The 72,089-nt window shown below is 40.8% G+C and overlaps 1 protein-coding gene and 1 non-coding gene across 2 annotated transcripts; one reads left to right on the plus strand and one right to left on the minus strand.

The window, feature by feature from the left end:
• Window positions 1-39,155: 39,155 nt before the first annotated feature.
• Window positions 39,156-40,517, minus strand: LOC110931476. The gene has a single exon (XM_022174869.1). The coding sequence runs from the start codon at window positions 40,515-40,517 to the stop codon at window positions 39,156-39,158; it is 1,362 nt and encodes a 453-aa protein (XP_022030561.1).
• On the plus strand, window positions 40,018-40,124 carry LOC118490824. The gene has a single exon (XR_004890049.1). It is a non-coding gene; the product is annotated as a small nucleolar RNA R71 (small nucleolar RNA).
• Window positions 40,518-72,089: the final 31,572 nt, after the last annotated feature.

Genomic DNA, 72,089 nt, shown 5'->3' on the forward strand with positions numbered 1-72,089 from the left:
CACATCAACAACAACCACAAACTGCTCATGCAAGGAAGGAGATTGAAGAAACATCAAAGAGAGCTTGTTTGGTGATGATAAAAAATCAACAAAAGAATCAAGTTGGGATAAATATATTTCAGCTGACAGCAAAGCATGTTTGATAGATCAAGATGGTGAAAGATTACCAGAAGGCTTTAGCAGGGCAAATTTCAGTTGGGATGACTATGATCCGAACAACACCTCAAATCACAAAGCTTTTGTTGCTCGAGTTGCAGAAGACAGTGATAATGATGATGATTATTATGCAAGAAAAATGGAAGAGAATTTAAAGTTGATGGAAGAAAGTGATAGTGAAGATGAAAAAGCTCGAAAGAAAAAGAAGAAAGCTAAAAAACCAGTAAGCAGTGATGATGAAGAAGTTCCAGTGGTCAAGAGAAAAGTAAAAGAAGTTCCAGCTTTCAAAGTTGAAGAAGAAGCTGATGCACAAAAGATTCCGGTAAAATGTGAAAGTTGTGAAGCAATGAAAAAGCAAAACAACACTTTAATTCACAACATGAACAGATTGAAAGAATCATATGATGTCCTGAACAAAGCCATGAATCTGTACAATCAAACAAGCAGTGAACAAGAAATAGCAATGAAGACACTTCAAGGAGCATTCATGACGAAGCAGAAAGTTGTCAACAATTATATTGAGAAGTGTGCTGTGCTGGAACAGAAACTGGAAACACAAAGGATTGAGACAGAAAGAGTTAATAGATTGTTAAAAAGTTACTCATGTACTTCTTATGTCATTGACATGATTTATCCAACCGTTGAAGGCATGAAGACTTTTGAAGAAGAAACGTCTGAGGAAAAGACATCTGAAAAGAAGAAGGATACTAAAGTGAAAGTTTCTGGTAAGAAACAAGGTGTCAGTTACAACAAGTGTCCACCCCCGCTTGAAAATGGATATTCTCCATGAAATCCAAATTCAGAAAGAGTCGAAAAGGCAACCAACTTAAAGTGGGAGTCTGAACCATCAGATAATTTGCCAGATAACATTGATGTCACGTTCACATCGTCTGACACTGATCAACAATCTCAATTGATGAAGAAAGTGGTGGATCATCTTTTAGATAACGATGAAACCGAGGAGTCAAAGTCGGAGTCAAAATCAGGGTCAAGGTTTGAGTTAAGCACTCCGAGTCAAACCATCAAAAAGGAAAAAAGAGTTTACAATAAAGAATTCTTGTTATCAAAATCTAATTTGAATGATGAAACATTCAAAGTAGCGTATACTTTGAATGATTCTAACAAATTATATTCTGATGAGGAATTCCCAATAAGAGGTGTCAAAACTGAAATGATTGAAAAGGTTTTCAAATTAACAGAAATTAATATTTCTGAAAAAAAAAGATGTAAATCTTTCTGAAGAATCTAAAAAATACACCTCAAGAGTTCAACAAAGAGAAAATAAGAAAAAGGGTTACAGTTTTGGTTCTGGTTTTCAAAAGAAACCAAACCATAACGGTAATTTCAAAAAGAAAAGATTGGGTTTTATTCCACCAGAAAATCAGAAAAATGAGAAAATTTATAAACCAAAAACTGTATTTGTTTCAGGAACATCACCTGAGGAAGAGAAAGAACATTTGTTCAGAAAGCATACAAACATATATTTCCTTACGAAGAAGCAAGAAGAAATGAAAAGTGAAGATGTTCAGAAGAAAGAGACGAGAACTTGTTTTCAATGCAAAACAGTTGGTCATATTGCCAAGGATTGTTCTAAGGCAATTCATTCAAAACAGGAAGTATCTCGTAAATTGAAAGAAAAGATGATTGAAAATGAACCACCAACTAAACCGTTTATTGTTTTCAAAAACTCAATGTTTGAAGTTGGTGAATGTTCAAAAAGGTTTTACAAAAGAAAAGCAAATCTTGACAACCAAAAATGGGTTGTTAAGAAATCGGATGATAGTTCTAGCAATGATTCTGATTCATCAAAATCAGATGAGCTATCTTCTGGCGATGAATCTGATTCCACAAAATCTGAGGAGCCACAAATTGAATCAAAAGGTGAAAAAGCAGTTCTGACTATGGATGATGAAAATTTTCCACCATTGAGGGCTGAAAATTTTAAACAAAAAGTTGGTAAAGTTGAGATTTCAAATCAATTCTTTTCTGAAAAGAAAGAATTTGATGTTGAAAAGGTCTTTAACCCCAAAGTGAAACACATTTTTGGAAAAATGCTTGATGGGAAGGTCAAAGGGGTTAAGGAATATTATCAGAAGAAAATGAAAGGTAAGAAACCGAGTGTTGGTAACTCAGAATCTCCCAAGGTTTGTCAGGCTTGGGAGAATCTCGTTAACTGAAAAACCTGACTTGCCGGAGCTCCCAAGTGGGTAATCGTGGAGCATGAATCGGCATCATTATTTGAAAAGATTGTTTTGTGAACTATCTAAAATTGTTAAATTTTACAGGTGTGACTTGCCGGAACTCCTAGGTTGGTAAGTGTGGAGTAGGAATCGGCATATTTCTTGAGAAATTCACAACTGTAAAATGTCAACCTCCAAGTGGTATTTTCTTCATATTGTCATATCTTATTTTTACAAGTGGTTGACGGGAGGTTTGTTCTTACAAGTGGTTAATCAAGGACATTAAGTTGTTCTTGATTTAACTATCTTACAAGTGACATAATTTTTGGAAATTGTTTTTGTGATAAACCTACAAGTGGTTAAAAACAATGTGATCAATTGAACCCCAACTTTACAAGTGATAAAATCAACAAAACTTATTTTCCGGAAAAACCATTTTGATTAAAACGAACTTAAGTGTTTTGAAATCAAATGGGAAAATAGTTTGTTGTCAGGGGGAGTTCTGATTGTTTATGCCAAGTGGATGAAGAATTGATGTAATTCACATCATGTTGTCAATTTGTGTACAGTTTGTTTTCAAAATTTTCTTTAAAATGTTTTTGAATTTTAGGGGGGGTAAGAAATTTTAGAAAATTTGAAAAATCCAAAAACATGATAAAACCAGAAAAAATCAAAAACATTAAAAAATTCAAAATGAGTTTTGTTGTAAAAATAGGAAATGATAGTACATCAGTGGACTATCACAACACGCTAAAGATATGGAATGTTTAATGTGATAAACGATCTCACTGTGGATATGCCAGTAGATTTTTACTCATTTAGTAGATTGTTTTCGAGATATAAATATAATCTAATATGCTTACTTATTTCGTGGGGAACATCTCTCGGATATATGGGTAACCCCCGAAATCTTGTTTGAAAGATTTTCTATTTCTGACATACTAGGTCTTTGTGCGTGGTGATATCTGGGGTATTATACCAGGACTTCTGATTTTGAGGGAGCAATAGCCTAGTCCTCGTATAATACTTTGCAAAAAGCTTTAATCATAAAGCCAGCCCTCTACTAAAAAATTGAAAAATATCAAAAGATATGTATCAATGGCAGTTGAAGAAAAGATCCCCAAACGGGACACACCTATTGTCGTTGGTGATGCTAGGAACGACGGCAACGTCGTGACCAGTACATTTTCTATGAACAATCTTTTCACCTCTGTTTTATTTGATTCCGGTACCGATTGGAGTTATGTGCCTTTGAAATTCAGTAGGCTGTTAGGATCGACTCCAACACCTCTCGAAACCAAACATATTGTAGAATTAGCTGATGGTAAGCCAATTGAAATGTCTCATGTTCACGTTGGGTGCAAACTCAACCTTCTAGGTCAAATGTTTGACATTGACCTTCTTCCCGTCACTATCGGTAGCTTTGATGTAGTCGTCGGTATGGACTGTTGTCCAAACACCGAGCTGAAATTCTCTGTAAAGAGAAAATTGTTCGTATTCCTCTCCCTAGTGGAGATTCGTTGACTGTTCAAGGTCATCGGAGTGGTGCTACGATTTGCATCATTTCAGCTATGAAAGCCCAAAAGTGCATACGGGAGGGCTACCCAGCTACCCTAGCTCTCGTTACCGATACTCAATCTGAGGAATAAAAGATCGAAGACATTCCAGACGTTCGTGACTTTACCGAAGTGTATCCCGAGGAACTTCCAGGACTACCTCCACACCGACAGGTGGAATTTCAGATCGAACTTACATCAGGAGCAGCTCCGATTGCTCGTGCTCCTTATCGTCTAGCACTGGGAGAGTTGCAAGAACTATCGAATCAACTCCAAGAACTGTTGAATAGAGGTTTTATCCGACCTAGCTCTTCGCCGTGGGGAGCCATAGTCCTCTTTGTGAAGAAAAAAGACAGGACTTTCCGCATGTGTATCAATATACTGACAATCTAAGTGAATTGTTTAGAACTTAAAATGTCTAAAGCTTAACGGTGTTAGTGATTTGTCTAATGAACTGATATGATCCTCTTACACAAACCCACAATAAGAGTGTCTGTAAATATTTCTTTACTGCATTTCATTAAAATCAAAATGTCAAAAAGATTTTTGTGTGTTTTAGCATAAAATTTTGAAAAAAAAATGTCACACCCCCAAAATACCACCTAGGGAGTATCCTTGTTAGGCGTGTGACGTACCAGCACTGAGCCACTAATCACATTGAACCCATACAAGTTTCTAAATAAAGTTCTCATTTATTATTAAAATACCATCAATATGTTTAAATGAAAACCAATATGTTCAGCGGAAGCAAATAAAAGAAAACATAGTTAACTGTTTCAAATTAAATGTATGAAATCAATAAACCCATCATTTGTATCCAACCAGCACGACCCATGACCACTCCAGCTACTTCAGACAGCAAGTTTCCAAATCCATACAATCTAACGACCTGCGAGCATGCAACAAGTGTATCAGACAACGCTGGTGAGTTCATAGTTTTACGAAAACGTTGTTTACCAAGTATGAAATTAATCCATTGAAGTTAATTCCCGAAGTAATGTTGAAAACAATGTTGATAATACCCCAATACAAGACGGCTTCTGATTATTTTGCCCTTTCTCCAATGCTCCTATCAAAGCATTGGTCATGACTAGGTCATTAGTTCAACACCCGTCCTCCCAGGAACGGGGTGAGGTTGCCAAACCTAAGTAGCGCTACTAACTAATACCATGTTACCTTCCCGGTAACCAAACAACACGGAGGGACTTTAAAGGTGATAGGAAGAGTATATTATCCAACATTCCCGTTTTTACCCAAAAGACTTATCCCTCCACGGGATACCCACTAACTGTCCCAACCACCGGGACGCATGCTCAAGAAAGATGAACTCACCTTAGAGTGCTCGGTAGGTTATGTTACTTGTTTAACAGTTGATTAGATACGTCCTATCATGGTTTACCAATAACAATGAGTTTAGTATTCGCGTCTAATCACGTAACTTATCACAAATTACATTCATGAAATATATATACACCACTAGCAATAATTAATCACATAACACATTTAGCCATAGCATAAATCCCAACCATTCCATACACTAGACACTTGAGTCATATAAAACAAATTATACCACATCCTTTCACTGTTTGCATACGGCTTTACGAGTTGAGACTTTCTCACCCGAATACACACTTCAACCCAGCTATTAATCGTGTAAGGCCCAAACATAGCTGGCCCAAATCCACTCACATGGTTCCATTGATTTAGGCCCGGCTAGATTGTGTGATCACTACAGCCCGTGGCCTAGTGCCATTGTTGTGGCCCAAAATTAACAAACTAATCTAAGTGGGTGTGTGGATGTTCAGCAACCATGTGCGGCCCATAAAAGTGTCTTAACCCAATGTGACCTGATATGAATTTTATACCGCAGCTATTATTCTGATCAATAAGCCAACCTCAATTAATTTGTGCACTTTATCTAATAATTGCTATCAGATAGTTTCATATTTTAGGCATCCATCTATGGCAATTACGGTATCCCTATTATTCAGAGATCACTAATAACACATCAACAGGTTATGATTCAAGCAATTAATCAATCGAAATCACAATATAAACCCAAACCTCATCATTACCAAAATTCATAAATCAAACCTTAGTGCCTATGTACATGATCACAACCCTAACCGATTACAATTCATACGTACACACCAACGAATACCCAGTAGACAAGACAAAGCTAATTGTAAACAACTAATCAACTCGATCATATTTCACATAATCACACCCGACCATTTGGTTATTCCACGTGTGATTTGTGACACAATATAATTCAGATTATACACATGTATGTTCAACAGAAATATTGCAAGAACCGTAGCGACCATACTAACCCGTATCAAGATGTAACAAGGAAGTGCCAGGCCAAGAAGATGATTTCAGTAGAAAAGGGGGTGTTTCGCTGCTGTAGGCGTGCGATCAGGGAAGAGGATGTAGGGGTAGGGTTTGTTTATTATACGCAAAATATGTAAACGTATCCTACAAGTTTACTCTTAAAGATATACTTATTAACAACCTATCAGGCTTCCTTGTGGGCTTGTACTATTGCCAATCATTTAAAAAGTGGACCGGCCATGATATACATAAGGAATTGGGCTCGGAATCGGCTCAAGTAACACAACCATATGATAAGTGATCTAGATTTACTAACCTACTGTTTGGTTTACTCACAAAATCATCATTAAAATATCCACCATGGCCGACAATTGTATATAGCTTTCATGTTGCTATTTGACCAACATTAATCCTATTGTCCTTCTATTGGACCAAGATAGTGGTTCTGACAAACTGATTTAGCATACTAGACATTTATAACTATCACATGATAACAATTTATCATATCAATAAACACAACAATGGCCGACAACTCAATTAAATCAACAACGGTTATACAAATAGAATGTTTTAACATATTTGAGAAAGGTAACGAGAAGTAAGGATCAAAAGATGGAACGTTACCGACCTTGAAAGTTCGGGTTGTCACATCATCCCCAACTTGAAAGAAATTTCGTCCCGAAATTTGATAAGTAAGCACGAAAAAATGAAGCGATAGAAACTCCAGTTAAACTATATGTAATACTACACAAATAATAATTACAAATAATAGTCAAGCATTACACGCAATCACTAGGCATCCAGATAACTGCACAGACACCACGTAAACCAAATTGTAAAACAGGATTGCGAGGTCAGTTGGGTGTTACATCATCCCCAACTTGAAAGGGAATTTCGTCCCGAAATTCGCCAATGATATCGAAAGTCGGTCCCACTGTTTGAACAATCAGGGATAACAGAGCTTCACTTGATCTTTGTGTTCTCACAGGATCCTCAGTTAACGTCTTGAGTTCCAACGAACTCTCGATTAAAATTTGTCTGTGTTAACACTGGGTCTCTCAAAAAGGGTATCACAAGTGTTGCGTCAAACAGACACTTCTTTAGGTTCGTGACATAAATGACGTCGTGTACGTTATCGAATTTGTAGGTTACGCTACCGATTCTTCCCAGACTGTTGAATGGTCCATCGTGACGTCAGTTAAGTTCGATCAAATACAGGGGTAACAGGAGTTGGCACCTCGTACGTAAAAGTCGCCCCTCTCCGAGGAGTATTCATAGCTGTGAAGACTCGTCCGCTCTCTTAATTGCAAAAAAAAAAAAAGTATGCTAGTAACGTGTGTCCATCAACGATCATCCCGGCGATAATGTTTCCGTTTCGAGTTGTAAGTAGGTCAGTGACAAAATCCATGGCCGTCTGTTCTCACTTTCCATATATGCGTTTTTGGCTACTAATATCCCACCTTGACTTTCCCACACGCCAAACATCGTTCCCATGTGTCCCTATGTGGGCCTTCAGGCCCGATCACCCGCACATGGTCTTCAGGTTTTAAATACATCCTACCAAAACTCTGATGAATAGGATATCGAGACCCGTATGCTTCGCCTGTACCAGTTCCGTAAGGTTGCTGTATAGTGAGGTTCATATTCGTTCCATGAAGTAGAAAATATCGTCCGTTCTGCCAAAGGTTGCTTCCCCATGCCCCGCATGAGCCATTCTTGTGAACTTTCTTCCTTCAGTTCTTTCGTTTGAACAAAGCGAGTCTGATCGGGTACGTTAGAGTGGATAGCGAGTTGCAAAGATCGTGCACGTTCCGGTCTCACAGTCGTAATTATTCAAGAGGTTCATCCTACCCTATCATTGCATGCTTTAGGTCCTTTTGAAACAACGATACACGGGAGGCCCTCGTGATCGGTCTAAGTGATGTATTTGGTACCGTCCAAGTAATTCCTCCAACTTAAATCCAAAGACCATGGTTTCCACCGTAGGTCGTGACTCGTGCAGTTCTTCCTGTAAGTCCACCACGTAAGCCATTGCCCTCTCATGTTGCATTGGTGTGTGACTGGGACTCTGATTCAAACCATCATAGTATATTGCCAGATCATCAGTACCCTCGGATAGAAGTGATGCTCCTTGCGTTACAGGGTTGGGTTTCAAAAGCTGAGAAGACGTCCTGCTACTTTGGTTCCCATGAGTTCACCGCTCCCAGCTGTGCTAACGAGGTTAAGGCTGCGCAATTCGAAAATCCCATGATGAATCTGCGATAGTATCCAGCGAACCCAAGGGATTGCTGTATCCCAGAAGGAAATCAGGGTTTGCCTAAGGTCAATCTAAAATTCCACCTAACGATGTGGAAGTAAACCAGATAACTCTCCAAAAGACACGTCAGAAAATTCACGAATGACTGGAAGATACTTGATTTTCCTTTCGTAAGGTTGCGAATTGGTGACGAGAGCTAGAATAGCAGGGTAGCCCTTCAGTAGACACTTCTGGGCTTTCATGACTAAGACGATTCCAACAATGGCACCATTACGATGATCTTGAACTGATAAGGATTCCCCACTAGGGAGAGGGATACGCATGATTTTCTCTTTACCGAGAATTTTCGCTCAACGACTACGTCAAAACTTACAAGAATATAGGGAAGTAGGTCAATGTCGAACACTTGACCCACGAGATCAAGTTTACAACCAAAAAGAACATGATAAGCTTCTATCGATTTACTATCAGTTAATTCTACTACATGTTTATTTACAAGAAGGGTGGGAGTCAGTCCTAGCTAACGATTGAACCCCAGAGACACATAACTCAAATCGGCACCAAAGTCGAATAAAATAGAAACAAAAAGATCATTCAAAGAAGACGTACCACTCTCAGCATTACCCTTCATTGCGAGCTTCCCCAGCGCCAATAGTAAATACTCTTCCACGTGCCCCGTTCCCACCGTTGTTCCCGTTGTTGTTATTCCCTGCGTTGTTGTTGTTGCTAGCACTCTGGTTAAGCTGAGGGCAATCCCGCTTAAAATGGCCCTCTTCACCACACTGAAAGCACCCCTTCTGATTTCCCCGGTTCTGTTGGGGCTGCTGCCTCTCCTGTTGCTACGGCTGCTGCGGCGGCCTTGGGAGCCAGACCCTACAATCCTTAGCCATATGACCCACCTTGTTGCACCTATGACATACCCGGGTGCACGGTCCGCGATGGTGGAACATACACTTATCACACTTTGGTAGCTTTCCCGCGTAAGAACCCTGATTTGAATTGTTGCTCTGATTCTGGTTCACAGAAGACGACTGGCTGAAACTACGGTGGATGCTGTTGTCTGCCCTTTTCTGGGATTGGCTGGCACTGGTTGCTTTGTCAGCATCGTTCCATTTTCGCTTGTGATCACTAGCAGGTGTGGTAGCTGTAGCAGTCGAGGTAGTAGCAGAAACACGTGGCGGCAAGTTGCCACGTTCGACCTCTTGGTCAGTAATCTTATGCGCCAAACGGACGATACGGGGCAGATTGTCTAAGTTTGCAGCAGTAACGTACCCCTTAACAGCTGGTGCTAAGCCCTTGAGATACAACTCAATCCGCCGAGGTGGGGGTCGAGACATGTTAGGGCACAAAGTTGCTAAATCATTAGACCTCCTAGTGTATGCTTCAATCTCAGATCCCTCCATTTTCAGATTGTAGAACTCGTTCTCCAGTTTCTGAATCTCATCACGAGGACAATACTCCTCTCGCATCAACTCCTTGAAATCATCCCAAGTAGTGGCATTCGCCATCTCAATACCCAACATCTGAACCTGGGCATTCCACCATGTCAGGGCACCATCCTTGAGTGTGCCCGTAGCATACTTCACTCTGTCCCCAGCTGGACAGTTACACATTGCAAATACCGATTCTGCCTTCTCAAACCATCGCAGGAGTCCTACAGCCCCTTCAATCCCACTGAAGGTCTGTGGCTTACAATCCATGAACATCTTGTACGTACAAACAGGTGGAGCAGGTGGATTGTTTTGATTCGCAGATTGACCAGCCTGGTAAGCCGCTAGGGCTTCAGCTACACGAGTGTTGATCAGGTTGGTTAATTCGGCCTGCGTCATAGCAATGTGGCCACGTCCACCACCTCGGCCTCCTCCTCGTCCACTCATGGTTCTAAATAAGAGAGGGGAACTATCTTAAGGGTCGAAACGAGGTAAAAGTCAAATATCACGTTGAAATATACTAACTATCAAGTTTACACATAATAGGGCAGAATCCTTCTCACGTTTGTTAAGCCTCACTGGGACTTACATGCACCTCACGTTATTATTATGTGTGCACCCATAATAATAAGGCAATTTGCATGCTTATCTCAGTGCCTCTTAACTCGCGCTGAAAGGTTCCCCGAATTCGAGCAATAAGACAGATGACGCCACAACATAGATCATGAAAGTTCAAGAAGAGTCGCACTCTTAAAACACGTAACATGGGTTGGTAACATAGAGGTTCATACTGCAGTGCTAAGTGTGCATTCACGTGTGATGTTATTCATATGCAAACACTAGATATACTATGCAAGTAAACGAGAAACGAACCTTGCAGTCTGGAGCTGAGTGTCATGGTCGATTTCGGTACTGTTCGGTTATAGTCTGGTTTTATGAAAACGTTTTAAAACCAAGTTCACTATAACCAGTAGCTCTGATACCAAACTGTCACACCCCCAAAATACCACCTAGGGAGTATCCCTGTTAGGCGTGTGACGTACCAGCACTGAGCCACTAATCACATTGAACCCATACAAGTTTCTAAATAAAGTTCTCATTTATTATTAAAATACCATCAATATGTTTAAATGAAAACCAATATGTTCAGCGGAAGCAAATAAAAGAAAACATAGTTAACTGTTTCAAATTAAATGTATGAAATCAATAAACCCATCATTTGTATCCAACCAGCACGACCCATGACCACTCCAGCTACTTCAGACAGCAAGTTTCCAAATCCATACAATCTAACGACCTGCGAGCATGCAACAAGTGTATCAGACAACGCTGGTGAGTTCATAGTTTTACGAAAACGTTGTTTACCAAGTATGAAATTAATCCATTGAAGTTAATTCCCGAAGTAATGTTGAAAACAATGTTGATAATACCCCAATACAAGACGGCTTCTGATTATTTTGCCCTTTCTCCAATGCTCCTATCAAAGCATTGGTCATGACTAGGTCATTAGTTCAACACCCGTCCTCCCAGGAACGGGGTGAGGTTGCCAAACCTAAGTAGCGCTACTAACTAATACCATGTTACCTTCCCGGTAACCAAACAACACGGAGGGACTTTAAAGGTGATAGGAAGAGTATATTATCCAACATTCCCGTTTTTACCCAAAAGACTTATCCCTCCACGGGATACCCACTGACTGTCCCAACCACCGGGACGCATGCTCAAGAAAGATGAACTCACCTTAGAGTGCTCGGTAGGTTATGTTACTTGTTTAACAGTTGATTAGATACGTCCTATCATGGTTTACCAATAACAATGAGTTTAGTATTCGCGTCTAATCACGTAACTTATCACAAATTACATTCATGAAATATATATACACCACTAGCAATAATTAATCACATAACACATTTAGCCATAGCATAAATCCCAACCATTCCATACACTAGACACTTGAGTCATATAAAACAAATTATACCACATCCTTTCACTGTTTGCATACGGCTTTACGAGTTGAGACTTTCTCACCCGAATACACACTTCAACCCAGCTATTAATCGTGTAAGGCCCAAACATAGCTGGCCCAAATCCACTCACATGGTTCCATTGATTTAGGCCCGGCTAGATTGTGTGATCACTACAGCCCGTGGCCTAGTGCCATTGTTGTGGCCCAAAATTAACAAACTAATCTAAGTGGGTGTGTGGATGTTCAGCAACCATGTGCGGCCCATAAAAGTGTCTTAACCCAATGTGACCTGATATGAATTTTATACCGCAGCTATTATTCTGATCAATAAGCCAACCTCAATTAATTTGTGCACTTTATCTAATAATTGCTATCAGATAGTTTCATATTTTAGGCATCCATCTATGGCAATTATGGTATCCCTATTATTCAGAGATCACTAATAACACATCAACAGGTTATGATTCAAGCAATTAATCAATCGAAATCACAATATAAACTCAAACCTCATCATTACCAAAATTCATAAATCAAACCTTAGTGCCTATGTACATGATCACAACCCTAACCGATTACAATTCATACGTACACACCAATGAATACCCAGTAGACAAGACAAAGCTAATTATAAACAACTAATCAACTCGATCATATTTCACATAATCACACCCGACCATTTGGTTATTCCACGTGTGATTTGTGACACAATATAATTCAGATTATACACATGTATGTTCAACAGAAATATTGCAAGAACCGTAGCGACCATACTAACCCGTATCAAGATGTAACAAGGAAGTGCCAGGCCAAGAAGATGATTTCAGTAGAAAAGGGGGGTGTTTCGCTGCTGTAGTCGTGCGATCAGGGAAGAGGATGTAGGGGTAGGGTTTGTTTATTATACGCAAAATATGTAAACGTATCCTACAAGTTTACTCTTAAAGATATACTTATTAACAACCTATCAGGCTTCCTTGTGGGCTTGTACTATTGCCAATCATTTAAAAAGTGGACCGGCCATGATATACATAAGGAATTGGGCTCGGAATCGGCTCAAGTAACACAACCATATGATAAGTGATCTAGATTTACTAACCTACTGTTTGGTTTACTCACAAAATCATCATTAAAATATCCACCATGGCCGACAATTGTATATAGCTTTCATGTTGCTATTTGACCAACATTAATCCTATTGTCCTTCTATTGGACCAAGATAGTGGTTCTGACAAACTGATTTAGCATACTAGACATTTATAACTATCACATGATAACAATTTATCATATCAATAAACACAACAATGGCCGACAACTCAATTAAATCAACAACGGTTATACAAATAGAATGTTTTAACATATTTGAGAAAGGTAACGAGAAGTAAGGATCAAAAGATGGAACGTTACCGACCTTGAAAGTTCGGGTTGTCACAAAAAATCCAAAAATATTTTCGATAACTGATGTTGAAGAGCTGATTTTCAAAATTCCAAATGCTAGACATGATGAACATCAATCTGAGGAGAAGTTTGATTAAAATGAGTAAAAATTTTGGAAGTTTTGTCTACAAGTGGTCATCAGAAACCTATAAATGTTAAATCATTCTATTTCCACAAGTGGTTAATCAGAAATTTATATTGTTAAATCATTTCCGATTGATTAATTCCTGCAAGTTGAACTCAGTTTTTACAAGTGGTAGGCAGAGAACATAAATTTGTCAAATTTTAAATTTGTGAAATTTATTTTGAGGTAGAGATTATGCAGGTAAGCCAGATTTCGATTTTGAGCATGTATGCCAGGTCATGATCCTGATCCCAGTTTATCGATAGGGGGAGTCAGTAGATGCAAAGAGCCAGGTTCCGATCTTGGAGTTGCTGATGCTGATGAACTTAAGGAATCAAGAGATCTGATCAAAATAATTTTAGAGCTAGTTTGCGATCCTGATTCTTTGAAGATCAACATCCGAGGGGAGATTATTTGTTGGTGATGAGTTGAAGATAGAGCCAGATCGAGATACTGGAAATGAAGAGTAGAGAGAGATTGAGGATGTTTTATATTGTTAGATACTTCAAAAGAGTTCGAGAGGACTGATAAAGACTAAAGTTTGATGACTCGACACGAAAGACTTCGTCAACATCTGAGGGGGAGTCTGTTGGTGCATCTGTATGTCAACTTCGTCTTGTATCGAGTCTTGTATTAGAACAGATAGAGCAGGGCACGAAGTTCGAGAAATCATGTCAATAGGATAATTTCGCATGAAATAGGTAATTTCGCTTGAAATAACCATGTGTAATTTCACACGAAATCACCATGTAATTTCGCACGAAATTATAATTTCGTGTGAAGTGATTTCGTTTGAGCCATGTTCATGCGAAATTAGACAGGCTATAAATAGGGGTGATGTAATTTCGTTTGATTTATTGGTGTATGTGTGTTTCCGGAGCCGAAGTGCTGCCGAAGTGCCGTCTCGCTGTAAATCATTGTTAAATCAATCAGAAAGACAGTTAAAGTGAAGTATAAGCTGAATTGAACTCAATGCGTTTGTTTCTGCCTCTCTTATTGAGCAAAAACTCTTCTGAACGACTCGTTTGGTCGGTAAAACGATCCTATAACAACAGAGGCAACAACCACAGTAGAATCAGGGTAATCAGAAGGGATGCTTCCAGAGTGGAAGTGAGGGTCACTTCAAGAAGGATTACCCACAGTTCAACCAGAACAACAACAACAACAACAATAATAACAACGCCTGGAACCACAACAACAACAATGGTAACAACGGCAGAAATGGTGCTCGTGGGAGGGCATTCACTATTGGCGTTGGTGATGCTAGGAACGATGGCAACGTCGTGACCAGTACATTTTCTGTGAACAATCTTTTCACCTCTGTTTTATTTGATTCCGGTGCCGATTGGAGTTATGTGTCTTTGAAATTCAGTAGGCTGTTAGGATCGACTCCAACACCTCTCGAAACCAAACATATTGTAGAATTAGCTGATGGTAAGCCAATTGAAATGTCTCATGTTCACGTTGGGTGCAAACTCAACCTTCTAGGTCAAATGTTTGACATTGACCTTCTTCCCGTCACTATCGGTAGCTTTGATGTAGTCGTCGGTATGGATTGTTGTCCAAACACCGAGCTAAAATTCTCTGTAAAGAGAAAATTGTTCGTATTCCTCTCCCTAGTGGAGATTCGTTGACTGTTCAAGGTCATCGGAGTGGTGCTACGATTTGCATCATTTCAGCTATGAAAGCCCAAAAGTGCATACGGGAGGGCTACCCAGCTACCCTAGCTCTCGTTACCGATACTCAATCTGAGGAATAAAAGATCGAAGACATTCCAGACGTTCGTGACTTTACCGAAGTGTATCCCGAGGAACTTCCAGGACTACCTCCACACCGACAGGTGGAATTTCAGATCGAACTTACATCAGGAGCAGCTCCGATTGCTCGTGCTCCTTATCGTCTAGCACTGGGAGAGTTGCACGAACTATCGAATCAACTCCAAGAACTGTTGAATAGAGGTTTTATCCGACCTAGCTCTTCGCCGTGGGGAGCCCTAGTCCTCTTTGTGAAGAAAAAAGACAGGACTTTCCGCATGTGTATCGACTACCGCGAACTCAACAAGGTGACAGTCAAGAATCATTATCCTCTACCTCATATCGACGATCTGTTTGACCAGCTGCAAAGGTCAAGCTTCTATTCAAAAATCAATCTAAGATCGGGTTATCATTAGATGAGAGTGTCACACCCCAACCAATGGCGGAAACATCGGGGTGCGGCACTAATCATTCGGATTGCTCAAGAGATTCCATAGCATCAAAGTTTTAATATAGATTAATTGAGTTTCATGCAAAATTTGTCTAAACAACATCACCATCAAGCATCAAATACAACCATAAATCATTGTTCAAAATAGGGATGAGCAAATACCGATCCCGTCCCGATCCCGTCCCGATACCGATAATCCCGATCCCGAAATTTCATGAATACTTAATTCCGATACCGATACCGAAACATGTCGGTTCGGTTCGGTACGGTATCGGTATGGTATCGGTACTTTGAGGGTAAAAGTCGGTATTTTACGGATACCGTACCGTACCGATACCGAAAAAACCAAAATGTGGATACCATTTCTGATGCCAAAACATGTCGGGATCGGGATTATCGGTATCGGGATTGGGATGGGATTGTAATGGGATCGGTATTTTATACAATTTGCTCATGCCTAGTTCAAGATCTATATTAAACTAGGTGGGTTTCTAAGCATCAGCCCTAGCTTGATTTCCATGATTCAGCATCCTATCGGCCTGCAACATGTATTAAAATAGAGTCAGTACAAAATGCACCGACGAGTATACAAGTTTGAATATATAGCATAATGGATTCAAAAGACTCATATCCATAATGTAAATGCTAACAAAATAGTTTTAACCGTGCTAGCGTTCGCAGTCCAAGGGATAGCCCAAGTGTCCCGATGCTTTAGTGTTTTCCCAAGAGTATAGGAAAACTAGAATCCTCCTAACAATACCCCCGAGAATAATAGGGAGGTGCATCTCCTATAGCGCTACTATTGTTAAGGCGGAACTACACACTCTGGATTTAATGTTCATATAGCACAAAGAATCAAGAATCACAAGTTTCACATACACATAGGATAGAGTTTACATTCCAAAAGTTTCGAGTATCAGAGTTTAATAGAATACATGTTGCATCCCAAAGTTTAAAACAAAAAGGGATCGAGTATACTCACAGTGGTTGCTTAACAGGTTAACTGTTATTGGATCAAAGGGAGCTCTTTGGGTTTAGCCTGATTAGATTACAACAGATAAGTGTCGGACAAAACAACGAGATTGCACAAAGTGTCGGATCAGTCACTGGATCGGATGGTAGTTCAATCGGATGGCTATCCGATCGGATTGTAATTCGATTGAAGTGATTGTTGTGAGAGAAGGACGGATTGCCATCTGATCGGATGGTCATCCGTTTGGATGGCCATTCGATCAAATGGTCATTCGATCCAAGTGTTAGATTCCAAAAGATTACCATGTTATCAAGTTAGATCACTTCGATCAGATGGTTATCCGATCGGATGGCAGTTCAATCGGATTGTCATTCGATCATAGAAGTTTCCAAAGTCTCAAGTTTCTGAAAAAGTTTCTAAGTGTTGAAAGATTCCAAGATGCATTATCACTTTGATCGGATGGCAGTTCGATCGGATTGCAGTCCCACATGGCACGTGCTACGAAAGTTCGGCAACATGACGAAAGCACTTATATATAGGATGTACTAGCGGCGCATCCACCATGCTTCAATCATGCCATGTCCGTGTCGTCATCGGTGTCATGCTTCGTTAACCATAACATTGGATTCCATCACATCTCACATAGATTTCACATAGATTAACAAAGTAGATTCAATAACATAGATTAACCCAGTAGATTCAACAACCTCAACCCGAGTCCACAAAACTACGAACTTCACTTAGCGCGTGGCACGAAGGTTCGGTAACATGCAAGAAACACTTATATATAGGAAGTACCAGCGGCGTATCCACCATGTTTCTGACATGCCACTTCCGCCTCGTCTTTGGCGCTAGGCTACGTTTCGTATTTTGTTCCTCGAAACAACACAGATATATATAGATTACACATATATTATACGATAGGGTGCACATAGATTACACATAGATTCCACATAGATTACTCAAGTAGTTTCCCATAGCTTTCCAACCATTTCAACACCAGTCCGTAAAACACTAAGTTTCGCATGGCACGTGGTACGAAAGTTGGTAACATGCCTGAAACACTTATATATAGGAAGTACCAACGGCGTATCCACCATGTTTCAGACACGTCACTTCTGTCTCGTATTTCTATGCCATGTTTCGTTTAGTGTTTCAAAACCACAATAACAAATAGCTTCTCATAGTATCATCGTTGATCAAGATTCCCACATAGATTCACATCATGAACAAAGCTTCATAAATTTAGTTTGATTCTGAGACTAGAGTTATTGTTTTAGATTGCGGACATACGTGCGGATTTTGCATAAAAAGCCTCAAAATAAACGAAGAATCGAGTTTAAAACCACACATAAAATTGAGATAACACAAAAGGTAGGCTCATAAAACATAGGATTGTTCCGGGTAGAGGAACGGTGACTAACCAAGGTGATTCGAACCCCTTTCGAATTGAGATACGTGTCTTGACTTACTTAGACAAATACGTCATCGATGTTAGGCCTACGATATTCTTCTTTTTGGTCATTTCACGCTCCTAATTGATTGGAAGTTTCAAGACTTTGGCGAGACATAAAAATCGAGGAGTGGGACTAGCTGTCAAGGTCTGAGTTTCACCTCTATGTTGACAACTTCGTACCCTAATAGCGTCGGTACTTATCAACGGATAAGACCTACTAGGATATAATAAGGAAATTTCCCTTCAAGGTTCAGATGTCACTCCTGAGTTGAGGACAACTTCGTGCAAAATACAAACACTGGTTAGCAGTGTTTCAAAGTATCAAGTGTATAGTGTGTCAGCCTTAGGAAAGGCATATAAGTTTAACTGGACAATGTGCTGCTAAGAAGTAGATACGGTAGAATGCATAAGCCTTAAACAACAGATAAGAATCAAGATTCCTAGAACTATAGACTAGGGCAAGTATTCCTACTTATCCTATTTCCCTATAGTTATGGCTCTGATACCAATCTGTCACACCCCAACCGATGGCGAAAACATCGGGGTGCGGCACTAAGCGTTCAGATTGCTCAAGAGATTCCATAACATCAAAGTTTCAATATAGATTAATCGAGTTTCATGCAAAATTTGTCTAAACAACATCACCATCAAGCATCAAATACAACCATAAATCATTGTTCAAAATCTAGATTAAACTAGGTGGGTTTCTAAGCATCAGCCCTAGCTTGATTTCCATGATTCAGCATCCTATCAGCCTGCAACATGTATTAAAATAGAGTCAATACAAAAATGCACCGGTAAGTATACAAGTTTGAGTATATAGCATAATGGATTCAAAAGACTCATATCCATAATGTAAATGATAACAAAATAGTTTCCGGCATGCTAGTGTTCGCAGTCCAAGTGATAGCCCAAGTGTCCCGATGCTTTAGTGTTTTCCTAAGAGTCAAGGGAAACTAGAATACTCCTAACAATACCCCCGAGAATAATGGGGAGGTGCATCTCCTATAGCGCTACTATTGTTAAGGCGGAACTATACACTCTGGATTAAACGTTCACATAGCACAAAGAATCAAGAATAAAGAATCAAGAATCACAAGTTTCACATACACATAGGATAGAGTTTAGATTCCAAAAGTTTCGAGTATCATAGTTTAATAGAATACATGTTGCATCCCAAAGATTAAAACAAAAAGGGATCGAGTATACTCACAGTGATTGCTTAACAAGTTAACTATTATTGGATCAAAGGGAACTCTTTGGGTTTAGCCTGATTAGATTACAACAGATAAGTGTCGAACAAAACAACGAGATTGCACAAAGTGTCGGATCAGTCACTGGATCGGATGGTAGTTCAATCGGATGGCTATCCGATCTGATTGTAATTCGATTGAAGTAATTGTTGTGAGAGAAGGACGGATTGCCATCTGATCGGATGGTCATCCGTTTGGATGGCCATTCGATCAAATGGTCATTCGATCCAAGTGTTAGATTCCAAAAGATTACCATGTTATCAAGTTAGATCACTTCGATCAGATGGTTATCCGATCGGATGGCAGTTCAATCGGATTGTCATTCGATCATAGAAGTTTCCAAAGTCTCAAGTTTCTGAAAAAGTTTCTAAGTGTTGAAAGATTCCAAGATGCATTGTCACTTTGATCGGATGGCAGTTCGATCGGATTGCAGTCCCACATGGCACGTGCTACGAAAGTTCGGCAACAGGACGAAAGCACTTATATATAGGATGTACTAGCGGCGCATCCACCATGCTTCAATCATGCCATGTCCGTCTCGTCATCGGTGTCATGCTTCGTTAACCATAACATTGGATTCCATCACATCTCACATAGATTTCACATAGATTAACAAAGTAGATTCAATAACATAGATTAACCCAGTAGATTCAACAACCTCAACCCGAGTCCACAAAACTACGAACTTCACTTAGCGTGGTACGAAGGTTCGGTAACATGCAAGAAACACTTATATATAGGAAGTACCAGCGGCGTATCCACCATGTTTCTGACATGCCACTTCCGCCTCGTCTTTGGCGCTAGGCTACGTTTCGTATCTTGTTCCTCGAAACAACACAGATATATATAGATTACACATATATTATACGATAGGGTGCACATAGATTACACATAGATTCCACATAGATTACTCAAGTAGTTTCCCATAGCTTTCCAACCATCTCAACACCGGTTCGTAAAACACTAAGTTTCGCATGGCACGTGGTACGAAAGTTGGTAACATGCCTGAAACACTTATATATAGGAAGTACCAACGGCGTATCCACCATGTTTCAGACACGTCACTTCTGTCTCGTATTTCTATGCCATGTTTCGTTTAGTGTTTCAAAACCACAATAACAAATAGCTTCTCATAGTATCATCGTTGATCAAGATTCCCACATAGATTCACATCATGAACAAAGCTTCATAAATTTAGTTTGATTCTGAGACTAGAGTTATTGTTTTAGATTGCGGACATACGTGCGGATTTTGCGTAAAAAGCCTCAAAATAAACGAAGAATCGAGTTTAAAACCACACATAAAATTGAGATAACACAAAAGGTAGGCTCATAAAACATAGGATTGTTCCGGGTAGAGGAACGGTGACTAACCAAGGTGATTCGAACCCCTTTCGAATTGAGATACGTGTCTTGACTTACTTAGACAAATACGTCATCGATGTTAGGCCTACGATATTCTTCTTTTTGGTCATTTCACGTTCCTAATTGATTGGAAGTTTCAAGACTTTGGCGAGACATAAAAATCGAGGAGTGGGACTAGCTGTCAAGGTCTGAGTTTCACCTCTATGTTGACAACTTCGTACCCTAATAGCGTCGGTACTTATCAACGGATAAGACCTACTAGGATATAATAAGGAAATTTCCCTTCAAGGTTCAGATGTCACTCCTGAGTTGAGGACAATTTCGTGCAAAATACAAACATTGGTTAGCAGTGTTTCAAAGTATCAAGTGTATAGTGTGTCAGCCTTAGGAAAGGCATATAAGTTTAACTGGACAATGTGCTGCTAAGAAGTAGATACGGTAGAATGCATAAGCCTTAAACAACAGATAAGAATCAAGATTCCTAGAACTATAGACTAGGGCAAGTGTTCCTACTTATCCTATTTCCCTATAGTTATGGCTCTGATACCAATCTGTCACACCCCAACCGATGGCGAAAACATCGGGGTGCGGCACTAAGCGTTCAGATTGCTCAAGAGATTCCATAACATCAAAGTTTCAATATAGATTAATCGAGTTTCATGCAAAATTTGTCTAAACAACATCACCATCAAGCATCAAATACAACCATAAATCATTGTTCAAAATCTAGATTAAACTAGGTGGGTTTCTAAGCATCAGCCCTAGCTTGATTTCCAGGATTCAGCATCCTATCAGCCTGCAACATGTATTAAAATAGAGTCAATACAAAAATGCACCGGTAAGTATACAAGTTTGAGTATATAGCATAATGGATTCAAAAGACTCATATCCATAATGTAAATGATAACAAAATAATTTCCGGCATGCTAGTGTTCGCAGTCCAAGTGATAGCCCAAGTGTCCCGATGCTTTAGTGTTTTCCTAAGAGTCAAGGGAAACTAGAATACTCCTAACAATACCCCCGAGAATAATGGGGAGGTGCATCTCCTATAGCGCTACTATTGTTAAGGCGGAACTATACACTCTGGATTAAACGTTCACATAGCACAAAGAATCAAGAATAAAGAATCAAGAATCACAAGTTTCACATACACATAGGATAGAGTTTAGATTCCAAAAGTTTCGAGTATCATAGTTTAATAGAATACATGTTGCATCCCAAAGATTAAAACAAAAAGGGATCGAGTATACTCACAGTGATTGCTTAACAAGTTAACTATTATTGGATCAAAGGGAACTCTTTGGGTTTAGCCTGATTAGATTACAACAGATAAGTGTCGAACAAAACAACGAGATTGCGCAAAGTGTCGAATCAGTCACTGGATCGGATGGCAGTTCGATCGGATGGCTATCCGATCAGATTGTCATTCGATTGAAGTGACCCTTGTGAGTGAAGGACTGGTTGCCATCCAATCGGATGGTCATCCGTTTGGATGGCCATTCGATCGAATGGTCATTCGATCCAAGTGTTAGATTCCAAAAGATTACCAAGTTTTCAAGTTAGGTCACTTCGATCGGTTGGATATCCAATCGGACGGCAGTTCGATCGGATTGCCATTCGATCATAGAAGTTTCCAAAGTCTCAAGCTTCTGAAAAAGTTTCTAAGTTTTGAAAGATTCTAAGATGCATTGTCACTTTGATCGGATGGCAGTTCGATCGGATTGCAGTCCGATCGGATTGCCATTCGACGATCAAAGATTCAAAGGTTACGAGGCAAGTGTCACCTGATCGAATGGCAGTTCGATCGGATGGCTATCCGATCGGATTTCCATTCGATCGAGTTATCCTTGTCCCGTTCATAACCTTGTAAAGTTTCTAAGTTTCATTTTTAACGGTGATGACACGGTACGTCTTGAGACAATGGTAAACACATCAACATTCAACCGGTCTGATCGAATGGTAATCACCCTAGTCCGACCAATCGTTCATTCGTGACGGTGCTTATGTCGGAATCCGTACTCCGGTCATCTCTTCTGGCAACAATCCATTTCCAAGCCGACTCAAGACTAATCATCAACTCTTCAGTCCGTTTGGATCCGGATTCTACCGTTTTAAGTGAATAGTTAAGTAATGGAGAAGAATAATCATATGTTTTAGCTAACAATCTAGATTTAGTAAAGATTCGGTGTAAAATGCATGAAATTCCTTAGATCTGAGCTAGATCTTGAACAGAATGAAATCACTCAACAGTTTGTATAAACCGTCTTGATGACGTCACCCTCCAGAGCTCAAATCTCAGAGATTTCATGGTGAAAAGTGAGATTTCAAAGGAGAATCTCGTAGAGAATAGTGTGTAGATCAAAGTTGTAAAAGAATCTAGTGTAAAACGTACAGAAATCACCGAGAAAGGGAAGGAAAAGGGAGTGCGTGCGTCTGGTTCGAAGGAGGCTGTCACATCAGTGAGAAATGATGTGACGGGCCATATTTATAGTGTGTGAGATAAGTGAAGGCGGTGTGGCACAGATCGGATGGCAGTTGTGACAACTCGAAACTTAGAACCTTTCGTTGTATCTTGATGTAACTTGCTTGAAACGTTATGTGATTAGTTAACTTGTTGATTTAATGAAGGACCTAAGTGAAATTATGTGATTATGTGTTATGCTTGTATGTATGAGTGTGATTATGTGAACCGAGACACAAGGACACGACTCGAGACCATGCGGTCTCGAGTGAACAGTAACAGTTGGGCCGGTTGGGCCATTTAATCACACCCGAAACCCATTAGGGTGCACCATGTAGAACTAGTATATATATTACACTCCTAGCCATCCTTGCCATTTTCTTGGGCAAACCATACACACTCTCCTTCACACACTCTCACCCTCTCTCACTAAAACCCTAGCAACACCACCCTCTTCTCTTGTGCTGGATCAAGGATCAAGCCAAGCTCTCGGATTCGCTTGTGTTCTTCACTTGGAAACTTTCGGGCAACAAACCAACTCTCCTTCACACACACACCTCATCAACCGGTTAGTGTTTTATGATGTTATTGTTAGATGATAGTATGAATGACATGATTTAACTAAGTATAGTTGTAAGTATGTTGATGTTCTTGTGAATCGGATGTGTATGATGATGTTATTCGGCTAACATGTTTTGATCTCGGATATATTACATGATGAGCTAGTGGTATCTTGTGTCTAAATGTGATTCAAACCACTTATTGTTGATGTTCATGAAACCGGCTTGCATATGTATTAGATAATGTCATGTTAATCGGATTAGTGTAGAGTCGAGTTGAGGTGTCATGTGATGATTTGAAACCATTAGATGAGTATGTTCAAGTGTTTTGATGGTTATTCATGTTATGACTATGATTAATGCTAAAAACCCTAAAATATGATGAACAAGTTTGATGATCAACATGAACATGACTTGAATATATGAAGAACTTGTTGAGTATGATATGAATGTGCTATGAATATTTGAAATCTGATTGTTTGATCCATTTTGGTTAATAACTAGACAAGAAAACATGTTTAGTGGATAGTACACAATTGTTGCATGAAATCAAAACTCTATTGGATAGTACACTGTGAAGGATCAGCAGGTGTCCAGTCGAGACCCTTGGTTTCGACTCGAGACCATAAACATGACAACTCGAGACCTCAGTCTGCGACACAGATTGCGAGTCGAGAACTCTCTAGTCTCGACTCGAGACCACACAATGCCAGCACAAGCAGCATAACTCGAAACCAGGGTTGCGAGTCTTGTTGCGACTCGAGACATGACCCGAGACCATGCTTGCGAGTCCAGTTGTGACTCGAGACCTCTAGTCTCGACTCGAGACCACTACTACGGGCTTGGGTATTTGGGCTGGAATTATGGGCTTTTTGTGTTACTGTTGAATGCGTGTTTTGGGCTTGCGTGCTATTACGAGTCCAACTGTTTGGGCCACACTTAGACTTTGGTTGTTACATGAACGTTACTATGGAACCTGTTACGAACTGTTGTTGAACTGCCATGCTAGATATGTATGCCATGATTGTTACTTGCTAGTATACGTGTAGAACATACGTGCACTACTTGGATACGAACCTGACTTGAATGGTATCTATGTTAGGACGTAGTTGACCACTTACAACTTGATTGACTTTTCTGTGTATCTGCCGAGCAAACCAAGGTGAGTTCACACCCTCTACAAAGCATGGGATTCCCTGGGTTGGGAATGGGGTTAAGGAACGTAGATTCCTCGTCCTCCTTGGGTAGGACAGCAATGGTTCAGGAATGTAATTTCCTCGTCCTCACGGACAGATAACTCGTACTAGACCAAAACTCTATCACGAAGTCCTTCCTTTTATATCGACTTAATCGCCGGGCCAATGGCGAGCGGGTCATTAGTTAGATAGCGCTATTTAGGTCTGACAAATCTCACACCGTGCCGCAGAGGACGGGCGCGAACTAATGGATCTGGGGCACGTCAATGATGATAGACATTGACAGTTTCAGGGCACATAAACATGACTACAGTCAGCAGTCGATATGGTAACGAGTCTAGTGTATACATGGGGTAGCCCCCACGGCCGAAGTGCCAGATAACTAACACGGGGTAGCCCCCACGGCTGGAATGCCAGAGTAACTGGGAATAAGCAAGTCACGTTTTCAACTATGGGGTAACCCCCACGGCAGGATGCCAGATAAAGGAAACTGTTTTCGAAACAAATTAAAACGAACACCCAACTGTGAACTCACTCAACTAGTTGTTGACTCGTTACTACATGCTTTGCAGGACCATAGGTACTTAGCTGGAGCTTGCACGGAGGAGAGTCGTTGTGGGACATGGATAGCTGCGTGCCATGTTAAACTTGGAAACAATTGAACTTATGTTTTGATTTTAAAACTTATGCTTCCGCTTGCAACTTAAACTATGTTTTGTTTGAACACCAATTGTATTGGTTAGACTTTTATAACTATTCATATGCTTGTTCAATATGATTGGTGGCTGGATCCTGGTCAGTCACTCCTCCAAGCGGTAGTACTCCGCAGGTGGATTTTGGGGGTGTGACAGCAGTTCGATCGAATGGCTATCCGATCGGATTGCCATTCGGTCAATCCCATCATTTCCTTTTCACCGTCGCTGATTCGTTTTGCGAGTTAGATTAAGCGTTGCGTTGCGTATTATTGGGTAATAGTATCACATTACTAGATTAACACATTAGCTTCCAAGTTTCCGCCAGTGACAAGTCGCCAGTCTCTCATTCAACCAAGTCTCAAGTTTCACGAGTCTCAAGAGTCAAGCACCAAAGTATCAAGAGTCAAGAATCTAGATTCCAAGTATCAAGTATCAAGAATCATAGTTTCCAAGTATCAAGTATCAAGAATCATAGTTTCCAAGTATCAAGTATCAAGAATCATAGTGTTAAATATCAAGAGTCAAATATTAAGAATCAAGTATCATAGCATAAGATTCACCAAGTAACAAAAGTATCAAGAGTCTCATAGTTAAGGGACTAAAAGTGTCAAATAGATAAAAGTCTAGGGACGCAGGCATTACAGACTCCCTTCCTTTAGGAGATTTCGTCCCCGAAATCTAGGAAGAAGACTGCTCGAAGAGCTGCGGATACTTAGTCTTCATCTCACTTTTAAGTTCCCAAGTGAACTCGACGCTACGCTTTCCTTCCCATCGAACCTTGACTATGGGAAACTTGCTGCGCCTCAGTCGCTTGACACCTTGATCCATGATTTCGACCGGTTTTTCCACAAAGTGTATAGCTTCATTTATTTGCAAGTCTTCGAGGGGAACCTGTAGTTCCTCATAGGCTAGGCATTTACGTAGGTTAAACACGTGGAACACTGGATGCACATTGTTTAGTTTCTGTGGCAGGTCGAGTCTATACGCCACCTTGCCAATCCTTTTGAGTATCGTGAAAGGACCCACATAGCGAGGGGCGAGCTTTCCCTTCACACCAAAGCGAACTACTCCCTTCCAGGGAGATACCTTGAGAAGAACTTGATCACCAACATCAAATTCCAGAGGCTTGCGCCTTTTGTCAGCATAGCTCTTTTGTCTGCTCCTAGCCTTGATCAAGTTATCACGGATCTGAAGAATCTTATCCGTTGTCTCTTGAATGATTTCTGGGCCAGTAAATTGTTTGTCACCAACCTTATGCCAACCGAGGAGATCGGAACTTGCGACCATACAAAGCTTCAAAAGGAGCCATCTGAATACTGGAATGATAGCCGTTGTTATACGAGAACTCAATCAATGGTAAATGTACATCCCAGTTACCACCAAAGTCGATGACACAAGAACGGGACATATCCTCTAGGGTCTGAATAGTACGCTCGGTCTGTCCATCCGTTTGAGGATGAAAGGCCGTGTTAAGATTCAAATGAGAACCCATAGCGGATTGAAAGGTTTGCCAAAGACGTGAAATAAAACGACCATCACGATCCGAGATTATGTCAAGAGGTATGCCATGACGGCATATAATCTCATCAGTATAGATTCAAGCAAGTTTCTCCACTTTATAATCTTCACGAATAGGAAGAAAGTGGGCTGATTTGGTCAGACGATCAACGATCACCCAGATACGATCGTGACTAGCAGGTGTACGGGTTAGCTTAGTAACAAAGTCCATAGCGATGCTATCCCATTTCCAAACAGGGATTTCGGGTTGTTCTAAGACTCCAGAAGGACGCTGATGCTCAGCCTTTACCTTCGTGCAAGTGAGGCATTTCAAGACATATGCAGCAATGTCCTTCTTCATACCGGGCCACTAATAAGTCGTACGCAAGTCATGGTATATCTTATCAGCGCTTGGATGAATCGAGTAACGGGACTTGTGAGCCTCATTCATAATGAGCTCACGGAGGTTATTGCGATCTGGCACCCAGATGCGATTGAGATAGTATTGAAGTCCATCAGACTTAGTTTTGAGCTGATCCATAGCGGCACCATGTATTTCAACATTTAGATTACCTTTATTAGCTGACGAATACTGAGCTTCATGAATACACGCATGAAGATCACTAGAGATACGAATAGCATTGATATGAGTTTTACGACTAAGGGCGTCGGCCACTACATTCGCCTTGCTAGGATGATAGCGAATTTCGCAGTCGTAGTTGTTAAGCAATTCCACCCAACGTCTCTATCGCATGTTCAGTTCCTTTTGGTCAAAGATATGTTGAAGACTATTATGGTCGGTGAAGACCACACACTTAGTACTGTACAGGTAGTGTCGCTAAATCTTTAATGCAAACACAACTGCACCAAGCTCCAGACCGTGGGTAGTATAGTTTTTCTCATGCACCTTGAGTTGACGAGAGGCATATGCAAGAACCTTGTCCCGCTGCATGAGCACACGGCCCAATCCACAGTTCGAGGCATCACAATATACTACAGAGTCGTCATTCCCATCGGGTAGAGTAAGTACAGGAGCATTACACAAAAGGGTCTTAAGAGTCTAAAAAGATTCCTCTTGCTCGGGACCCCAAGCAAAAAGTTTCTCTTTTTGCGTGAACGAAGTGAGAGGAACAGCAATCTTAGAAAAGTTCGAGATGAATCGGCGGTAATAACCCACCAATCCTAGGAAGGAACGAATCTCAGATGCGGATTTAGGTGTACTCCAATTCTTCACAGCTTCGATTTTAGAAAGGTCAACATGAATACCTTGCTTACTAACAACATGACTAAGAAATTGCACTTCATCAATACAGAACTCACATTTAGGAAATTTAGCATACAAACGTTCACCGCGTAGAAGTTCAAGCATAAGACGTAAATGGCGAGCATGATCAGCTTTAGATTTCGAGTAAATGAGAATATCATCAATGAAGACTATCACAAAAACGATCCAAATAGGGCTTACAAACACGATTCATGAGATCCATGAACACAGCGGGCACGTTGGTCAATCCAAAAGGCATGACCACGAACTCGTAGTGTCCATATCGAGTGCAAAAAGCGGTTTTGGGTACATCATCCTCGAGTACACGAAGCTGATGATAACCAGAACAAAGGTCGATCTTCGAGAAACAGGACGCGCCATGTAATTGGTCAAATAGATCATCAATACGAGGGAGAGGATAAAGATTCTTAACGGTAAGTTTATTAAGTTCACGATAGTCGATACACATACGAAACAAACCATCTTTCTTCTTGAAGAATAGCACAGGAGCACCCCAAGGAGAGGTACTTGGACGAATGAATCCCTTGTCGAGCAGTTCTTGAAGCTGACTAGATAACTCTTGCATCTCGGAAGGTGCAAGTCGATAAGGATCCTTGGCGACAGGAGTCGCGCTAGGTATGAGATCAATACGAAAATCAACGGATCTAGGAGGAGGAAGACCATGAAGATCTTCAGGAAAGACATCAGGGAAATCACACACTGCTGGAACGTCACTTATGTTCTTCCCCTTGCCCTTTTGTTCCACCACGTGGGCCAAGAAAGCAAAGTTCTATTTTCGTAAGCATCTGTTCGCCTGAGTGCATGACATCAACTTTAGTCCTTTTGAAGGTCGGTCTCCATAGACGTGCAAAATATCACCGGACGGAAGAGGTAGACGAACAAACTTCTCATGACAAGCAATCTCAGCATGATTCTTAGGCAACCAATCCATGCCGATAATGACATCAAAACTACCTAATTGCAGGGGTATTAGGTCGATAGTAAACACGTGGTCGTTAAGAGTTAACGAACAACCACAGAGAATAGAATCAACTAGAATAGACTTCCCATCGGCAATCTCTACCGAAAATGACTTAGGTAACATAGAGCATGCACAGTTTAACAAAGATTCAAATTCTACAGACACAAAGCTTCTATCGGCACCAGTATCAAATAGAATCGAGGCGTAAAGGTTATTCACAAGAAACGTACCATTTACGACATCATTGTCCTTACGAGCCTGATTAGCGTTAAGATTGAATGCTCGTCCATGAACGGCTGGCTGTTGGTCTTGGTTCAGCTGAGGACACTGGTTACGGAGGTGAGTAGTATCTCTACACTTGTAGCATGCACGAACAGCGTTGACTGGCCTAGGATTCTGCTGAGGAGCAGGAAGAGCTGGTAGGGCTGCCTGAGCTGGGGCTTGCTGAGCGGGTTGAGATGGATTAGCTTGATGACAGTAAGGAGTCGTGTGACCATAGCGATTGTAGTTGGTGCACAAACGACATACAGAGGCAACAGGATGGTGAAACTTACAAGTGGTACACTTGGGGTGAGGCCCAAAGTACTGCCTCTTGATTTTAGGAGCAGCAGTGTTCTGAACAGCAACAGAAGGAGCAGATTTAGCAGCAGGGTTTGCAGCAGGAACAATAGCATTGCATCCTGAACCCTGAGACTTCCTTTTCTTGTTGTTGCTGCCACTTGGCTGCTGAGTAACTTGATGCGCAGACTTAGAAGGAGTAGGGTTAGTAAACTGCTAATCACGAACACGATTGTTGTTGAGACTAGCTACAAGACGGTAGACTTCCTCAATAGTATCAAGTTGAGCTGCTTCAATAGAATCACACATGGCAGGGGGTAGACCATTGATGTACTTGGTTATCATGCGCTTAGGAGTATAAACTAAATGAGGAACGATCAAGCTGAGCTACTTGAAACGAGTAGTATAAGCCAGATTATCATCACCAATCTGCTTCAAGTGCCAGAACTCTTCTTCAAGCTTCAATTGTTCATGGGGAGGGCAGAACTCAAGTATCATTAGTTCATGCACCACGGTCCATGGAAGAGCATAGGCTTCCTCATTCGAACGGATGTTTCTCTCATTAAACCACCACTCCAACGCTCTGCCTTGAAATATTCCCGTTGCACTCCTAGTCTTCAGATGATCTGGGCACTCGCTGTTAATGAAGGTAACTTCGATGCTGTTAAACCACTTGATGCGTGCGAAGTATAGTATATTTTAGATGTATATTTTAAGCCCTTTTTACACTTTTAGCCAAGTTTTAAATTTATAAAACACGATATTTACTAACACTAAACACACATATGGCCAAGTGCACCCATCGTGGACGTAGTATAGTGTTGGTAAGATACCGAGGTCGTCCAAGGACACAAGAGCTTTTAGTACCGGTTTATCCTCAACGTCTAATCAAATCAAAAAGTTAGAAAAGATTTTTAAACAAAGAAAATAAAAACTAACTAAATGCTGAAAAATAAAATAAAAATAAAAACAGATAGACAAGATGAATCACTTGGATCCGACTCGTGTATTAGTATAACCTTTGATTATTTTCGCACTTTTGCACTTGTTAAAGAGATTATCTTAGTTATTGTAGTAGGCCCCTCTTTTGAAGGCGGCGTTACCCTCAACCCAGTAGTTTGAGTCAGCAAGGATACAATCCTAAAGGGTTGGATTATTGGAAGATAATGAATTAAGTTATTAATGCAAATTATGGTAGGCCCCGCTTTTGGCGGTGACGTTACCCTCGACTAAGTAGTCTGAGTCAGCAGGGATACAGTCCTAAATAGCCGGGTTATAGTATTAATAGTAGTTAACTTATGAGGGGGTCAAAGAGTTTGGATCCCCGCCATCCAATACCTATGGGTATTGAAGGAGATCCTACTAAATTTGACCCAGGTCCCTTGCAGGACCTCTAAACGCTGAACAAGGGCAAGACCCTTACCAAACCGTTCCCTTAACCCCCGACCAGGTAGCCAACATACCTCCATATAGACCGTGGAGATATGAATGGTGAAAATCTTTTATTTTATATAGACAGTAAAATAATGCCAAGACACCACGGACAAACGATAAGGAAAGATCACCTTCAACATAAGTAACTAGTTATTAAAGTAATCAATACAAAACCAAATAAAAAGTGCAAAAGATTAAAAATAAAAAGTATTATACTAAACACTTCTCTTCACCAAGTGATGTAAGAGACTTAGGCAAACATGGCCTTGATTGTCAAGAACTCTTACGATCAATCTTGGATCCCGAGACGACTCACACACTCTATGATGGACAATGGATGATGGTGGTGGATGATGGTGTTGTGATGGTGGTGGGTGGTGGATGAAGTATGAGAGAGGTGGTGTGCCAAGGGATGAGTTGAAATGAAGCCAAGCACTCCTATTTATAGGCTGAACAGAAGGCTGGGCACGGCCCCATGTCCGCTGGACACGCCCCCATGCCCGTCTGACACTCACTCTCTTCATTAATTGTAATTCGCAATTACAATTAATGCGCCTGCTGTACTTTCGCCACGCCCCCATGCTCACTGGACACGGCCCCGTGGTGGGCAATAGAAGCTTCTATAGGTTTGTCTTTTCTGCTGCTTCTTGGGCACGGCCCCGTGCTGGCGGAGCACGGGGCGTGTTCAGTCTTCTGCCTTCTCTATTTTGCTTGGGAAGATGCCGTTGAGGGGTCGGGCAATCCACTTGTGTTCCTTTTCTTGTATTTATGTTAGATTTAGCTGTCTTTTTGCTTCTTTTGTGAATTTGAGCTTATTTAATCCTGAAAATACAAAAGGAAGACAAAAACACTCTTTTTCCAACATTAGTACTCAAAAAGGGTTAGTTTTATGCCTCATTTGATGTAATTTATATGTTGCATTTTACACACATCAAATACCCCCACACTTGAACTTTTGCTTGTCCTCAAGCAAAACTGATGTGTGAAAATGTGTATATTAAATTCGAACAAGTTTTAAAAATGGAATCACAACCTAAACCACACACAATCGGCAAGTGCACCGGTCGCAGTGTAGTGTAGATGGCAAGACCGGATATCAATCCGTGGACACTATATGCAAACTCTAGATACTGAACCTCTATCGAATAAGTAGTCAAATTTTTAGATTTGTTTTGAGTGATTTTGAATAATTAATTAACAACTAAAATAAGCAAGAAAACGTAGGAAACAAAACGTTAAATCACATCAATATCAAGATCAATATCAAAGAAAAGTTATGTAAATCACATCAAATAACCGAAAACATGTCACAAACGCATTACAATCCTCTAGTTCATCAAAACCTAGGTAGTTTAAAAGTTTAGCTACTCATAATATTCAAAAGCACAATAAATTCAGTTGTGAAAATCAAAAATAACATGGTTTCGATGTAAAGGATTAGAAAAATAAGCGCAATATCGAACCCGTAATGCTCCAAACTCGAACCGAATATTTATTCTTTCTCACGCCAAAAGAAACAGCCCTCCTTATTTGCGTATGCCTTCTGCCTCCTCCAAATTTGCTTGCTGCCGTCCAAGTTGCCGCCAATTGTGTGCTCACCACTTTTATAGGTTTTCGAAAATTATATATTAGGTGCTTCCCTGCCGCCAATGTTGTCTCACGAAAATAATAGGGGATCTGTGCCCTCCAAGACTTGCGCCCAATATGTCTGCCAAAGTCCAATATGTCGGCCCAAGTCAAATGAATAAATAGATGATGTGATGTTTGTTGCTTTCCTCTGCCCCCTCACGTGCCTTCTTGTAAGGTTTTAAGAAAAACCTTTTAATACCTCCACAAGTCCACATAATGCTCTATTAATTCTTGGCATAGTTGGATCGAAGCTGCAAAAGGAACACAAACAAACTTAAATCACAATAATAATAAAGTGCATTTAATTCCATTATGTTATAATTCATCCACTTCCAAGAGTTTACGTAGATGTGTAGTTCTCTCAGTTAACTCCAGAATCTCAATTAATTCCAAATTAATTACACCACTCTCTAAACATAAACATAATGTATTTCTTGTTAAAACTTTAAATTTATCATTTTAGCTCAAACTCTTTTAAAACCGTTAAAATCCAAATATGAACTAGCTACAAGTGGATTTTAATAAAAACAACCCAAAACCTATCCAAAAGTGTAGGAAATATTTATATAAAATATGTATAATTTAGACCACATCAAATATCCCCACACTTTACCTTTTGCTTGTCCCTAAGCAAAATCCCAAGCCACATGTCAACTTAAACACTTAACAATAACGCAAGTCTCGAACAAGTCATAACACGAACTACGAAATCATCAAGCACGGCGGTTTCGCAAGACTTACAACGTTCAAAAGGTTGATCATTCAAAATATTTCTCAAAAACGGGCCTACCTAATCAAGCTTTTCTCACCTTCAAGCAACCAATCATGCAATGCCAACACCCCTCACAATTTCACTCGACACTCGGCTAATATGTATGATAATTCAAAGTGAACTCTCAAAACCAAAGTATGAAGCAACACTATCATAAGCTTGTACGTCAATCAGATTTCCACCTATTTGTTAAAACTCGGCACGGATCAAAAGGACTTTATTGGGTAGTCAAGGGCTAAAGGTAGGTTAAATTTTTTTTTTTTTTTGGGAATATATGGCTAAACACGTAAACACACGAAAAACCGGATAAGCACTAAACACATATTAACATTTTGGTCATTTTGACCTACAACTTTATTCTTTTTTTTCTTTTTTTTTCATACTTTCTTTTTTTTTTTCTTTTTCAAGATAAAGATAACAATAACACAATACGATCCGATTATCACATCAACAATGGGTAACAAATGAAAGGCTAGGCTCAAAATGGTGTAACTAAGGGTATTGGTGAAACGGGTCAAAACACAAGGCTAAACAAAAGGTGATCCTAATGCCTCTATCATATCCATGCCAAATCCTAACCAAAGGTCTCAAACTGTATCAAAACGCACAAGTTCTAAAGTAATGCAACAAGTCGGTAAACACACATGAAACGAAAGTAGTGAACATGTAAATATGAACAAATAAAGGCTCAAATCTCACTATCATGTGGAAAATAAGGGCTACCGATATCGACAATGCACAATCAATCACTCTCCGGCTCAATCCACTATCCTAGGCATCCCGAACCCTTTTACTCCCAAAAACTGATTCAATCAACCTACTATCCCGCAACTTAAAGAAACATGTGCTCTCCGACTCGTAAATTCGACAACTAAACCGTTTTTGACCGACGTTTTGAAAAGGTTCTCGTTTTCTATGTGCTAAAGACCGGGACTCGCAAAATCATTTTTTTCTTTTTTCGATTTTTTTTATTTTTAATTTTTTTTTGACTCAAAACTACCTAAAAAGACGTAGTCTCCCATCCCCACACTTAAAATTTACATTGTCCCCAATGTAGGATGAAAGACAACTAAAAATAAATAAGAAATAAAAAAAACGAATTGGAAAGGACTTAGCTGGTTAGGATAAAAATCAGTGCCAGCTGCGCATGTCATCGATCCGAACCCGTACACGATCGTATAGCATTTCCTTCGCGATCGGCTTTGACTCTAACTGACAAGCTCGGTAAATGCCTGATATTCGAGAAGCAGCTCCAAACTCACCCGAATGGAGATTGAGTACGGGTGGTACATATTCAAACCTGCATCAACAAAAACAAGCAAAACCAAAGCAGTACTGACTCTAAAAAAACGACAAAAACTGACTCAAACCAACTAACTTAGACTCATGTACACAAAAGATAAAAATAAAATAAATACTACTAAAAATCATACAAACTCTACAACTCGGATGAACATCCGAGTACGCAAACCAACTCTCACGTGCTCACAAGCGGGAGGTGTAGTACCTCCTCCTCTCTCTCCTCAGCTGGTCCCTCGATGAAATGCTTTAAGCGATGACCATTTACCTTAAACCTCTGACCGTCCTCATTCTCAACCTCTACTGTTCCGTATGGGTAAACCTGCGTTACCACATACGGACCAACCCAACGCGACCTAAGCTTTCCCGGGAACAGCTTCAACCGGGAATTGTATAGTAACACCTTCTCCCCACACTTGAACTCTTTAACCTGCTTCAAGTGTCTGTCGTGCAACGCCTTAGTACGTTCTTTATATGCCCACGACTTCTCGTACGCCTCATCGCGCAACTCCTCTATCTCGTGCATCTGAAGAAACCGGTTCTTACCCGCAGCTGGCAAGTCAAGATTGACTGCCTTTAGTGCCCAGTATGCACGATGCTCTAGCTCCACCGGTAGATGACACGCTTTCCCATAAACTAACCTAAAGGGTGTGGTCCCAATAGGTGTCCGATAAGCAGTACGGAAAGCCCACAGAGCGTCATCCAACTTCTCGGACCAATCAATACGACTGTTTCCGACAGTTTTCTCCAAGATCCACTTAATCCCCCTATTCGAATTTTCCACCTACCCACTTGTTTGTGGATGATAGGTCATCGAAAGCCGATGGGTGACCCCATAGCGTTTCAAGACCTTCTCCATCTGTGAATTGCAAAAGTGGGTGCCTCGATCAGATATCAAGGACTTCGGTGTCCCAAACCTAGCAAACAACCTCCTCAAGAATCTCACAACAACCCTCACGTCATTCATAGGCAAGGCCTCTGCCTCCACCCACTTAGAAACATAATCCACTGCGACTAGGATGTATCGGTTCCCTCTCGACATAGGGAACGGACCCATAAAATCGATACCCCAAATATCAAAGACCTCAACCACCTGAATGGGGTTTTGGGGCATCTCATTACGGGATGAGATATTTCCTGTCCTCTGACAGGCATCACAACTTCGCACAAACTCATGTGCGTCCCTAAAGATGGTCGGCCAATAAAAACCCGCATCAAACACACGTTTGGCGGTATAAGCAGCACCATAATGGCCACCAGTCGGTCCCTCATGACAATGTCGCAGAATGCTGCGCGACTCGGACCCAAATACACATCTCCTAATAACCTGGTCCGCACCGATCCTAAACAAATACGGATCCTCCCAAATGTAGTGCTTGACATCCGCAAAGAATTTCTTCTTTTGCTGATACGTCATGCCCTCCACAAGGTCACCTGTACACAAGTAATTCGCCAGATCGGCGAACCAGGGAAAGCCTTCCTCGTGGGCTTTCAAAAACACCAACGCCTCATGGGGAAAATCATCCCCAATCCTGTCCTCCCGAGTCTTCTCTATCTCGGGGCTCTCTAATCTCGACAGATGATCAGCAGCAACGTTCCCAGCCCCCTTTTTGTCCCTAATCTCTAGATCAAACTCCTGAAGTAGCAAAATCCATCGAATAAGCCTAGGCTTCGCATCCTTCTTCACAAATAAGTACCGAAGAGCCGCATGATCCGTGAAAATAATAGTCTTTGATAGCACAAGATAGGAACGGAATTTGTCGCACGCGAATACGACTGCCAGCAACTCCTTCTCCGTCGTGGTGTAATTTTCTTGGGCGTCGTTTAGGGTCTTGCTAGCGTAGTAAATGGGATGAAAGTGTTTCTCCCTACGCTGCCCTAGAACGGCTCCAACAGCAAAGTCGCTAGCATCGCACATGATCTCAAATGGGAGGCTCCAATCGGGAGCAATCAGAATGGGAGCACTCACTAACCTCTCCCTAATCAACTCGAAGGCCCTCAAACACTCATCGTCGAATACGAATGGCCTATCCTTCTCTAGCAGCTGGGTCATCGGGCGAGCAATTTTCGAAAAGTCGCGGATGAAACGGCGGTAGAATCCCGCATGACCCAAGAAACTCCTAATCGACTCCACAGAAGTAGGCGGCGGGAGCTTGGAAATAACATCAACCTTGGCTTGATCAACCTCAAGCCCCGCCTGTGAAATCTTGTGCCCTAGCACAATCCCCTCTCGAACCATAAAATGACACTTCTCCCAGTTAAGCATCAGGTTCGTCTCCTCACATCGAGTAAGCACACGCTCGAGATTACGCAGACAATGATCGAAGGAACTCCCAAACACAGAAAAGTCATCCATGAACACCTCCATGGAGTCCTCGATCAACTTGTGAAAGATCGCCACCATACAGCGCTGAAATGTGGCTGGAGCGTTACACAACCCAAATGGCATGCGTCGATACGCGAAGATGCCAAAAGGGCATGTAAATGTGGTCTTTTCCTGATCCTCTGGTGCAATAGGGATCTGGAAATAACCTGAAAATCCATCAAGAAAGCAATAGAACTGCTGTCCTGACAGTCGCTCCAGCATCTGGTCAATGAATGGCAAAGGAAAGTGATCCTTGCGCGTGGCATCGTTGAGTCTTCGATAATCTATGCAAACTCGCCAGCCGGTGACGGTCCGGGTGGGTATCAACTCATTCCTATCGTTGACGACCACTGTCATACCCCCCTTCTTGGGGACCACCTGGACGGGACTCACCCATGCAGAGTCCGAAATCGGGTTAATCAGTCCTGCATCCAGCAACTTAATCACCTCTTTCTTCACAACCTCCTGCATATTAGGGTTTAGCCTTCTCTGAGGCTGAACCACCGGCTTGAACTCCTCTTCCATCAAAATCTTGTGCGTGCAAAACGAAGGGTTAATACCCTTGATGTCCATCAGCTTCCACGCAATAGCCTGCTTGTGCTCTCTCAAAACACTCATCAGCCTCTTCTTCTCCTCCTCCGTCAATCCAGCAGAAATGATGACGGGTAACTGCGATCCCTCGCCCAAGAATGCATACTCCAGATGAGACGGCAACTCCTTCAACTCCAGGGGCGGGGGTGCCTCAACAGACGGTCTCTCCTTCGGGATCTCCTCCTCCTCGATAACCTCAAACACCTTGAATCTATGGGAAGGCTCGGTAGCCTGCAATAAAGGGTCCTGCTCAACATCTAACTCAGTAACCCCACTCCCTTGATCATCCATACTAGCATCATGCGTATTAGACGCATCTCTCCCACAAATCTCGCTGAGAAGGCCACCCACATGTGACATAAGAGTATCGATAAAGTAGAGAGTGTCATCATGCTGGTGGGTATGCCTCATAGAACGCTGAATGTCGAATGTAACCTCATCCTCATCTACTCGAAGAGTCAACTTGCCGTCATACACGTCAATGAGTGCTCGTGCCGTGGCAAGGAATGGACGACCTAATATCAGTGGGACCTCAGAGTCCTCGTCCATGTCAAGGATGACGAAGTCAACTGGAAACACGAATTTGTCGACCTTCACCAACATGTTCTCCACGATGCCCCTAGGAAACTTCACCGATCGATCGGCGAGCTGAATACTCATGCGCGTAGGGGAAGGCTCTCCTAGGTCAAGCTTAGCGAAAATGGAGTAGGGCATGAGATTTATGCTAGCACCTAGGTCAGCAAGCGCATTGCTGACAGTAAGATTCCCAATCAGACATGGGATGGTAAAGCTACCAGGATCAGTCATTTTCTTTGGCAGCTTGTTCTGCACGACAGCAGAACACTCCTCACTCAGGGTGACAGTCGAAAGATCCTCTAATTTCTTCTTATTTGTAAGAAGATCCTTCAAAAACTTCGCATACTTTGGCATCTTCGCCAAAGCCTCGACGAGCGGGATGTTCACGTGTAACTTCTTCAGCATCTCCATGAAACGACCATACTGCTCCGCGTCCTTACCCTTCACTAACCTACCAGGGTAAGGGGTGTCGGCTTGTACACCCTCATCGGCTCCTTCTCTGCATCCTTCTTCTCTACTGGAGACCCGCTGGACTGTGCTGTACTTGCTGGGCGCAGCCTAGGGTGCACTTTGCTAGCAGGGGTCTCCATCTCAATCACCTCGTCGACCTCCGGGTCCTCGACCACTCCTCGTAGTAACAGCCTTTGCAATGGCATTTGGATTACCCTCAGTGCTACTAGGGAGACCACCAGGGGGTCTCTGACTCAACTTCTCTAACATCGCACCTACAGTCCTCTCAAGATTCTGGAAAGCCATGCTCTGATTCTTCATGAAAGTCTCATGCTCCAAGAATCGCGACTGGTTCTCCTGATGTCGTGCCTCCTCTCTGGTCATGAACTGAGTCAGTAACTGCGTCTGCTGAACCAGGGTCCCTTGATGCTGCTTCATTGTCTCCTGGTTCTGCCTCAGCATCTCCTCCAACGTGGGGCTTTTATTCGTACCCGAACTCGATCCTGCTCCTGCGTCCTGAAACAAGTTCTGACGCTGCTGAAACCCCGGTGGGTGGTTGTTCTTCCAACTGAAATTCGGGTGGTTCCTCCAATTCGAATTGTAACGCTCCCCAAAATTTCCCTGATTTCGATTTCCCACAAACTCTACCTGCTCTGGTGTCTTAGTAGGGGCAATAGGACACGCGGTCGTGTCATGCCTACCAGTGCATATCTCGCATAGCTGCTCCTTCTGTACCTTCATATCACTCACCTGCTGCTTCAAAGCATCAATCTGTGCTTGCATCCTGGTGACCTCATCGACCTTGTGCACTCCTCTATGTGTAGTGGATGAATCTCTAGACTCAGGAAACTCGTAGCTACTCATCGCTATATCCTCGAACATATCCATGCACTCATCAGGTGTCTTGGCGGTCAGAAGATTGCCACCGGCAGTAGTGTTCAGCATATTCCTCGTAGTGGGCGTCACTCCATGATAGAACCTCTCAACCAAAGCCCAATCCTCAAATCCGTGATGAGGACACTTGAGTAATAACTCCTTGAAACGCTCCCATGTCTCGTAGAATGAATCTCCCTCCTTTTGACGAAACTCTTGGATCATGCTCCTCAGACGAGCGGTTTTGGAAGGAGGGAAATACTTACCTAAGAATTTTTCTTTCATACCGGCCCAAGTAGTAATGGATCCCGCAGGAAGGGATTCCAACCAAGCATGGGCGCGGTCAGCGAGCGAGAATGGAAATAGGCGCAGCTTGCAGGCATCCTCGGTGACACCTTGCTCCTGGAACGTATCGCAGATAGCTGAAAAGCGTGAGAGATGGACATTCGGGTCCTCAGAAGGTAGTCCATGGAATTGGATGGTGTTCGTAACCATCGTGATGATCTGGGGTGGAATCTGCCAGCGATTAACCCCGATAGTGGGTCGGGTAATGCTGGAACGAGCATTGGCCGCGTTCGGCCTGGCGTAGTCTGCGACGACTCTCCTAGCTGGGGCTTCGTTGTCACCCATAGTAGAAGCAGAAGATGAAGTGTGTACCTGACTAGCTCGGAAAATGCGAAGGCGCTCGTGGAAATCTCGCTCGGGCTCAGACGAAGCAGCAAACGAAGGTGGCCCCTGTGAACGAGTGTGGTGCATACAATGAGAAGAAATCTAATCTAAGTACTAAAGCAAATCTAACCCTAAAGGCACAAATTGCAAGCAAAAGGCACCTAAAGGCAATCGAAATCTATGAAAGCAAATAAACAACTACATAGACGACTCGGGTCGTTCTCTAAAGTGCCAGTGTCCCCGGCAACGACGCCAAAAACTTGATGTGTGAAAATGTGTATATTAAATTCGAACAAGTTTTAAAAATGGAATCACAACCTAAACCACACACAATCGGCAAGTGCACCGGTCGCAGTGTAGTGTAGATGGCAAGACCGGATATCAATCCGTGGACACTATATGCAAACTCTAGATACTGAACCTCTATCGAATAAGTAGTCAAATTTTTAGATTTGTTTTGAGTGATTTTGAATAATTAATTAACAACTAAAATAAGCAAGAAAACGTAGGAAACAAAACGAGCAAACGAAGCAAACACGCGAGCAAATTGTGATCAAATATATATGAGATAAAGGCTACCTAGGTATCGAATCCCTAGAATCATGCAATGCTAACGTGACAATGATAACGGTTAAATATCTATTTCCCTCGATTGACCCCCCGCTAGAGATGTCCCAAACGAGAAAGCAAGACTAAATGTGAAGTGCTAGAACGAACAGGCTCGAGCTATCGATACCAAATCCTACGAAAATAGAATCCTTTTGACCTCAGAGACAATAATGTTGAGAGAGAATCCCACAATCGCAAAGCAAACCCGACTTTGATAATTGAAATCCTAGGAAACCTTAATTACGATGCAATAAACGAGCCCGAGCTATTGGTCACCCAATCTACCCACCAATAATTAGCTAATAACCTAGCTCACCCTAATCGTCTTTCGAGTCACAAGATGAGGATGCAAGTTTTAATATAGTGATTTTAATTAATAGTCAACTTGGTCAATTTCTCAACTCAATATTCAACCCGTAAATCCTAAGATAGCCGAATTAAATTAAATCCTAAGTCTAGGGGGAATTTCTTCGTGCCTAAACCGCTGAATTTATTGACTAATAAAATAACCAAAACATACCAACATGCAATATCAAGATCAATATCAAAGAAAAGTTATGTAAATCGCATCAAATAACCGAAAACATGTCACAAACGCATTACAATCCTCTAGTTCATCAAAACCTAGGTAGTTTAAAAGTTTAGCTACTCATAATATTCAAAAGCACAATAAATTCAGTTGTGAAAATCAAACATAACATGGTTTCGATGTAAAGGATTAGAAAAATAAGCGCAATATCGAACCCGTAATGCTCCAAACTCGAACCGAATATTTATTCTTTCTCACGCCAAAAGAAACAGCCCTCCTTATTTGCGTATGCCTTCCGCCTCCTCCAAATTTGCTTGCTGCCGTCCAAGTTGCCGCCAATTGTGTGCTCACCACTTTTATAGGTTTTCGAAAATTATATATTAGGTGCTTCCCTGCCGCCAATGTTGTCTCACGAAAATAATAGGGGATCTGTGGCCTCCAAGACTTGCGCCCAATATGTCTGCCAAAGTCCAATATGTCGGCCCAAGTCAAATGAATAAATAGATGATGTGATGTTTGTTGCTTTCCTCTGCCCCCTCACGTGCCTTCTTGTAAGGTTTTAAGAAAAACCTTTTAATACCTCCACAAGTCCACATAATGCTCTATTTAATTCTTGGCATAGTTGGATCGAAGCTGCAAAAGGAACACAAACAAACTTAAATCACAATAATAATAAAGTGCATTTAATTCCATTATGTTATAATTCATCTACTTCCAAGAGTTTACGTAGATGTGTAGTTCTCTCAATTAACTCCACAATCTCAATTAATTCTAAATTAATTATACCACTCTCTAAACATAAACATAATGTATTTCTTGTTAAAACCTTAAATTTATCATTTTAGCTCAAACTCTTTTAAAACCGTTAAAATCCAAATATGAACTAGCTACAAGTGGATTTTAATAAAAACAACCCAAAACCTATTCAAAAGTGTAGGAAATATTCATATAAAATATGTATAATTTAGACCACATCAAAAACTCTTTAATATGTGGCTTACACTCCCAAATGGAACGGGTAGAAGAGAAGGTTTTGGCTTGTCATAGAGTGTTGAGAATTCAAGATTTTTTTGGGTTTTATTTTTATTTATTTACAATCCTATTCGTTATGATTTATTTAGAACGTTTCATAGGATAAATTACTTATTTGGGCATAACATGCCTTTTTAAAACTCTATTTATATACAAGTTCACATACCTCACGGGAGAAATCACTCACACTTGGCCGAAGGTGTATTTTTAGTGAATCACTCGAGAGCGGCATGGAACTTATTCCTACCATAAGCTTGCCAAGCAATCAATCCTCCTCCTTTTTAACTTGTTACCTTTGTAAATATCAAGAGGACTTTTTGGGTATAGGCTTGGGCTAAAGGTGGGTCAATGGGTTAGTAGAAAAAGGCGAAAAGCGTAAAAAGCATCGATTTTCATAAAACACTTTGTTTTAGTGACTTTTTATTTTGAAGTATTTTTCCAAACAAGCTTTTTGTTTTAAGAGCTTTGTTTGTTTATTTCTACCTTCATCATTCATTATTAATTTTTTTTTTAGTCACACGAAAAACCGAGCTTGTTACTAAAATAAAGGGTGAAAAATAAAAAGGGTTTTTGGTGGGTAAAAAGGTTTTAGGGTAAAGAAATGAAAGGTTTAGGCTCAAAGAGGATAACTAGGGGGATTTTTGGGTAGGTGGTAAAAAAAATGAAAAATAATGGTGTAGAAAGAAAAATGGTTAGTCCTAATGCCTCCATCATTTACTTACTTAGATTTAAGTTGGTAAGGACCGGGAATGAATCGTCGTGGCAAGTTCTAGAGTCGTAAGAACCAAGCGGCTATTCACACAAGAAACGAAAAATGAGCATTTAGTCTAAAGATGTAAATTTGTATGCTCAATAAAGGCTCAAAACTCACTTTTTTGTGGGAATGGGTTTTTATGTGATCAAGTATATATAATCAAATTTTAACTAAGCTTGTCATGCCCTTTCATAATTTTCTTATGTCGGTTCTTATTATCACGACGCTCTCGGTTGTAAATTTGTAAAAATATAACCTTATTAATCTTAGGATTCCTAACTTAAAGTTTAGACAAGTAAAAAATGAAAATTTTTTGAAAAAAATTTGGGGTGTTTAGCGGTTCCAATAGAGTTTTGTGTAAGGCTTGTTATTAGGACTTGCAAAATTTCAAGATTTTAGCATCCCCCCCACACTTAATTTACACATTGTCCTCAATGTGTCACAAAAATAAATTTTTAGGTTGATTAGATGTATAATTTGGTGTTTAAAAGCAAAGATTTGTGTTACTGGCAGTCTGGACACGGCCCCGTGGGGACCGGACACGGCCCCGTGTTCAGGTGCCAGTGACGAAAATTAAAGAAAAGAAACAGAAGCCTGGACACGGGGGCGTGTCTGGTGAACACGGCCCGTGTCCAGTTACCTGAACTGGGCATTTTTCTGCAGGGGGTTCAGCACGGGGCCGTGTTGGTTGGACACGGCCCGTGTTGAACTTTCTGTATTGGAGAAATTGATGTCGGTTGCCTTGTCCTTGTGCATGGGGTCATTTTTCTCGTTCCCCTTTTCATCCCTTACCACCACGAGTGTGTTTTATTTATTATGAACCATCAAACTTTAAAAAACCATCATTTCATTGCAATCATAGAGAGACCTTACATTAGACTAGATATGAAAATAAGGAAATATTAAACCATGGAGTTCTAGCCTATACTTTATTTTAATTAGCAAAATTTCCAAGAAGCTACTAGTCTTGGTTAGACAAGGCTTTTCAGAACTCCTTCTTCCGGGTGTGGCTTTCCTCACATGTCGGTGAGCCATTCCTCCACCTCCCTTGTAAGGAGAAAAGAAGGCTCATTGGCATTAGTTTGAGGAGTTTCGATTTCCACCGGGATCTCTTGTTGGTGCTCCATGGGAGGTTCCGCCGGAAGGTCTTCCCACCCGGTAGGGTTGTTAATCCCGAGTGCCAGGTTCCAATCATGTTGTGGAAGGACTGGTTCCATCGGGGGTGCTACAAGAATATTTAACCTCTGGTGCAAGAGGTTAGTTTCTTGGAAGCTGCTTTTGTTGGTGCAGTTGTCTGTCGACTACATCTTCGTTCGAGTCTTAGAATCAATAGAATTGATTGTATATATGAGAAATAGTGATTGTATAGGTTTTAGGTTGTTTGGATCGCTCATAGGGTCATAGAGTTCTTGGACCGCTTTTATGGACATGTCTGGAACCGCTTTTATGGACATGTCTGGAACCGCTTTTATGGACATGTCTGGAACCGCTTTTGTGGACAAGTCTGGAACCGCTTTTATGGACATGTGTCACATGAGCGGACCAGAACGCCTATATATAGCCCGATGAGCGATTCCATTTGTAACAGTTGTAACAGTTAGAAAAAACGTGCCGAAGCTTTGCCGGTGCGAGATTTGAAGTGTAATCAGCGTCAAATCAATAAAACAAGTAGTTAAAGTGATCTGCGTGCTGTTTCTACCTTAGTTTCTTGTAATTCCGCACCTGAAACCAAGGAGAAAGCCTCTGAACGACTCGTTCGGGTCAGAATACGATCCTACAAGTGGTATCAGAGCTAGGAGCTCGATTGCTTGATCAAACACGTTGTTTTCGTACTGATTACAGCAGATTTGAGCCGATTCAGATCTGATTTCTCCTATTTCTTCACCTTCTACTTGTTCTTTACTGAAATACGTCAAATTGAACAGGTAAATACGGTCCATTTCGTCTGATTTTTGGATATGTTGTGCGTTTAGTCTCGATCTACAACCCTACCAAGTTTCAGCTCGAAATTCCGAGCCGTTTAGGAGTAATCGCAAATTTTTGGTCCGAATTTGCGTCATGTTTCAGATGTGAACCGCCTTTGTGAACATTCCAGGATCGCTCCAAAGTTACATGTGGAATCGCTCGAAATCAATTGTGGATCGCTCGTAATATTTCAAGTCTTGAATCGCTCATAGGTTTTCTAACATGACTCGCTTTTCTGAACATTGAACCACGTGAACCGCTCATATGTCATACCTGAACCGCTCAATAATCATTAATTCTGGATCGCTCTTAAGGCAGTTGATATGACCCGCTTATAGGTTTGTAATTGACCCGCTTATGAATCATCTTCTTCACGTGACTTTCAAATCTTGCAGGTTAGAGGCCAAATCCTAGTGGTTGATAAAGCTTGTTGCCATCTTCTTTGCACGCCAATCAATTGAAGTTGTCGGAATATTGTTTCGCCCCACTAAGTCTCTTGGCCAATCAGAGAATTAAGGCCCATGTGCAGCCCATTTATGCCTATCACATTTGCCGTTTAAAAACTCACACACATGTGAATTGTGGTAATCAGTGCACCGTCCAAACATTTAAGATAACCGCCCCACTATCGTATCACATTTGACATTTGAGACAGTGTATTAAGAAAACCGCCCCATTAACTAAACACACCCAATTGCAGTTTTTTTAAAACCCACCGCCATTTATCATTTGTTACAAAAGGCCCGCCCACGTCATTAATTGCTCCATTCAAGTTGTGACCTTTATTCACCTGCCGCCCATTTGTAACCCAATCCCAGCTCACTACCATTTGTTTAATCCACAGCCCATGTGCTTTAAACAAAATTGACATCACCGCCCAAATTTTTTAACCCACCGGCCCCATTAAACAAGCTTAACCAATCAACAAAGCCCAATATCACCGTCCCATTAAGCACTGCCATTTTATTCTTTGTCACAAAAACGGCCCAATCAATAGTTCTTTACAACCGCCCAAAACCCAATTAAAGATAAACACGTGTCGGATTTGTTTTTTGAAAAAAAATGGCAAAGGTGTTTGATGAACAGGAGAACTATTATTTCGAAAGATTTAATGATTGGCATCATGGATTTCTAGATGAGGGTTATAGAAAAGTGAGCAAAGATGGTTGGGCAAAAAGGTTCAAATATTTCGTGTGTCTGAAAGACGAAACGTTGGATGATCTTAAAGACAGATATAGTGTTTTATTGAGTTATATGAAAGATCATGAGATATATCCGTCAAATGTTGAAAAATTGGAGAAATTTGCAGATGCATTACCGATTGAATGGGGTGAATGTTTGAAGAATTTAAGGGAGAAGTCAAATTTTTCAAATCTACCTCTAAATCAATTCATCAGCAAACTTCAAACTCATGAACTTGAAACCAGAAAGAAAAAGAAAGATTTGATCAAGGTTTTGGAATATAATGTGCTAGATCTAAGTTCAGATGTGATTGAAGAGATGCACAAAAGGATTACTAAATGTATCAGGGCAAAACATGTGCTGAAATACGATTTCAAACGAGGTTGTTATATTGATAATAATGGAAATCCTTTTGATTTCGTTAAATTGTTTTGTGCAGGTACATTGATAGCAAAGGAAGAAGAAACTTCAAAAGCTGAAGAATCGGTGAAGAATGAAACAATGTGCTCAACATGCGATAACTTTAAGACTGACAATGACAAACTCGTTAGAGACATAGAAAGTTTGGCATTTACAGTCAAAAAGTTGAAAGACGAGAAGCACGTTGCTGAAAACCAGATTCTTTCTCTGGAAAAAGATTGTGAGAAGTTGAAAACAGAAAATGACAAACTGTTGATTGATTTTAACAGTTTGACTTTGAAATATCAAGAATTTGAGGGGCAAGTGAAAATTCTTGAAGATGGGAAAAATGTGTTTAGTAAAAACAACATTGAAAAACAAAAGATGATAAATTCCCATCTTCAGAAGATTGTCGAACTTGAAAAAGAAGGTGAAAGCGCTCAAAAGAGAATCAAAGAGTTAGAAAAAGAGCTTGAAAGCAAAAAAGAAATCGTCAGAAGATGAGGATTTCTGGATAAAGCTTGAAAACAAGAATCTAAAAGCAAATGAATCAAAATTTCAGGAACAGATCAAAATTTTGATAAATGAAAAGTCTGTTCTTGAAAGTTTGAAGGTTGAGAATGACAATTCCATCAAGTCTCATCTTGAGAGAATATCTCAGCTTGAGGAAGAAGCTAAGAATTCCAGGACCAAGATAGATAAACTTGAGAAGAAATTGATCAGTTTTGCGACTAAATCTGACAAGTTGAATATTCCTTGTCCAAAACCGATCAATTCAGTTCCGATGAGTGAAAATGCTACAAACGTTGACAAAGTCAAAGTCAAAGATTGTGATGTTAAAACTGATGAGGAAAATGAGAATTTTTATTCAGCAGATGAGTCTGTGACAGAGTCTGATGATGAAAATGTTAAGAAAGAAAAACAAAAATTGTTTTTAAAGTTGAAAGAAAAATTTCAGAAAACTGTTCTGCAATCAACTGAAAAAGGTGAATGCTCTAAGCAAAAACCTGTGAAGAAGATTGTACAACAGAATCAAAACTTTAAAAATGAAGGGAAAAACTCATCAGTGCGATCATCCAATCAAAAGAAAAAATTACAAAAAATAGAAAATGAAAATTCAAAATTTGTTGTGTGCAGGACGAACCACAGTGCAAAAGCGTCAAAACCAGCACATTTGAGGAAAGAATATCATCAAGCCAGACAATGCTATGATCTGAGCGTTTGGTGTGAAAATGGTAACTGGTATGATAACAGGGTGTGCTACAGCTGCGGATATCAGGGGCATATTGCTGTTAACTGCCAATACTGGAGTTATGAGACCAGGAGGTGCTACAATTGCAATATCAAAGGTCACATTGCCAGAGATTGCCCAAGGAGATCGCATGAAAGATTGAGGGCCAATTCTCAGAAAATGGCAAAGAAGAAACCAGTTGTTGTCAAGCCCAGAGAATTGAAAGCTTCGGGCCAAAATGTCAAAGAACAGAAGGTCAAAGAATCTAAAGTTCAAGAAACAAAAGTGAAGCTGTCTCAAGGGCAGAAAGACCGACTGAGAAAGAAGAGGAAGAAAGCGAGAGAATATCTCGAAAAGATTTTGTCCTCGGGTTCACCCGACAGCTCAAAGAAGAGTTCTGATGAATCAACTTCCTCGGCTGCAAAGTCAAGCAAGATGAATTCTTCAGATACAAATCTGAGGACTAAAGAGGATAAGAAGAAGAAGAAAGTGAAGTTTTCACTTCCTGGCGATGAATTTGTTTCTTCGAAAACAAAGGAGCCACATGTCGGCGATGAATCTGACTTATTAAAGTCAGACAAGCCACAATCAGGCAATGATTCTGGAATGGTAAAGCCAGAGGAGCCATGTGTTGAGGTAAAAGTCGAGAATTCTAGTTTAACAATGGATGAGAAAAATTTTCCACCATTGTTGAACAAGAATTCAAAATCACCCAAGGCTGGTCAGGCTTGGGTGAAACTTTTCAAATAGAAAAAAACCTGACTTGCCGGAGCTCCCAGGTTTGTAAGCGTGGAGCATGAATCGGCATCTTTTTAAATCTGTGTTTGAAGATTTTGCAGGAATTGCCGGAGATCCCAAGATGGTATCGTGGATCATGAATCGGCATCTTTCTTGAATTTTATTCGGTAACGTCAATTATGCAAACGGTAAAGAGGTTTGGTTGTATTTGTGAATGTTTTACAAGTAGTACAGAGGATTCTGGACTGCATATGGTAAATCAAGGACATTAACTTGTACTTGGATTTTCCTACTTTTGTGTAGAAAACAAGATGATGAAGTAACCCCGTACCTAAACTGTTTGGTAAACAAACTAAGTTTTCCGGAAAAGCCATTTTGATTAAAACAAACTTAAGTGTTTTGAAATCACAATGGGAAAATAGTTTGTTGTGAGGGGAGTTCTGATTGTTTATGCCAGGTGGATAGAGAATTGAAGTGATTCTCATCAGGTTGTCAAGGTTGTACAGTTTGTTTCAAATTTTCTCAGAAAATCAAAATTGAAACATATTTTGATTTTAGGGGGAGAAAAATTTTAAAAAAAAATAGAAAATTTGAAAATGTCAAAAACATTAAAAATTTAAAAATGAGTTTTGTTGTGAAAAAGAGGAAATGAATGTAAATCAGTGGACTATCACAGCATGCTAAAGAAATGTAATGTAAAATGTGATAAACGGTCTCACTGATGATGTGACGATAGGTTTTTGTACATTTAGTAGATTTATTCGGGATATAAACCTAAAATTTCAAACTTGTGAAATTCGTGGGGAACACTACTTGGATATATAGGTAACCCCTGAAATCTCGTTTGAAAGGTCTCGTATTCTGATATACTAGGTGTTTATACTCTATGATGTCTGGGGTATTATTCCGGGACTTCTGCTGAACGGTAGTTCTGACCTAGTCCTTGGCTAATACTTTCCACAAAATGCTTGAAATATAGCATAAAGCCCTCAGTTGATTAGACAATAAAATTGATAATCATCTGTTGTAGCTAAAAAGATCCTCTAAAGGGGACACACTGCTAAGTCGAAGCTGATATCTCTCTGCTGAACGGAAGTTCTGACCTGAGATCCCTCAGTTCTCGCATCTTTCCCCTAATTTATGTACAGACATCATTGTAGTGTTCATACCTGTAAGACTGAATATTGGGATTCTGGATACGGGAGTATATTCAAGAGGTGGGACACATGAATTGAACTAAGTTCATAAAATACCTAAATAGTATCCTGAATAGATTGAAAATTGTATGAAAATTTAAGAGGACAATTATATCGTCAATCTACGTGAATCGTTTAGAACTTAAAACGATTAAAAGCTTAACGGTGCTTGTGTTATGTCTCAAAAACTGATATGATCCTCTTGCACAAACTCACAAAAATATGTTTGTTTTGCATTTGAATTTCTGTCTTTGCATTTACGTTTCATATTTTCAAAAATCCAAAAAGATTTTCGACAACTGATGGTGAAGAGCTGATTTTCGAAATCTAAAAGGCTAAACTTGATGAACAGACAGGTTGGTTAAGTCGTTTGAAATGTTTAAAATGATTCAGTAGGTTGAATCAGTAATTGAAATGTTTCAAATTTGTGAAGCAGTGGTTAATTGAAAACGGTATCACATGATTAAGTTGATTCATTAAATTGAATCACAATTATTCTGTTTTGTGATAGAGTGGTTGAGTTTTGCAGGTTTCTGATCCTGTTGCTACAGAGAGCCAGGAGATATATCAGAACCAGAGTTGATGAGCTGAACAGAGAAAGCCAGGAGATAATTTCGATGGTGGTAACAAAATCCCAGACGACTATCCTAGCAGAGTGATAGGGGGAGTCTGATGAAGGTTATAGCCAAAGAAAGTTAGATCCAGGCGGAATTCTTGAAGAAGACCGAACTATATCCGAGAATGTCTTGTTGAAGACTCTCACTGAAGATTCCGTCAACATTCAAGGGGGAGTCTGTTGGTGCAGTTGTCTGTCGACTACATCTTCGTTCGAGTCTTAGAATCAATAGAATTGATTGTATATATGAGAAATAGTGATTGTATAGGTTTTAGGTTGTTTGGATCGCTCATAGGGTCATAGAGTTCTTGGACCGCTTTTATGGACATGTCTGGAACCGCTTTTATGGACATGTCTGGAACCGCTTTTATGGACATGTCTGGAACCGCTTTTGTGGACAAGTCTGGAACCGCTTTTATGGACATGTGTCACATGAGCGGACCAGAACGCCTATATATAGCCCGATGAGCGATTCCATTTGTAACAGTTGTAACAGTTAGAAAAAACGTGCCGAAGCTTTGCCGGTGCGAGATTTGAAGTGTAATCAGCGTCAAATCAATAAAACAAGTAGTTAAAGTGATCTGCGTGCTGTTTCTACCTTAGTTTCTTGTAATTCCGCACCTGAAACCAAGGAGAAAGCCTCTGAACGACTCGTTCGGGTCAGAATACGATCCTACAGCTTTCGAGTCCCACCGTAAGATCGTTAATACGGTCAATTAGGACCTCCTCTACTGACGTCATTTCGTCGAGAGCCTCCCTTAATGCTATCACATAGTGCACAAGCGTAGCTTCAACGGAGGGCCTCCTTCCTCTTCGGTTGTTTGATGAATGCACGGAATATGTTTCGCTGTTTTCACTCGACATTCTACGAAAAATAAACTGAAAAATAGTTTATATGATGAAACAGTGACCGGACACGGACCCGTGCTCAATGAGCATGGCCCCGTGTTCATCTTTCTGCAGAATTTTGAAGCAAGGAAACTTGAAATTTTAAGTTATTTTCTGAACTTGTGGGGTCTTTTTAAACATTAATAACTTAAAACAATGTTACACAACATATTTTTACCAAGATTCCTTGAACAAAACTCACTAATTCCTACCACAAGGTTTGAAGAATTCAAACTTTTAATGGTAGTTCTTAGAGAAAGATGGAGAAGAAGGAAATGGCTAAAAGAGGAAAGGACAAGATGGGTTGTTGGAACCTTCTTTTAGACTTACCTAGGATAGTTGAAAGAAGATTCCTTCAATTCTCTGTCCCAAGTTGGTCCAAATGTGCAGAATTCTTGGCTGCATTTATAGAAAACGACAGCATTCTGGACACGGCCCCGTGTCCGTTGGACACGGCCCCGTGTGCAGATGGAGTTCTGACACAGTTTGTCCGTATTCTGACGTACTGACCAGAAGGGAATCTTTTGGTGAACACGGGGGCGTGTTGGCCGGGCACGGCCCCATGTCGAGGGACTGTTTTATGAAGTTGTCTAGTTTTTTTAAGGAACTCACTAGTATCGGGTGGCTCCTGATTGGTTGGAACAACCCCAAAGTGCCTAAGATACCTTAATTGTCCTAGACTAAGGCGAGAACGCAAGAGGTTGTCGGTGAGGGTAATTCCTATTTTCATTCTAGGTGGACAAGTCCAACCCTTTCTCGGGCTCTCGTTAAAGAAGGTGTATGCCGAATCGCTCAGGTCTATGTATGCACCGAACGAAGTCGATGGAGAGTCCTTCACGGCACAATCGGCATAGGGACGACTATCGTCCAAGTCTTCGCTAGGTATGAAGGTATTTTTGGGAGCAACGAGGTTGTCGGAATGCGGTCCAAACATTTCTTCATGGTCATCGTCTTGGGGCGGATCAATAAAGTCCTTCCTAAGCTCTTTTGACCAATTTAGAATTAGCTCTTCTAGTTGAAATAACTCATCAAGGAGCATTTCCCCTAGAATATCTGGCTGGGCGCATTCGAGGGAGAGATAGTGCTTATTTTTACTTTCGCCCCTCTTAAGGTTATAAGGAATCGATGGGTCTATGTAGTGGGGCCTATAATTTAGAAAGTAACATTCTAATTCTTTATGTTCGCCTCCACATAATTGACACCACGTACCATAAGAGTGCCGAAAGTAAAAAGAATTACTATCACTCATGTTTATGTCAGAAATTACCAACCGCCGAGATCTAACGGTTCTGTTTTCAGTAAGTGAATCTTGGGCACGGGGGCGTGTTGAGCGAGCACGGCCCCGTGTTCAGCTTACTGTCTGAGTTAAAACAGGATTGCCAGTTCCAATGATTGAGCACGGGGGCGTGTTCAGCGGGCACGGCCCGTGCTGAGCTCTGCAGAAGCTGAAAAACTAAGAAAACCTAAAAAATTAAAAAGAAAAATAAAAATATGATTAGGCCGTTGATTCCTAACTTTCTTAAAATCCTTGTGTCCCCGGCAGCGGCGCCAAAAACTTGATGCGTGCGAAGTGTAGTATATTTTAGATGTATATTTTAAGCCCTTTTTACACTTTTAGCCAAGTTTTAAATTTATAAAACACGATATTTACTAACACTAAACACACATATGGGCAAGTGCACCCATCGTGGACGTAGTATAGTGTTGGTAAGATACCGAGGTCGTCCAAGGACACAAGAGCTTTTAGTACCGGTTTATCCTCAACGTCTAATCAAATCAAAAAGTTAGAAAATATTTTTAAACTAAGAAAATAAAAACTAACTAAATGCTGAAAAATAAAATAAAAATAAAAACAGATAGACAAGATGAGTCACTTGGATCCGACTCGTGTATTAGTATAACCTTTGATTATTTTCGCACTTTTGCACTTGTTTAAGAGATTATCTTAGTTATTGTAGCAGGCCCCTCTTTTGAAGGCGACGCTACCCTCAACCCATTAGTTTGAGTCAGCAAGGATACAATCCTAAAGGGTTGGATTATTGGAAGATAATGAATTAAGTTATTAATGCAAATTATGGTAGGCCCCACTTTTGGCGGTGACGTTACCCTCGACTAAGTAGTCTGAGTCAGCAGGGATACAGTCCTAAATAGCCGGGTTATAGTATTAATAGTAGTTAACTTATGAGGGGGTCAAAGAGTTTGGATCCCCGCCATCCAATACCTATGGGTATTGAAGGAGATCCTACTAAATTTGACCCAGGTCCCTTGCAGGACCTCTAAACGCTGAACAAGGGCAAGACCCTTACCAAACCGTTCCCTTAACCCCCGACCAGGTAGCCAACATACCTCCATATAGACCGTGAAGATATGAATGGTGAAAATCTTTTATTTTATATAGACAGTAAAATAATGCCAAGACACCATGGACAAACGATAAGGAAAGATCACCTTCAACATAAGTAACTAGTTATTAAAGTCATTAATACAAAACCAAATAAAAAGTGCAAAAGATTAAAAATAAAAAGTATTATACTAAACACTTGTCTTCACCAAGTGATGTAAGAGACTTAGGCAAACATGGCCTTGATTGTCAAGAACTCTTACGATCAATCTTGGATCCCGAGACGACTCACACACTCTATGATGGACAAGGGATGATGGTGGTGGATGATGGTGTTGTGATGGTGATGGGTGGTGGATGAAGTGTGAGAGAGGTGGTGTGCCAAGGGATGAGTTGAAATGAAGCCAAGCACTCCTATTTATAGGCTGAACAGAAGGCTGGGCACGGCCCCGTGTCCGCTGGACACGCCCCCGTGCCCGTCTGACACTCTCTCTCTTCATTAATTGTAATTCGCAATTACAATTAATGCGCCTGCTATACTTTCGCCACGCCCCCGTGCTCACTGGACACGGCCCCGTGGTGGGCAATAGAAGCTTCTATAGGTTTGTCTTTTCTGCTGCTTCTTGGGCATGGCCCCGTGCTGGCTGAGCACGGGGCGTGTTCAGTCTTCTGCCTTCTCTATTTTGCTTGGGAAGATGCCGTTGAGGGGTCGGGCCATCCACTTGTGTTCCTTTTCTTGTATTTATGTTAGATTTAGCTGTCTTTTTGCTTCTTTTGTGAATTTGAGCTCATTTAATCCTGAAAATACGAAAGAAAGACAAAAACACTCTTTTTCCAACATTAGTACTCAAAAAGGGTTAGTTTTATACCTCATTTGATGTAATTTATATGTTGCATTTTACACACATCACCACTCGAGGATTGCTGTCACCCCATCACTGCCCGTAAAAGGCTTAGGGTTGCAAGAGATGAAATGTTTGTAGTGGAACTTTGTAGGCTTTAGCTTTTCGGCTTTCGGGTCCACAGAGGATGGAGGAGTGTTTGATCCTTGGATCTCAGAGACGATCTTTGGCACGACTCGAGCAATCTGGTCATCCATGAAGGACATCATCTTTTTCTAAGACTTTTCCCTGGATCTCTTGAGAGTGTCGGATAGCTTATGAGAAGACATCTAAAGATCCAACAAGAGGATCGGTTACATCTATATTCACAAAGTCTCATAGTATATATTCACACACGATAGGTTAAGACTCAAGATTCAACAAGTTTCACGTAGATTCCAATAGATTCAACACCACAAACCCACGACCTCCGCATGGCACGTTGTACGAAGTTTGGCAACATGTCAGAACGCTTATCGATAGGAAGTACCAGCGCGTATCCACCACGCTTCGGGCACATCGCTTCTACCTCGTACTTGGGGTCATGTTACGTGTCGTAATTGCCAAACACGATAGCACACCCATCATCATCATCACACACACGTAGATTAACCCGATAGATTCACATAGATTTAACCCAATAGATTCAAATAGATTACCCAATAGATTCACATAGATTAGAGTTAACAATCTCATCACAAACAACGAATTCCCGCATGGCACGTGCTACGAACGTTCGGCAACATGACAAAAGCACTTATATATAGGAAGCGGCGTATCCACCATGCTTCAATCATGCCACGTTCGTCTCGTCATCGGTGTCATGCTTCGTTAACCGTAACATTGGATTCCATCACATCTCACATAGATTTCATATAGATTAACCAAGTAGATTCAATAACATAGATTAACCTAGTAGATTCAACAACCTCAACCCGAGTCCACAAAACTACGAACTTCACTTAGCGCGTGGTATGAAGGTTCGGTAACATGCCAGAAACACTTATATATAGAAAGTACCAGTGGCGTATCCACCATGTTTCGGACATGCCACTTCTGCCCGTCTTCGGTGCTAGGCTACGTTTTATATTTTGTTCCTCGAAACAACACACATAAATAGAATACAATAGGGTGCACATAGATTACACATAGATTCCACATAGATTACTCAAGTAGTTTCCCATAGCTTAGATTCCAACCATCTCAACACCGGTCCGTAAAACACTAAGTTTCGCATGGCATGTGGTATGCCTGAAACACTTATATATAGTAAGTACCAGCGGCATATCCACCATGTTTCAGACACGTCACTTCTGTCTCGTATTTCTATGCCATGTTCCGTTTAGTGTTTCACAACCACAATAATAAATAGCTTCTCATATTATCATAGTTGATCAAGATTCCCACATAGATTCACATCATGAACAAAGCTTCATAAATTTAGTTTGATTCTGAGACTAGAGTTAGTGTTTTAGATTGCGGACATACGTGCGGATTTTGCGTAAAAATCCTCAAAATAAACGAAGAATCGAGTTTAAAACCACACATAAAATTGAGATAACACAAAAGGTAGGCTCATAAAACATAGGATTGTTCCGGGTAGAGGAACGGTTACTAACCAAGGTGATTCGAACCCCTTTCGAATTGAGATACGTGTCTTGACTTACTTAGACAAATACGTCATCGATGTTAGGCTTACGATATTCGTCCTTTTCATCATTTTACGTTCCTATTTGATTGGAAGTTTCAAGACTTTGGCGAGACATAAAAATCGAGGAGTGGGACTAGCTGTCAAGGTCTGAGTTTCACCTCTATCTAGACAACTTCGTACCCTAATAGCGTCGGTACTTATCAACGGATAAGACCTACTAGGATATAATAAGGAAATTTCCCTTCAAGGTTCGGATGTCACTCCTGACTTGAGGACAATTTCGTGCAAAATACTAACACTAGTTAGCAGTGTTTCAAAGTATCAAGTGTATATTGTGTCAGCCTTAGGAAAGGCATGTAAGTTTAACAGGAAAATGTGCTGCTAGGAAGCAGATATGGTAGAATGCATAAGTCTTAAACAACAGATAAGAATCAAGATTCCTAGAATTATATACTAGGGCAAGTATTCCTACTTATCCTAATTCCCTATAGTTATGGCTCTGATACCAATCTGTCACACCCCAACCGATGGCGGAAACATTGTGGTACGACACTAAGCGTTCAGATTGCTCAATAGATTCCATAACATCAAAGTTTCAATATAGATTAATCGAGTTTCATGCAAAATTTGTCTAAACAACATCATCATCAAGCATCAAATACAACCATAAATCATTGTTCAAAATCTAGAATAAACTAGGTGGGTTTCTAAGCATCAGCCCTAGCTTGATTTCCATGATCCAGCATCCTGTCTGCTTGGAACATGTATTAAAATAGAGTCAGTACAAAAATGCACCGGTGAGTATACAAGTTTGAGTATATAGCATAATGGATTCAAAAGACTCATATCCATAATGTAAATGATAACAAAATAGTTTCAACCGTGCTAGTGTTCGCAGTCCAAGTGATAGCCCAAGTGTCCCGATCCTTTAGTGTTTTCCCAAGAGTCAAGGAAAACTAGAATCCTCCTAACAATACCCCCGATAATAATGGGGAGCTGCATCTCCTATAGCGCTACTATTGTTAAGGCGGAACTACACACTCTGGATTAAACGTTCATATAGCACAAAGAATAAAGAATCAAGAATCACAATTTTCACATACACATAGGATAGAGTTTAGATTCCAAAAGTTTCGAGTATCATAGTTTAATAGAATACATGTTGCATCCCAAAGTTTTAAACAAAAACGGATCGAGTGTACTCACAGTGATTGCTTAACAGGTTAACTGTTATTGGATCAAAGGGAGCTCTTTGGGTTTAGCCTGATTAGATTACAACAGATAAGTGTCGGCCAAAACAATGAGATTACGCAAAGTGGCGGATCAGTCACTGGATCGGATGGCAGTTCGATCGGATGGTTATCCGATCGGATTGTCATTCGATTGAAGTGGCTGTTGTGAGTGAAGCACGGATAGCCATCTGATCGGATGGTCATCCGTTCGGATGGCCATTCGATCGAATTGTCATTCGATCCAAGTGTTAGATTCCAAAAGATTACCAAGTTTTAAAGTTAGATCACTTCGATCGGATGCATTGTCACTTTGATCGGATGGTAGTTCAATCGGATTGCAATCCGATCGGATTGCCATTCGACGATTAAAGATTCAAAGGTTACGAGGCAAGTGTCAGCTGATCGGATGGCAGTTCGATCGGATGGCTATCCGATCGGATTGCCATTCGATCGAGTTGTCCTTATCCCGTTTATAACCTTGTAAAGTTTCTAAATTTCGGTTTTAACGGTGACGACACGGTACTTCTTGAGACAACGGTAAACACATCAACGTTTAACCCTGTCTGATCGAATGGGAATCACCCCAGTCCGACCAGCCGTTTATTCGTGACGGTGCTTATGTCAGAATCCGTACTCCGGTTATCTCTTCTGGCAACAATCCATTTCCAAGCCGACTCAAGACTAATCATCAAGTCTTCAGTCCGTTTGGATCCGAATTCTACCGTTTTAAGTGAAAAGTTAAGAAATGGAGAAGAATAATCATAAGTTTTAGCTAAAAATCTAGATTTAGTAAAGATTCAGTGTAAAACGCATGAAATTCCTTAGATCTGAGCTAGATCTTGAACGGAATGACATCACTCAACAGTTTGTACAAACCGTCATGATGACGTCACCCTCCAGAGCTCAAATCTCAGAGATTTCATGGTGAGTGAGATTTCAAAGGAGAATCTCGTAGAGAATAGTGTGTAAATCGAAGTTGTACAAGAATCTAGTGTAAAACGTACCGAAATCACCGAGAAAGGGAAGGAAAAGGGAGTGTGTGCGTCTGGTTCGAAGGAGGCTGTCACGTCTGTGAGAAATGATGTGACGGGCCCTATTTATGGTGTGTGAGAGAAGTGAAGGTAGTGTGGCACGGATCAGATGGCGGTTCGATCGAATGGCTATCCGATCGGATGGTCATCCGATCGGATTGCCATTCGGTCAATCCCATCCTTTCCTTTTCACCATCGCTGATTCGTTTTGAGAGTTAGATTAAGCATTGCGTTGCGTATTATTGGGTAATAGGATGTGACACCCCAGGAAAACCAGGAAACCATGCAACTTAACTAACTTCCTCAGTAGCAACGTGCTAAATTTCGGGACAAAATTTCTTTTAACTTGGGGATGATGTGACAACTCGTATTCCAGAACCTATCTTTGTGATTAATGTAACGCGTATGAACTCTATGTGACTAATTGATATGTTGGTTTTAATGAATGAATGTTACATGTTATGTGAATGTGTGTAATGTATGTATATATAATGTAACCGCACAACACGAACCCAACCGTACAACTTCAATCCAATTGCACAAGCCTTTGGGCTTTTGTTCCACACCCTTCTCGGGCCACACTTCCTATATTCGAACCAAAAGGGCAGCCCTTGTAAAGGGTTCGGCCCACTCCCCTTTATATGCATACAAACACCTCTTGTGGGGTTTTGTTCCTCATTAGTTGCAAAACACAAGAACACACAAACCCTAAATATCTCTTCCCCTCTCTCTAACTCGACGGTAACATTATCTCTCCTCTTGAAGCTTTCTTGCTTGGATCAACCTCTGTTCTAATCTCTAACCGGTTACTGTTATATCATTGTTTGATTCTTATACGATCGATGCTTGTTGTATGATTGGCTATATGTTATTTGATGTTTGATAGACAACCTGTTTGTTAGATCAATATAGGGAGGGTATGTTTTATAAATGCTTTGAGGTTGGCCTAGATAATTAAGAACCGAGTGAATGAAATCGGCTGTATGAATGTGTATTCGGATCAATTGTGTGATCTAGCATGAGACATTGTAAGATGTTTTGAAACCAATAAGCTGATAGATTAATGTTATGGTTGTTGTTCATGCTATGGATGTAATTAGGATTCATAAGAGTTGATTAGTAAATGTTTGGTTTGATCGATGATTCGCATGATTCGAAACTGTTTAATTGTTTTGATTGACGGATGCAAGTTAGGAAACTGTTAGAATTGATTTGCAAATAATGGTGTAACTAATTTCCATGAATTGCAGATAACAAACCTAATCGCACAAGTGCAATCGCACAAGCTTAGTCTCACAAATTAAATCACACAAGCTAGGTACAATCAATTAGAGCACACAGTACAATTGGAATTTGTATGATTGCACAAAACATGTGGATCACACAAGGCAGTGCCGATCGCATAAATCTTGGGCCACACACAAGTGTTTGGACCCTATTATGGTGTTGGGCCTTAAAGCCCAAAACTCAGTCGCACAAGAAGGTTCCAGCCTCACAAGCCACTTGTAATCGCACAAGATTAAGTGGATCACACAAGTTGATTATCTGTTTAATTGTTTGGGCCCTATAGGTTTGGGTTGCATGTTTTGGGCCAGGTTTGGATTAGATCGCACAACCCGTTGTGAGTCGCACAAGATTGTGCTGGACGCACAACAGGTTAGGCCGGTTGTATTGGCCTTTAATATTGGATCTCACAAGATGATTGGGCTTGTACAAGCTCAACGGCCTAATCATCTGAGTCGCACAAGTTTGGGTATTAGGTGTATTCAACTGTTAACGTGTTAAATGTATTCTACGTGTTTGCCATGATCGTTATGTTTGTTTATGTGTAAACCTGCGTGCACTACTTGAACCTAGACCTGACTTGTATGGTAACCATGTTAGGACGTGGTTGACCACTAGCAGCTCGATTGACCTTTTGTGTATCTGTCGAGCTAACCTAAGGTGAGTTCACACTTTCTACAAGGCATGGGATTCCCGGTGGTTGGGAATGGGTAACGGACTAAATCGAAAACTACGTGATCTCCTGGTTTGGAACACGTACTACACCCTCTTTATTGAAGGGTGACAACATTGTTACTAGACCAAAAACTCTATCATGAAGTCCCTCATTTTTTTATTGACTTAATCGCCGGGCCAATGGCGAACGGGTCATTAGTTAAATAGCGCTATTAGGTTTGACAAGCCTCACACCATGCCGCAGAGGACGAGCGTGGACTAATGGATCTGGGCACGTCAATGATGATAGACATTGACGCTAGGGCACCAACTTACTCCAGTCAGTAGTAGATATGGTAACGGGTCTAGTGGGATATTCATGGGGTAGCCCCCACGGCTGGGAGCTAGAGTAAAAGGAAAGGTTAATCATGTTTTAAACTATGGGGTAACCCCCACGACAAGTAAGCCAGTTAATGGAAACCTATGTTTTTGAAACAACTTAAAATGAACACCCAACTGTGAACTCGCTCAACTTTGTTGTTGATTCGTTGCTACATGCCTTGCAGGTCGTTAGGTGCTTAGACGGAGCTTGCACGAGAAGGAAGGGTCGTTGTGGGACATTGACTGTTGAGTTCCATGTTATACATTGAAACTTTTAAACTTATATTTTGGTTCTACACTTTATGCTTCCGCTGATAACATAAACTTGGTTAATTTCTTTTGGGACACCAATTATATTGTGGTTGGTTTATGTTTACTTTAATACATGGTTCAATATGATTGGTGGCTTGATCCTGGTCATGTCATGCTCCCTGCGGTGATACTCCGCTAGTGGCATTTGGGGGTGTGACAGATTGGTATCAGAGCCATTGGTTATAGTGAACTTGGTTTTAAAAAGGGAAAAGCGTTTTGACAAAACCAGACTATAACCTGAACAGTGCTCAACGATCCACAACGACACTTCGCTCCATGTGCAAGACTCAACACTAAAGGTGATATGGTTTATGTTTGTAATGCATGCCTGTTAGTTTACATAGTGCACTGCCTATTGTATGCTTAGTTAGCACAGTAACTTTCATGACACCTTACTCACTTATGTTTACTTCGATGTGAAGATCATGAGTGGACGACTTAACTTGACTCAAGCCCAGTTGACGGCTCTAATCAATGAACGAGTTGCCGAGGCACTCGCAGCAGTCCCAGCACGAGGTCAACCTACTCACCTCCTGCGTGTACGTTTAAAACTTTCATGGATTGCCGACCTACTACTTTTAACGGCACTGAAGGAGCTGTAGGTCTCCTCCACTGGTTCGAGAAGATCGAGTCTATCTTTGAGATGTGTGAATGCCCTGAGGCTCGTAGGGTGAAATTTGCTACCGGAACACTCGAAGGTGCTGCGTTGTCATGGTGGAACGCGCAAGTGCAAGTGCTTGGGTTGGCAGCTGCTAATGCCACCCCATGGAACGACTTCAATGATCTGATCAAGGAAGAATAATGTCATCGTGATGACATTCACAAGCTAGAAGTGGAATTCTACAACCTGAAGATGACGGGGATCTAAGATTGAAGCGTACACTAAGAGGTCAAACGAACTAGCGACATTGTGTCCTTCCATGGTGGATCCTCCCTTCAAACGTATCGAGCTCTATCTCAAGGGTTTGGTACCTGAAATTCAAAGCATGGTGACTGCAGCGAACCTCCCCACCATCCAGTAGATCATACGGCTCTCTCATCGTCTCACTGACCAGGCAGCTGAGCAAAACAAACTGCCAAAACGAGTTAGTGCTACTGCTACCTCGGAAACTCCAGTCGACAATAAGCGCAAACGGGAAGGAAATTCTAGCAAAGGTTCAACCACAGCTCAGTCTCAGTCGCAGCAGAGAAGGACTGAGGACTACGAGAGCCCAAGCCAACAATCCTCTGGTAGTCAAGGTCAGAGTGGATACAAGGGAAATCACCCCAAATGCAATCGTTGTGGCTTTCATCACAGCGGACCATGCACTAAGCGCAACTGTCAGAGATGTAACAAACCAAGCCATGCGGCCAAGGATTGCAGGAGCCTCTATCCTACGAATCAGCGATGACAGCAACAGCAGCAGACTCCACAGAACCAGCACCAACAGCAGCAGCAGCAACAGAGGGGTAACAGTAAAGGGTGTTTCCAATGTGGTGCTAAAGGCCACTTCAAGAGAGATTGTCCCCAGCTAAGCCAGAATCCGAACAACAACAATCAGGGGAACGGAAACAATAACGGGGGTAACAATGATGGCAATGGTGCCAGGGGTCGTGCTTTTGTGATTGGTCAGGGTGCTGCTAGGAACGATCCCAACGTTGTGACGGGTAAGTTCCTACTGGATGCTTTCTTTGTTTCTGTTTTATTTGATTCGGTGCCGATACTAGTTATGTGTCCCTAAAAGTTAGTCAAATGCTTAAGCATACCCCAACTCCCTTAACACCAAGCATGTTGTAGAGCTAGCAAACGGTAAAAACCTTGAGGCCACGCACATAGTTAAGGATTGTAATCTCGTTCTAGCTGGTCAGGCCTTCTCTATCGATCTTATCCCCATCGTTCTTGGTAGTTTCGACATCATCATTGGGATGGATTGGTTATCTCAACATCGAGCGGAGATTCTTTGCAAGGAGAAAGTCTGTATTCCTCGTTCTGGTGAGGAACCTCTCGTTATTCGTGGTGACAAGAGTGGTGCTGTCATGGACATCATCTCTTTTCTTAAGTCCCATAAGTGTTTCCGAAAGGGCCACACTGCTATTCTGGCTCTCGTTACTGACACCTCAACGAAAGAAAAGAAGATTGAAGATATCCCGATTGTACGCGACTTTCCTGAGGTATTCCCTGAGAAATTACCTGGTCTTCCGCCTCATCGTCAGGTCGAGTTTCAAATCGAGCTAGCTCCTGGAGCAGCGCCCATAGTTCATGCACCTTATCGTTTAGCTCTATCAGAACTAGAGGAATTGTCCTCTCAACTGCAAGAACTCTTGGATAAGGGTTTCATACGTCCTAGCTCTTCGCCCTGGGGAGCTCCAGTCTTGTTTGTGAAGAAGAAAGACGGTGCCTTTCGAATGTGTATAGACTATCGCGAACTCAACAAGGTGACCATGAAGAATCGCTACCCTCTTCCTCACATTGATGACCTGTTTGACCAGTTGCAAGGGTCGAGCTTCTACTCAAAGATCGATCTGAGATCAGGCTACCATCAGCTGAGAGTCCGAGATGAGGACATCTCCAAAACGGCATTCAGGACTCGTTACAGGCATTACGAGTTTCTGGTCATGCCCTTCGGATTGCCCAACGCACCTGCGGTCTTCATGGATCTTATGAACCGAGTGTGCAAACCCTATCTGGATAAGTTTGTTACTATTTTCATCGACGACATCCTGATCAACTCCAAGAGTCAGGAGGAACACGAGCATCATCTACGCCTCATTCTGGAAATTCTTCGAGCAGAACAACTTTACGCTAAGTTTTTAAAATGTGACTTCTGGCTTTGTGAAGTCCATTTCCTAGGCCACGTGGTAAATCGGGACGGGATTCACGTTGATCCATCCAAGGTTGACTCAATCAGGAATTGGCCTGCACCTCGAACACCAACTGAAATCCGTCAATTCTTGGGTCTGGTGGGTTACCACAGAAGGTTTACCAAATATTTCTCGAAGATTGCGCAGCCTCTTACTGTTCTTACTCAGAAGGGTGTCACCTACCATTGGGGTGATGCTCAGGAATCCGCATTTCAGCAACTGAAGTTAAAGCTTTGTAGCGCACCTATTCTCTCGTTGCCTGAGGGCACAAACGATTTTGTGGTTTATTGTGACGCGTCAATCCAAGGACTTGGTTGCGTGCTGAAGCAACGTGAGAAAGTCATTGCTTACGCATCACGCCAACTTAAAGTTCACAAAAAGAACTACACTACTCACGACTTAGAGTTGGGAGACGTGGTGTTTGCTCTTAAGATATGGAGGCATTACTTGTACGGTACCAAGTGCACCATTTACACCGATCACAAGAGTCTCCAGCATATCTTCGATCAGAAGGAGTTGAACATGCAACAGCGTCGATGGGTTGAACTTCTTAACGACTACGAATACGCGATCAAGTATCATCCAGGCAAAGCCAATGTGGTGGCTAATGCCCTCAGTCGTAAGGAAACAAAGCCTAAGCGTGTACGTGCATAACAGCTTACCATTCACTCTAGACTTCCTGCCCAAATTCATGATGCTCAGGTCGAAGCATTGAAAGAAGAGAACATCAGGGCTGAGTCCCTGTGGGGATCGAAGAAATGGTTAGAACTAAGGGAAGACGATGCTTACTACTTGGCGGGGTGCATCTGGGTTCCATCTTATGGTAATCTACATGAGCTTGTAATGGATGAAGCACACAAGTCTTGTTACTCAGTACATCCGGGTTCTGATAAGATGTACCACGATCTCAAAGCTACGTACTGGTGGCCCCACATGAAAGCTAACATAGCAACCTATGTTAGTAAATGTTTGACCTGTGCTAAGGTCAAGGTCGAATACCAGAAACCATCAGGCCTACTTCAGCAACCAGAGATACCGACATGGAAATGGGAGCAAATTTCCATGGACTTCATTACTGGCCTGCCTAGATCTCAACGAGGAAACGATACCATTTGGGTGATAGTGGATCAACTGACCAAGTCTGCTCACTTCTTAGCTATCAAAGAAACAGATAAGTTCTCTACGCTAGCAGACGTCTACTTGAAGGAAGTAGTTGTGAGGCACGGGGTGCAACTTCCATCATATCTGATCGTGACTCGCGTTTTACATCGGAATTGTGGCAAACGATGCACAAATCCTTTGGCTCACGCTTAGACATGATCACAGCATATCACCCGCAAACAGATGGGCAATCTGAAAGCACCATTCAAACCCTGGAAGACATGCTTTGGGCATGTGTAATCGACTTTGGTAATGGCTGAGAAAGGCATCTACCTTTGGTGGAGTTCTCATATAACAACAGCTACCACACTAGCATCCAAGCTGCTCCATTTGAGGCATTGTACGGATGAAAATGCCGATCACCTCTCTGTTGGGCAGAAGTTGGTGACAGCCAAATCACTGGCCCAGAACTCGTCGTCGACATGACAGAAAAGATTGCCCAGATACGGCAACGAATGGCGGCAGCTCGTGACCGTCAGAAAAGCTACGCTGATAGGTGCAGGAAACTGCTCGAGTTCCAGGTTGGGGATGGAGTGCTACTTAAAGTCTCACCTTGGAAAGGTGTAGTTCGCTTTGGCAAGCGAGGCAAGCTGAATCCACGCTATGTTGGACCTTTCGAAATCATTGAGAAAATAGGCAAGGTGGCCTACAAACTGAAACTACCCGAAGAACTCAGTGGAGTTCACAATGTATTCCATGTGTCAAATTTGAAGAAGTGTCTGTCAGATGAGACCCTCATAGTTCCTCTCAAGGAACTCACCATCGATGATCAGCTGCGATTCATCGAGGAACTAGTAGAGATTACAGACCGGGACGTTAAGGTTCTCAAACATACCAGGATACCCATTGTTCAAGCTTGTTGGAACTCCCGCGTGGCCCAGAGTTTACCTGGGAACGCGAAGATCAAATGAAACACAAGTATCCCCAGTTGTTCGAGAAAAGTGAAACCACTGCTGAGGCTGAAGCCACTGCGGAATTTTGGGACGAAATTCCAAACCATCAGGGGAAGGATGTGACACCCCAGGAAAACCAGAAAACCATGCAACTTAACTAGCTTCCTCAGTAGCAACGTGCTAAATTTCGGGACGAAATTTCTTTCAACTTGGGGATGATGTGACAACTCGTATTCCAGAACCTATCTTTGTGATTAATGTAACGCGTATGAACTCTATGTGACTAATTGATATGTTGGTTTTAATGAATAAATGTTACATGTTATGTGAATGTGTGTAATGTATGTATATATAATGTGATCGCACAACACGAACCCAACCGCACAACTTCAATCCGATTGCACAAGCATTTGGGCTTTTGTTCCACATCCTTCTCGGCCCACACTTCCTATATTCGAACCAAAAGGGCAGCCCATGTAAAGGGTCCGGCCCACTCCCTTTTATATGTATACAAACACCTCTTGTGGGGTTTTGTTCCTCATTACTTGCAAAACACAAGAACACACAAACCCTAAATATCTCTTCCCCTCTCTCTAACTCGACGGCAACATCATCTCTCCTCTTGAAGCTTTCTTGCTCGGATCAACCTCTGTTCTACCCTCTAACCGGTTAGTGTTATATCATTGTTTGATTCTTATATCATCGATGCTTGTTGTATGATTGGCTATATGTTATTTGATGTTTGATAGACAACCTGTTTGTTAGATCAATATAGGGAGGGTATGTTTGATAAATGATTTAAGGTTGGCCTAGATAATTAAGAACCGAGTGAATGAAATCGGCTGTATGAATATGTATTCGGATCAATTGTGTGATCGAGCATGAGACATTGTATGATGTTTTGAAACAATAATCTAATAGATTAATGTTATGGTTGTTGTTCATGCTATGGATGTAATTAGGGTTCATAAGAATTGATTAGTAAATGTTTGGTTTGATCGATGATTCGCATGATTGGAAACTGTTTAATTGTTTTGATTGACGGATGCAAGTTAAGAAAATGTTAGAATTAATTTGCAAATAATGGTGTAACTAATTTCCATGAATTGCGGATAACAAACCTGATCGCACAAGTGCAATCGCACAAGCTTTAGTCTCACAAATTAAATCGCACAAGCTAGGTACAATCGATTAGAGCACACAGTACAATTGGAATTTGCATGATCGCACAAGACATGTGGATCGCACAAGGCAGTGCCGATTGCACAAGTCTTGGGCCACACACAACTGTTTGGACCCTATTATGGTGTTGGGCCTTAAAGCCCAAAACTCAGTCGCACAAGCCACTTGTAATCGCACAAGATTAAGTGGATCGCACAAGTTGATTATATGTTTAATTGTTTGGGCCCTATAGGTTTAGGTTGCCTGTTTTGGGCCGGGTTTGCATTGGATCGCACAACCCGTTGTGAGTCGCATAAGATTGTGCTGGATGCACAACAGGTTGGGCCGGTTGTATTGGGCTTTAATATTGGATCGCACAAGATGATTGGGCTCGTACAAGCTCAACGGCCCAATCATCTGAGTCGCACAAGTTTGGGTATAGGTGTATTCAACTGTTAACGTGTTAAATGTATTCTACGTGTTTGCCATGATCGTTATGTTAGTTTATGTGTAAACCTGCGTGCACTACTTGAACCTAGACCTGACTTGTATGGTAACCATGTTAGGACATGGTTGACCACTAGCAGCTCGATTGACCTTTTGTGTATCTACCGAGCTAACCTAAGGTGAGTTCACACTTTCTACGAGACATGGGATTCCCGGTGGTTGGGAATGGGTAAAGGACTAAATCGGAAACTGCGTGATCTCCTGGTTTGGAACACGTACTACACCCTCTTTATTAAAGGGTGACAACATAGTTACTAGACCAAAAACTCTATCATGAAGTCCCTCATTTTTATATCGACTTAATCGCCGGGCCAATGGTGAGCGGGTCATTAGTTAAGTAGCGCTATTAGGTTTGACAAGCCTCACACCGTGCCGCAGAGGACGGGCGTGGACTAATGGATCTGGGCACGTCAATGATGATAGACATTGACGCTAGGGCACCAACTTACTCCAGTCAGTAGTCGATATGGTAACGGGTCTAGTGGGATATTCATGGGTTAGCCCCCACGGCTGGGAGCCAGAGTAAAAGGAAAGGTTAATCATGTTTTAAACTATGGGGTAACCCCCACGGCAAGTAAGCCAGTTAATGGAAACTTATGTTTTTGAAACAACATAAAACGAACACCCAACTGTGAACTCGCTCAACTTTGTTGTTGATTGTTGCTACATGCCTTGCAGGTCATTAGGTGCTTAGACGGAGCTTGCACGAGAAGGAAGGGTCGTTGTGGGACATGGACTGTTGAGTTCCATGTTAAACATTCGAACTTTTAAACTTGTATTTTGGTTCTACACTGTATGCTTCCGCTGATAACTTAAACGTGGTTAATTTCTTTTTGGGACACCAATTATATTGTGGTTGGTTTATGTTTACTTTAATACAGGGTTCAATATGATTGGTGGCTTGTTCCTAGTCATGTCACGCTCCCTGCGGTGATACTCCGCTAGTGGAATTTGGGGTTGTGACAGTATCACATAACTAGATTAACACATTAGCTTCCAAGTTTCATATCCAGTCTCAAGTTTCACGAGTCTCAAGAGTCAAGAACCAAAGTATCAAGAATCAAGAATCTAGATTCCAAGTATCAAGTATCAAGAATCATAGTTTCCAAGTATGAAGAATCATAGTTTCCAAGTATCAAGAATCATAGTGTTAAATATCAAGAGTCAAGTATTAAGAATCAGGTATCATAGCATAAGATTCCCCAAGTAACAAAAGTATCAAGAATCTCATAGTTAAGGGACTAAAAGTGTTAAATAGATAAAAGTCTAGGGACGCAGGCGTTACAGAGAGTCCGAGAGGAAGATGTCCGCAAAACAGCCTTCCGAACGCGGTACGGCCATTACGAGTTTTTGGTCGCGCCATTCGGGTTAACTAACGCACCTGTGGTCTTCATAGATCTCATGAACCGTGTGTGCAAACCGTATCTTGATGACTTCATCATTGTGTTTATCGATGGCATTCTGATGTATTCTAAGAGTAAGGAGGATCATGGGCGACACTTGCGTCTTATCTTGGAACTCCTGAGGAAGGAGCAGCTAATTATTTCGTTTTTGTACTTAAGTATATAACAAGATAGTTTTCATCATCAAATCGTAAAATACACTAATGTATTTTCATCATCAAATCCTGGATATTGATTTACACTTGTGTATTGATAATTAAAGGCTAGAATTAGTTCACTAGTGTTCACAATCAAGTAGGTTGTTTACTAATGAACCTAACCCTATATATATATATATATGTATATATATATATATATATATATATATATATATATATATATATATTGGAGGGTTCAAATGAGAAGAATTTTTTTGTAAGAAGAAAAAAGAAGAAATTTCAACCAATAAGAATGCTTCATTTTACTTCATTTAATATTTGCATTTAATTTTAATATAAGGGTGTATTGGTAAACTTATATAAATCATTAATTTGTATTCTTCCCTTTAATAACTAACTAAATTAAATTTGTAACTCCTTTTCAAAATATATACTTTTTTCAAATTAAAAAAACAACTTAATTTAAATTGTAGAATAAATTACTAGTTGTGTAGGGTAAATTACGAATTGTGTAGGATCTACTTCGAGGTGTGTAGGATAAATTTCGACTGTGTAGGATAAAATTCTATAATGTGTAGGGTATATGTAGGAAAATTTGATATGTGTAGGCTTTGTAGATTATATGTAGAATAATTAATGATTAGTTGACTAATTAATAAAAAAAGAGAAAAATTAATTATATGAGTTATAAATGAAATAATATTTTACTAATATGCCCTTTCTTCTTTTTCTTCTCACATTAAATTTCTTCTCAAATGAACCTTCCCCTATATATATATATATATATATAGGGGATGGATCATGAGAAAACTAGTTTAAATGAGAAAACTCCAAAAAAACTAACCCTAAAAGCTAAACTAAACTCAAAAAGCTAATTTTAAGCATGTAATGCAATTGTAGTACATGTTATATTGCACATGTGCACTACTATAAAAATAGTGTTGAAAAGAAGACGACACCATAAATCTTTTTTTATGTTATAAAAAATATGCTCGAATATACTTGAATGAAAGATAAGAAAATTTGTGATCTTATGGTGCCATTTTTGTTTTAAAATGATAACGTATGGAGAAATGGGAAATGTTTGAAAAGTTATATATTTTCTTTTCCAATTTTATCCCTCCTTCAATAAAAGTCCCCCCTCCTTCGTTAAAAGTCTCCCTCCCCCTCCTTTTTAGTGGATTTTAGTTCGTTTTGTAGTTTTCTCATTTATATCAAGTTTTCTCATGATCCTCTCCCTATATATATTGTGAAAACTCGAAAACCAACTAAAAAAAGCCTAATAAACACACCAATTTTTTTCGATTTTTTTATAAAATTCGCAGGTTTTTATATATAAAAAAAACTTTAAAAAAATTGTAGTACACATGTGTAATAATACACATGTGTAATAATACACATGTGTAGTACACATACACATGTGTAGTATTACACATGTGCACTACAAATTTATTTTTTTTATATAAAAAAACCTACGAAAATTGGTATGCAAAAAAAATTGGTATGTTTTTTTGGCTTTTTTAATTAGTTTTCGAGTTTTCACAATAACTAGTGGTTTTCATTTGAACCTTCCCCTATATATGTATATATACATATATATATATATATATGTGTGTGTGTGTGTGTGTGTGTGTGTATAGGGAGAGGATCATGAGAAAACTAGATATAAATGAGAAAACTAGAAAACTAACTAAAATCCACTAAAAAGGAGGGGGAGGGAGACTTTTAATGAAGGAGGGGGGGACTTTTAATTAAGGAGGGGTAAAATTGGAAAAAATATATATAACTTTTCAAACATTTCCCATTTCTCCATACGTTATCATTTTAAAAAAAATGGCACCATAAGATCACAAATTTTCTTATCTTTCATTCAAGTATATTCGAGCATATTTTTTACAACATAAAAAAAGATTTATAGTGTCGTCTTGTTTTCAACACTATAATTATAGTAGTGCACATGTGCAATATAACATGTACTACAATTGCATTACATGCTTAAAATTAGCTTTTTGAGTCTAGTTTAGCTTTTAGGGTTAGTTTTTTTGGAGGTTTAGGATTAGGATTAGGTTTTTGGGTGTGGGGGAGGGGGGGTTTAGGTTTTTTTTTTTTTGGGGGGGGGGGGGTGGGGTGTGGGGTGGGGGGTTTAGGTTTTTTTCGGGTTTATGTTTAGGGTTTAGTTTTAGGTTTTCGGGAGGGTGGGGTGGGGGGTTTAGGTTTTTGGGGGATGGGGGGTTAGGCTTTTGGTGGGAGGGTGAATTTAGGTTTTTGGGGGGTGGGGGTGGGGGGGTTTAGGTTTTTGGGGGGTGTCGGTGTGGGGTGGGTTAAGTGGTTTAGGCTTTCCGTATTAGTGCACATGTGCAGTACAACAATTTTTTTTTTTTTTTGAAAATTTTTTCCATACATAAAAAGTAACGATTTTTCTTTAAAAAAATTGTAAAAAAAAAAAAATTGGTATTTTTTTAGGTTTTTTTAGTTAGTTTTTTGGTTTTCTCATTTAAACTAG

The sequence above is a fragment of the Helianthus annuus genome, chromosome 3 (genome assembly GCF_002127325.2).
Source record: "Helianthus annuus cultivar XRQ/B chromosome 3, HanXRQr2.0-SUNRISE, whole genome shotgun sequence".
Taxonomy (NCBI): domain Eukaryota; kingdom Viridiplantae; phylum Streptophyta; class Magnoliopsida; order Asterales; family Asteraceae; genus Helianthus; species Helianthus annuus.

Excerpts from the sequence above, each read along its gene's own strand:
- LOC110931476 (XM_022174869.1), bottom strand. The coding sequence starts at position 40,517 with ATGGGTGACAACGAAGCCCCAGCTAGGAGAGTCGTCGCAGACTACGCC.